The sequence below is a fragment of the Chiloscyllium plagiosum genome, unplaced genomic scaffold (genome assembly GCF_037043375.1).
Source record: "Chiloscyllium plagiosum isolate Xiang-an unplaced genomic scaffold, Cpla_swu_hap1 HiC_scaffold_35, whole genome shotgun sequence".
NCBI classification, from domain to species: Eukaryota; Metazoa; Chordata; class Chondrichthyes; order Orectolobiformes; family Hemiscylliidae; genus Chiloscyllium; species Chiloscyllium plagiosum.
The window spans coordinates 7563812-7628079 of NW_028270173.1; the positions used below are offsets into that span (position 1 = coordinate 7563812).

At 45.0% G+C, this 64268-nt stretch overlaps 1 protein-coding gene across 1 annotated transcript; it reads right to left on the reverse strand.

Moving 5' to 3' along the window:
• Positions 1-24475: 24475 nt before the first annotated feature.
• On the reverse strand, positions 24476-50779 carry LOC122546052 (zinc-binding protein A33-like). Its single transcript, XM_087979188.1, has 6 exons — positions 50346-50779; positions 45705-45800; positions 44157-44390; positions 41691-41713; positions 41482-41597; positions 24476-31168 (listed from the first exon to the last, which is right to left on the reverse strand). The coding sequence occupies exons 1-6, from the start codon at positions 50718-50720 to the stop codon at positions 30606-30608; spliced, it is 1407 nt and encodes a 468-aa protein (XP_087835314.1). The 5' UTR covers positions 50721-50779; the 3' UTR covers positions 24476-30605.
• Between the last annotated feature and the right edge of the window lie 13489 nt (positions 50780-64268).

Genomic DNA, 64268 nt, shown 5'->3' on the forward strand with positions numbered 1-64268 from the left:
GATATTAATACGGGTTGAATTAGCCTTCATGGTTGTGGGCTAACAATGGAAAATGGGGTTAGTGGAGTCAGAGCTTTGTTTGACCAGTGCAGACTTAAAGAGTCAAATGGTCTTCTGCTACGTGCTGTGAGTCTATGAGTCTCATTCTATGTGTCTTTGTGTAAATTCTGTAAATATTCTTATGACTGAGATGGGAGGGTTGCACTGCCTATCTCTTAATCTAATAATTTAGGGTTCACAACATCATTTGATTGTTTCACCCAGATCACAACAAAGATAATCTTGTGTTTTCTCTTTATGTGACATTGATAAGATCCATCAACCAAGTTTCCTTAATGACCATAAAATTATTCATTTATTGTTAAAATCAAACATATTCAACAAAGATACAAATCTAGGTTAGTAGTACTTTATATTATTAAAATATAAAAAGCTTATGCTTCTAAGTAATACACACACACACAAATTGATTTGTTTTTGCAGAGATTTTTTTGGAAATAAAATTACTTCAGCTGAAATTGGTTGATTCTTGGGGGATTCTGGATTAGTGGTGCTGGAAAAGCACAGCAGTTCAGGCAGCATCCGAGGAGCAGTAAAATCGATGTTTCGGGCAAAAGCCCTTCATCAGGAATACAGGCAGAGTGCCTGAAGGGCTTTTGTCTGAAACGTCGATTTTACTGCTCCTCGGATGCTGCCTGAACTGCTGTGCTTTTCCAGTACCACTAATCCAGAATCTGGTTTCCAGCATCTGCAGTCATTGTTTTTACCTGATTCTTGGGGGAGAAAAGGCATGGAATTTTACACATAGACAGGTCACAAGACTTGCCCAGTTAACTCTGGGATCTCAATAGACACAGTTTGCTTTGGAAACACGGCGTTGAGAAGTCTTCAATATACTGTTCAAGAGGATAATCAGGTTCCATACTGGGCATGTAACAAGAGTGTTTTTGAAAGGCAGTGAGATGACTTATGCTATCTTTCCTGAGCAGGCTTCTTCCCAAATGGAAATCACACACTGTTCAAACTAGACAACTCAAAATCCTAGTCATGAGGTTTCCTGCAAATAAGGCCAGCAGTTAGCTGAAACATTCTGGCTTCAAAGAAATGCCTTGTTACAATAAAGTTCCAATGTCCAAAATTACTTTTCAGCAACTCAGTTTGAAAACAAAAGTCAGAGAACACCACAGAACTTGAAAAAAAAAGATTTTTCATAATTCTTTAAAACTCAAATCACAAAAAAGTGACTTGATAACATTTTATATTAAATGAAGGGTTTTGAAATGTGCAGTTATTAATGCAACTTTCTGTCCTCTAACAGATTGGATCAAATGGATCATTCATTCTTCAATTCAAATCAATTTCATCAGTATCAAGGTAGTGACAAATAGGGATACCGAATTCTTGATAGATTTACATCCAACAATCTTACAAATTGTCACATGGATGATTCAAGATTTAATTTAGTTTCCGATTCTAACTAATTGTCACAGATCCAAGCACAGCTAGCTCAGCCACACCTAACTGCACTTATCACCAGATCACTGGTTTGAACATTGGACTTATTTATACTGGCAACTGCCCATAATTCCAGTTCTCTCTTGTTGGAAAAAAGTCCCATCTTCCTTTGAATCCTATTTATTTCAACTTAACATTTGAAACTTAAACACAGACAACATCATTTTAAATGTTTGGGCATTGGGAACAACTTTGTAAAAGCTCTTTAATAAGCTGCAGATGTCCAATCAAGATGTTTTGGGGGCCCTCTTGCTACACTGTGGTCATGTCCCTATCCCCGGACTGAGAGGTCTGAATTTAGGTGCAGCTGCTCCAGAGATGTGGAATAACATCTCTGAAAAGGTTGGTTAGCCAAGTAGATTAAACAGAAAAAAGGAAATCAGGTTTTTTTTCTTAAACCCCCACACTACCGCCAAACAGCTTATTTTCCCCAGCAACCATGCAGGTATAGGCCACAGTGAAAAAACAATGAATGCAGAAAACTTTATTCATATTCCACCACCAAGAAGAAGGAAACACCCGAGTGGCCAGCGACAAATAGTGCCCTTCTCATCAAAGGCTAATGCCTGAGTGATCAAAGGTGAAGGGGAGGGCAGGGACTGAATCAAAATAGAGTTGGAAGGGGAAATAATACACTCCACACCCCACGGGAAATCAGGTTGTTTCAAAAACTGTCCAACATGTGCCCAACAAAGGATCTTTAAACTGAGATAACAACATTTACTGCCGTGTTAGCTTTAGGTTAAACTGAGCAAAGTTCTCACTTGATAACAGATGCTCATTGGAAAGTTTCAGTTTGATGTAATCAGTAAGTTCACTCATTTGAATGATTGTTACTCAGCTCTAATCAGTCACGAATGAGGTTGAGCAAAATGAATGCAGTGGTTTTGATCAAAGTTTATTTCTATGTTGTTACAATTGTGATGGAAGGAATGTGCTGATAACCCAGCCCCACTCCAACACTACTCACACCATTTGTGTAAATGTGTTGATTCAATTCTCAAAATGGCTAATTGCTTCTCTTTTGTGCAACCACCTAAATTAAAAGAAACATCTACCAAGGTTTTGAGATGAACTCAAAATAATCAATTTATTATCAGCAAAACTCATTCATCAAAGCAAGTTGTAAATTCTGATTAACACAAAAGCAATGATCTGGGATCCCTTTCATTGGAGACATAGATAAATCCACACTGCACAAAATGACAAACATCTGCAGAGATGATGGCTTAAAAAAAAAACAAAATGGAAAACACAACGAAACCTGGGGGCCAAGGGTCTGGAAGCAAAGGAGAGAATATTTATATATCTCATGTTCACTTTCTTCTCTCGGCAATGCCAAATGTTTGGCAGCCATGTTGTCACCATCCACAACCGTTGCTTTTCCCAGTCAAACCGAAATTCTGCAATCAGGAAACCGTCTGGTTCCCAGGGACTTCTGTTTAACATATGATTTCAGGAGAGAATCTTGTGTCCATTCTCAACATACATTAATGATTTAGATGATGGGATTAAATGTAATATCTCAAAGTTTGTCAATCTAAGAGCTGATCTAAGTGGCAACAGATTAGGAAAGGTGTAGGTGCAACATGACCTGAGAATCCTTGTGTGTCTTTTTCAGAATGTAAGAATGTAGGTGCAGCAGGCAGTGAAGAAGGCAAATGATATGTTGGCCTTCATAACGAGAGGATTTGAGTACAGGAGCAGGGGTATATTGCTGAACTTGGAGTATTGCATGTGCTCTTGGTCTTCTGGCTATGGAGGAAGTACAACAGAGATTTATTAAACTGATTCCTGGGATCAGGACTAACTACAGGATTCCTGTATACAAACCCTCGTGTTATGAAGGCCGACATACCATTTGCCTTCTTCACTGCCTGCCGCACCTACATGAACAGGGACTGGTTTAGTTCGGACTTAATTCATTCAATACAGGTAAGCTATTTAGCACAGAGATGAGGAGAAATTTCTTCAGCTGAAAAGTGGTGAGCCTCTGGAATTCTCTTCTACAGAAAGCAGTCAAAGCCAAAACAATGAATGTTTTCAAGAATGAGTTTGATGTAGTTCTTAGGGCTGAAGGGACCAAAGAGTTTGGGGAGCAAGTGAGAATAGGCTATCGATCAGCCATAACCATATTAAATGGTATCGCAGACTTGAAGGGCTGAATTGTCTATTCCTGCTTCTATTCTTGATGTTGCCATGATGACATAAAACGTAAATAAAATTCATTCAGCTAGTAGAGTTTCTTGCCACTTTTTTAATCCAGACTATTCCACTTTATAATATTCTTGATTGTGCATCAGTAATATTATTGGTTTTTATTCCAACAATATGAACAATTCTGATGTCATCAGACTTCACTGAAAAAGTCTGGCAATTTGATTTTTTTTTAAATCTCTGCAAATGCCAAAGGGTTATGGTCAATGTATGTTAATATTCTTTGTTATCATGATGGACATAAACCTCTCAGTATTTAAGAACCAGTAATAATCTCAGTGGTTCTGTTTCTATTGCAGAACATTTCTTTTGATGTTGATTTAGTTTGTAGAAAACTACCCGAGTGGCTTCTCTGTGCCTGATTCATCATATTACAAATAGAGCACATCCTTTACCAAGCCACTAACAAGGATTGCTATTTTAAAGGATTTGGTGAAATTGGGAGCAAACAACATTGGTTCATTAATTTGGAATCCCTTCCTAAAGCCTCTTCACCGCTCTTTTGTACAATTTACCAATAGATGTTTTGAGAAAAATCTAAAATTCAGTGCAAACTTTTAAGAGAATCCACATATTTCCAAAAATATTATTATTTCCCATTCAGTTTTTGGAATGGAGAATTCTTTCAAAGCTTTTACCTTTGAGTCTTTGGCAACACTTTTTCTTGCCAATCACTCTTGGCAAGATTTATCATAGCGTGGCATCAAGGAGACTTGGTAAAACTGGAATCAAATGGAACCACAGGGAAAACTCTCTGTGGAGTCATACCTGGTACGTAGGAAGATGGCTGGGGTTGTTGTAGATCAGTTATTCCAGCTCCGGGAGATTTCTGCAGGAATTCCTCAGGGTAATGTACTAGGCCCACCATCTTCAGCTGCTTCTTCAATGACCTTCCCTCTGCTGGGGCTGCACATGATGGAAAGCAGCATAAAAGTGGCCAAAAAGGCTGCTGAAAAGTAGTGAAAGAATTGAAACTACCATGGTATTCAAACAGATGAAAAACTCAACAGACAATCAATTTTTCAATGTATAATTTCAGTTACATCACACTGTAAATTTTTGCTATAAATTCTCTGTGTTACGATCGAGCCCTCCACTATCACCTGATGAAGGAGTGACGCTCCGAAAGCTAGTGTGCTTCCAATTAAACCTGTTGGACTATAACCTGGTGTTGTGTGATTTTTAACTTTGTACACCCCAGTCCAACACCGGCATCTCCAAATCATGCTGAAAAGTAGGTTTTAGTTCACTTAGAACAGCTTGTCTGGTGTAATTTGTTTTGAAGCAAAATCATAAGTTAGAACAATTGTGGCTGATAAGACAGAATATATCTGAGCAAACAGATTATATGCAGCTGTTATTATTTATGGAGCAATAATAAGAAAAACAGCATTCTTTATGCAGTCAGACAAATTTTATACTTAGTTAATTTAGAGTCTGAGATTCATCACAAATAGTAAGAATAATCTGGTCACTTTAGTTAAGATTTCCAGTTAACCATAGATATAGATTTCAAATATAAAAATATTTTTAAAAACCACAAAATAAGCGTTAAAGAGATTCCATATTTAAACATCCTAAAAAGATGAAAACCCACTTACAGAACGAGAATAGAAGGAGTTATAATTGCAGCTGAAAGATAGAGAAATAGTGTTTGTGTAACCTTCCAAGTTCAAGAGAGAAAGAAGCCATTCTTATTCTAACTTTAGGTATAACTTTAGGTGCAAGAAAAGCTAAAAGGTCTGAAAATCGATAAATCTCCAGGTCCCAGTGGGCTGCATCCTGGAATTCTGAGAGAGGTGGCTCAGGAATTAGTGGAGGCACTGACTGTGATCTTTCAAAAATCACTGGAGTCAGGGAAAGTCCCAGATGATTGGAAAATTGCTGCTGTAACCCTCTTGCTCAGCAAAGGATCAAGACGAAAGTTGGAAACTATAGTCCGATTAGTCTAACCTCGGTTGTAGGAAACATTCTAGAATCCATCGTTAAGGATGAAATTTCTAAATTCTTGGAAGTGCAGAGTCGGATTAGAACAAGTCAGCATGGATTTAGTAAGGGGAGGTCATGCCTGACAAACCTGATCATCATATGTTCGGCTTACCATTCCAGGGATCCTCCATGTGAATCTCCGTTGGACACACCCCAGTGCCAGTTTGTCCTTCCTGAGGTGTGGGGCCCAAAATTGGACACAATATTCTAAATGGGGCCTAACCAGAGCTTTATAAAGTCTCAGAAGCATGTCACTACTTTTATATTCCAACCCTCTTGAGATAAATGACAACATTACATTTGCTTTCTTAATTATGGACTCAACCTACAAATCAACCTTTAGAGAATACTGGACTAGCACTCTCAGATCCCTTTGTACTTTGGCTTTATGAATTTTCTCACTGTTTAAAAAATAGTCCATGTCTGTATTATTTTTTCCAAAGTGCAAGACCTTGCACTTGCTCATGGTGTAAATCATTAGCCATTTGAAGAGATAACAAGTAGGTTAGACCAGGGAAACCCGGTGGATGTCATCTATCTAGACTTCCAAAAGGCCTTTGATAAGGTGCTTCACGGGAGGCTGCTGAGTAAGGTGAGGGCCCATGGTGTTTGAGATGAGTTACTGGCATGAATTGGGGATCGGCTGTCTGACAGAAGGCAGAGATTGGGATAAAAGGTTCTTTTTCAGAGTGGAAGCTGGTGACAAGTGGGGTCCTGCAGGGTTCAGTGTTGGGGCTGCAGCTGTTCACTTTATGTATTAATGATCTGGATGAAGGGACAGGGGCATTCTGGTGAAGTTCACCAATGATACGAAGTTAGGTGGACAGGAATTGGTGGACAGGAAGGTAGTACTGAGGAGGCGGGGAGGCTGCAGAAAGATTTAGACAGTTTAGGAGAGTGGTTTAGGAAATGGCTGATGAATTACACCATGAGCAAGTGCAAGGTCTTGCACTTTGGAAAAAATAATACAGACATGGACTATTTTTTAAACAGTGAGAAAATTCATAAAGCCAAAGTACAAAGGGATCCTGGAGGGCTAGTCCAAGATTCTCTAAAGGTTGATTTGTAGGTTGAGTCCATAATTAAGAAAGCAAATGTAATGTTGTCATTTATGGGTGTAGATTTGATATCCAGACTTTTCATTACCTGGCTAGGTAACATCATCAGTGGCGACCTCCAAGTGAAGCGAAGCTGTTGTCTCCTGCTTTTTATTTATATCTTTCTCCTGGATGGGGCTCCTGGGGTTTGTGGTGATGTCATTTCCACATCAATGAATTGTCATCACCACAAACCCCAGGAACCCCATCCAGGAGAAAGATATAAATAAAAAGCAGGAGACAACAGCTTCGCTTCACTTGGAGGTCACCACTGATGATGTCACCTAGCCAGGTAATGAAACGTCTGGATATCAAACCTACAGCTCAGCGAGCAAACCTACACCCTAAAGCTCAACCTGAGCTACAATCCTTTACAAACCTTGTTGTAATTTATCTCAAGAAAGTTGGAATATAAAAGTAGCGACGTGCTTCTGAGACTTTATAAAGCTCTGGTTAGGCCCCATTTAGAATACGGTGTCCAATTTTGGGCCCCACACCTCAGAAAGGACAAACTGGCACTGGGGTGTGTCCAATGGAGATTCACACGGGTATTCCCTGGAATGGTAAGCTGAGGATCCTGGGATTGTATTCTTTAGAGTTTAGGAGGTTTAAGGAAGATCTAATAGAAACTTACAAGATAATGCATGGCTTAGAAATGGTGGGAAGTTGTTTACATTAGGCGGGGAGACTAGAAACCGTAGGCATAGCCTTAAAATTAGTGGGGGTCAATTTAGAATGGAAATGAGGAGACATTTCTTCAGTTAGAGAGTGGTGGGCCTGTGGAATTCATTGCCATAGAGCGCAGTGGAGGCCGGGACATTGGGTGTCTTCAAGGCAGAGATTCTTAAATTCTTAATCTCACAAGGAATTTAGGGCTGTGGGGAGAGTGCGGGTAAGTGGAATTGAAACACCCATCAGCTATGATTAAACGGCAGAGTGGACTTGATGGGCCGAATAGCCTGGCTTCCACTCCTATGTCTTATGGTCTTATAACCAATAAACCATGAAGAAAAACAACTAACTTCATATTGGAACTGATGTTGCAAATTTTAAAATATCTGGTAGAAATTAGCATCCATTTCTATCTTCTACAATGGCAGCAGTAAGTAAAATAAATTGCATAACAGAGTTTGAAGGTCCTCCCTCCCTATTTGTTTGTCCTCAGGTAAGGCTGAATGGACTGCTGGACTCAGGCACACGATGATTAATTTGGTCCGCTCAGCGGCATGTAGGCTGTGTGTAACGTACTGTTGGTAGATCTCATCAAAAAATGTATATGGGGCTGAAGTGGAATCAAAAAGAGTCACATTTTTGGTGATGTCCACCACTTGGTGGCTAGAATAGGTGTTCTATTTGTTTGACACTGGGTGACCGCAGGAATCCTGGACTTTGGGCTGAGTTGGAGTTTGAAGGTACCATCACCTGGGGAATAGGTGGCAGGGTTCTCCATGTGTGGGTGGAGGTGGATTGGGTGTGGATGTGTCAGTGAGGGGGCCTCTCATTATCTCCCTGGGGAGATAGAACCTTAAAGCACCTATTATCCCATTCTGAGCAGAGAGATGTATTGCTCGAAACTGTAATTGTTCCTGGATCTTTGAATGCTCCATACTAGCACCTGATGTGCTTTGCTCCACATTACAGCCATGGAGAAGCTGTATGGCTGATTGGAGCTCCCTACAGTGTTCTTCCAGTTTATCAACGTGACTGAGGCAGCCTCCCAGTCCCCAATAGTGCTCCTCTTAATAAAAAAGACTCATTTAAATTGTGAACTGTTCCATATGGATCAGGTTTTTTTTTAGTCTGTGTCCTGCTGTTTGATTGCAAGGTTTAACTTTTCCAGTTCACTGGTAGTAATTTGTAATCCTATTTGCAGTGGTTTAATCTCAGCTAGAAGGCCATGGGAACCTTCTCGGCTACATGCTATTGCTATTGCTGTGGTTATCTTCGTGGCCTTCTTTCCTAATATGTTTTTCTTGCTATGTGTCTTGAGCCATGGAACCCAGTCTGTACTGCAACAGAATTCTGTCCATTTGGGCTACTTTTTAAAAGGGCATCTGAGAGTGTCCTCCCATGTCGGATGAGGGGATATTTGTCCCATTTTGCTTATGAGCATATTATTGCTGGGTCCTTTACTGGATTTCTCTTCCATGTTATTAAATTCTGGGAAGTGGCTGAAGTTGGGGAGAGGTTTCAGCTAAATTCTTGTTGCAGCCTTTCGAACTTTTAGACGTGTAGAACAAAAGCATGATAACACTGCCCAGAGATAAGGCTTTAATGCCTCTCATAACCTGACTGTTAGAGAGTATTATGTCTGTCCCTCAGCCCCCAACTCAATCCCTGGCTCCTTGTCTGGGTACCCTTTAAACCCGAACAGTCATTTTGATTGTGTATTAGAGTATGTTGAGATGTCAACAGCTGCCAATGTCTCTACGCCTTTTAAACATAAAAAGTAAAGATTCCTTGATTCTTTTGTACTCAAAATAAAGTTCCTTCAACTCTGAAAATAATGAATTACTTTCCTTCAATTGTGTCCCCACCAAACAGTCTTGGGGTAGGGACAACAAGGGGTCAAAATGCAGAGTAAACTTTCCCCTACTCATTCGTGTTCAAAGGTGAACAAAAAAATCAAAACCACTCACCTTCATCCCCATCAAACTCTCGAAGAACACAGACATAAGGGTCTAAAATTGAGAGGAAGACATTTACTCATTGGAACTGAAAATTACTTAAACAAAGTACCGTGACACGAAAGCACCGACACCATCAAACACTTCTGGCACAGGAACAACAAGGGATTAAAATGAAAGCCCTTTTAGTTTTCTCAATGAGTCGAAAATGTCTCTAGGATTTCTACACAAGAGGCAAAACACCTGTCCCCATCTAGGCTGACTTCCTCAGGTCCATCTATACTCCACTACCCTCTTGCAGCTCATGCTTTGAACGTTCTGACTGTAGAACACCTGGCTGATAGGTTAATTTCTAATCGGCTGCCTGTATCCTTGGTTAGGCAAAATCCGAGGACAGGCAAAATCGATGTTTCGGGCAAAAGCCCTTCATCTTTATTCCTGATGAAGGGCTTTTGCCCGAAACGTCGATTTTGCCTGTCCTCGGATTTTGCCTGTCCTCAGATGCTGCCTGAACTGCTGTTCTCTTCCAGCACCATTAATCCAGAATCTGGTTTCCAGCATCTGCAGTCATTGTTTTTACCTGTATCCTTGGTTACTCATGTGAATCCTGGCTTTCAAGTGGGGTATTTACCCTCTTACATATACCTCAGGCTGCATTCTGTGAATACTATGCTGGTGGATTTGACTTCAAAGGACCTAACAGTCATTTCTTAAAGAAGCCCACCCAGGGAAATCATATGTTGTTTAGTTCCTCCTTAAAAGTTAGACAACTCCACCCTAAAGTTATGAATGAATTTGCCCAGGCGTCCCACAATACCAAAGCACTCAAATCAATACTAAGACAAGTCGGTCCCAATGCAAAACAGTCCCAACTTTATTAGGAAACAAATTAAACATGCTATCTCTAATTTTATCTGGCCCCTTAAGTTACAATACTTCCCAAGTCTCTTTCAGATTTATGGAGCTGCTCTCTCTATGGCTCTGTCTCTGGGTCTGGGAAGTTACTTTCTCTCTTCCTCTGGATGGTCAGCTGGTCTCTGCATCTCGCCATGCTGCTCTCCTCTGAAGGCTGCCAGAAGATTCAGAGAGCAGTCTGCAGGCATTTTATATTTTTTGAGGATTTTCTAGATCTTTCTATAGTCTGGCCAATTGGAGACTCCTTTAATAGTTTGAAACAGTGTCAGTCATTTGGGTGGCTTGCTACTGTTTGTTTCTTTGTGTAGTAGGCCCTGGCGCCTTTCTGTCTGAGCCTCCTTCGTTTAGGTTGTTGGGGTACATCTGTCCAGGATAACCATTCTCTTTTATAATATGCAAATAATTAGCACCTGACAGCTGTATCTGCACTGTGTCTGGTGTGTAGAATTTGTGATTAGAGTTTTACTTAGCCAATGTACCCATTGCTGTTTGGCCAAGTTAGCAATCTATCTGTGTTTTAGCAGGCAGTAGGCTGCTACACATTCATGAGATGTGGGTTTTGCTCGCTAGACCAGCATGCATTGCCCTTCCCTAGTTGCCCTTGAGAAGGTGGAGGTGAATTGTGTCTTGAATAGGTGCAGTGTATGTTTTGTAGGTAGGCCTACGATACTGTCAGGGAGGGAATTGCAGAATTTTGACCCAGTGGCACTGAATAAACAATGATATATTTCCAAATCAGATTGGTGAATATCTTAGAAGGGATCTTTCAGGAGGTGTGTTCCCATATATCTGCTGCCGTGTCCGAGATGGAAATGGTCATGAATTTGGAAAGTTCTAAGGAGGTTTGAATATCTACAGTGCAGCTTGGAGGTGACACACTTTTTTTTCCAAAATATACTTTATTCATAAATAATTTGATGGTCTGTACAATTGGTCATGCCATACGTATGTAAACATTTACATACAGAGATCAAAACTTATCATTTTTATACAGGTCTGTACATTTTTTGATCATATGCCCATATGATTAGCTGAGGTGCCAGCAGAGCCCAAATGACTGCATGGGCCCCCTGTTCTTCGTTAGGCAGGCAGACTTTACACAGTGGTCTTTCCCCACCGCGCCTTGGCGGCAGCTGCCCCAAGCTTCGGCGCGTTCCTCAACACGTAGTCCTGGACCATGGAATGTGCCAGTCTGCAACACTCAGTCGGGGTCCACTCCTTCAGCTGGAAGATCAGCAGGTTTCGGACCACCCAGAGAGCGTCCTTCACCGAGTTGATGATCCTCCAGGCACAGTTGATGTTCGTCTCGGTGTGCGTCCCGGGGAACAGACCGTAGAGCACGGAATCCCGCGTCACGGTGCTGCTCGGGACGAACCTCGACAAACACCACTGCATTCCTCTCCAGACTTCCTCTGCATAGGCACATTCCAGAAGGAGGTGTGTGACAGTCTCGTCCCCCCCGCAGCCGCTTCGAGGGTAGCGTGCGGTGCGGCTGAGAGTCCGGGCATGCATAAAGAATCTCACAGGCAGAGCCCTTCTCACCACCAGCCAAGCCATGTCTTGGTGCTTGTTGGAAAGTTCTGGCGATGAGGCATTCTGCCAAATGGCTTTGACAGTCTGCTCAGGGAACCGCTCGATAGGATCCGCCCTCTCCTTTTCCCGAAGGGTCTCATGGACACTACGTGCTGACCACTTCCTAATGGACTTGTGGTCAAAGGTGTTTTTCTTCATAAATTTCTCCACGAAGGACAGGTGATTCGGAACGGTCCAACTACTCGGAGCGTTCCGCGGCAGCGAGGCCAGGCCCATCCTTCGCAACACCGGGGACAGATAGAACCTCAGTACGTAGTGACACTTGGTGTTTGCGTACCGGGGATCCACGCACAGCTTGATGCAGCCACACACAAAGGTGGCCATCAGGGTGAGGGTGGCATTGGGTGTATTTTTTCCCCCGTTGCCCAGATCTTTATACAGTGAGTCCCTTCGGACCCGGTCCATCTTTGACCTCCATATAAACTGGAAGATGGCCCGGGTGACTGCAGTGGCACAGGTTCTGGCTTGGAGGTGACACACACTGCTGCTACTTACATCCGTGGTGGTGGAATGAATATTTATGGAAGTGAGGGCAATCAGCGCCTGAGATGAACCTTAACCCCTTTTTCATGAGAGGACTTTGAACTCCTTTTTACCTAGAGGACTCTAATCGTTTTTACCTCAACGAGTCTAACCCATTTTTAACTCTGGGACTCTAACCCAGATCTAACCGTGAGACTGTAAGCCTGATTCAACCCTGAGACTCTAACCCAGATTCAAATGTGGGACTCTGACCCTGATTCAACCCAGAGACTCTAACCCAGATTTAACCATGGGACTCGAACTCTGGTTTAACTGTGGAGACTCTAACCCCGATTCACCCCGGGGACTCTAACCCAGATTTAACCGTTTTCAAAATCTTTTTAAAACCCAGCTTCATGCAAAGTGACTCGTTGGTGTGCAAGTGTGTGAGTTACCTCAAAGATTCCATGACCACAGAGTCCTAGGAGATGAGGGATCAACTGAGTGGTAAGTTTAGACAGTGAGATCAAGGTGAAGTTTACCTTGTGGGCCCATCCATCTCACGCAAACAACACTCAGACGATTCTTTGTTCCGTCCACCAGGAAGCTCCGTGTATGTTGGAATCCCACCGCTGCCACCACATGTTACGTTCTTTTCTCGAGGTTTTGCACATGAGATACAATTCACACACACCAACTTCTGCAAATAGTTAAAGTTTATTAAAGCATGTATGAGCTAGGTGACCCCCTTTGGTCCTCCTCACCGGCATGCGAGGTTGAGTCAAAATGAGGCCCTGAACAAAGAAAACACATCGCCTATTCTCGGAGATATTGCAAATGCTAATGCCCTAATTCTGGGCAATCATTATGCAGATGATTTCCTGACTCAGTGATTCCCCAAGGCCATGCAGGTGCAACATACCTCTGGCCAGAAAGCATTTCTGAATGGAAGAGAGTGAATTGATAGTTTAACTTGACAATAGCAGGGGAGTAATAACAAATGACTGTCTAATTGGAGTTGGAGTTAGTCACATTCCTTCATGACTGTCATCCCCACCCAAAGACAGTGCAGTGTAACCCTTTAATATTACACGAAGGTCCAGACAGATAATACAATTTAATCTTTTAACATTACAAGGATGATGTGTTGCTTGGAGGGGAACATGCAGATGTGGTGTTCCCAAATATCTGCTGTCCTTAGGTTTCTAAAGTAAGTGGTCATGGGTTTTGAAGATGCTGTCTAAGGGTTTTGAATGAATTTCTGCAGTGTATCTGGTAGATAGTATACACTGCTGCTACTGAGCATTGGTGGTGGAGTGAGTAGATGCTTGTGGATGCAGTGTCAATCAAGTAAGCTGCTTTGTCCTGGGTGGTATCAAGCTTCTTGCGTGTTGCTGGAGCTTTACCCATCCAGGCAAGTAGAGAGAATTCCATCCTGACTTGACTCCTGTAGATGGTGAATAGGCTTTGGGGAGTCAGGAAGTGAGTCATTCGCCGCAGTAGTGTTAACTCCTGACCTGCTCTTATTGCCAAAGTGCTTACATGATAAGTCCAGTTGAGATTCGGGTCAATGGTATCCTCAAGGATGTTGATAGGCGATTCAGTGATGGCAAAATGATTGAATGTCAAGGGGTGGTGATTAGATTGCTGCTTATTAGAGATGGTCATTGCCTGGCATTTTTTGAAGCATGAATGTTACTTGCCATTCATCAGCCGAAGCCTGGATATTGTCCAGATCTTGTTATATTTGAACATGGATTCCTGCAGTATCCGAGGAGCCATGAATGATGCCAAACATTGTACAATCATTCACAAACACCTCCATTTCTGAACTTATGATGGAGGGAATGTCTAGATGTAGGAACTGAAGATGGTTGGACCTAGGACACCATCCTGAGAAACGTCTGCAAAAGTATCCTGGAGCTGAGATGACTACCCTCCAAAAACCACAACCATTTTCATATCTGCTGAATATGTCTCCAACCAGCAGAGAGCTTACCCCCGATATTCATTAATTCCATTGACTAAGTGGTAGGTTTAGATAGTGAGATCAAGGTGAAGCTTACCTTGTGGGCCCATCCGTCTCACGCAAACAACACTCAGATGATCCCTTATTCAGTCCACTTGAAAGCTGGGGCTCCTTTATGCCACATTCAGGTCCCCCTGATAAATCCAGCTGTTTCTTTTGCATTTCCTGGCCTTGATGCAACCTCATGCCCCCATTCTCAGCTCCATTTCCAGTCCCACTCTGAGGAATATTCCAGCCTTTTGTGTCTGCCATTGGGATTGATGAGAATCTCCAATATCCGACAAACCATTTAGATGTTTCAGTTTTTCTGGATTGTTGCACCCAGTCAATACCAGTATCATTCTTGCAATAGTTTTGCACAATTGCTCGTCTAGCTGCCATTTTAATAACATCATCTTCTCCCAGTCTGTCAACAGCAGGGAGAATGGGGAATTCTCAGCGGCTGGTGACAGTCTGGGTGTCATTGTTGCTGTCTGGACAGAGACAGTCAGTCTCTCTCTCTCTTTATCAACTCAGATTTATATTTGATTTATTTCAGGAGGAAGCAGCTAGGAAGAGGAGGTAGGACATGCTCTTTTCAGAAACTCTGCACAGTCTATGAAAGTCATTCAGAGGTGTCAGTTGCTCATTTTGTAACCCCTTGTTTGGTATTTGCAGGATAAGTGAGGAGCGTAATATATTGTCATTAGCAGATGGTGCCCTGTCGCTTAGAAAATTCACCAGCCCTTTACAATACACAGTGTGGAGAGAAATGATTGATGTCATTAAACCCGGTAAATCTCAAATAGTTTCAATTGTCCTGATTTATTATTAATGTATTTGATGAGTGAATTAGATGAAACCTGAGACAAATCTTGTTGGGCTGAATAATTGCTGAGGATCCCAGTTAAAAGTGACCCTGAATGGAATTAAAGTGCTGCTCAGACACCAGATCCCTTTCTAAAAACCGTCACCTTCACCTCCTCAGCTGAAAATGTCAGCTCCGGGACCTGAGAGCCCTGACTGTTTGTAATTCAGTGGAAAGCAGCTGGGAAATGGTGGTACTTATACTAATACCAGGGATTGGAAGGAATGAATGGATAAGTGCAGACAAAGCTCAGAGATATATAGACAGAGTGAGAAAAAGAAAAGTGAGAAAGAAAATTAAACAGACAAAAACACAACAGTTCATAGCAAGACAGCAAGAAGAAAAAGCTGATATCATCATCATCACTGTCCCTTTGAAAGTGATGGTGACTCTTATCTACTCTCAGTGTGAGTCTGTAGGTGGCAAAACAGTCCAATGCAACTCCCACAGCCTCAGTAAAGCTGATAATGGGGACACAAAGTGAGTGAAAATGGGTTGACCGTGCTGAAAACAAACCATGTCATGCATAAAGGACAGGGAGGAAGGAATTCAGGCTGTAAAAAGTATTGAATTTCAGACTGAGCCTGAGGCTGTAACGTGCCCAAGTAGAAAGTGAGGTGCTGTTCCTCCAGCTTACACTGAGCCTGGCTGAAGCACTGCAGCAGGCCTGAGACAGGGATGTTGGCCAGGGGACATGGTCAGGGGAGGTGTTGAAGTGGCAGGCAACTGGAAACTCGGGCATTTTGGCAGACTTACCGTCACCTTTCCGCAAACGGTCATCCAGTTTGTGTTGCATCTCCCCAAAATAGAGGAGATGACATTGTGAGCAGTAAATTCCTACAAGTCCCAATTGTACTGCAACAGTCTAATCCTGGTTGAAGAATAATCGGTGCAACATTACCACCTTCTGGCAATGAACGCTCAATGTCAGAAAAAAGCTGAAACCAAAACAGAAATTTCTGAAGAAAATCAATGGGTTTGGCACGATCAGTGGAGACAGAATCAGAGATCAGGATGGTGGTGGTGTAATAGCTGGCACAGAAGAGCTTAATTGAGGGCATTCTCTGACAGATTATTCCATGTTACGACAGCACAACACATCCATGTTGACATTTCTGTTTCACATGAGCCTCCTCCAACCTCTACTCATCAAATCCCATCAACACCTCCGTCACGAGATTATCCAGTTTCCTAGGAAATACAGTGAAGCTATTCCCCTCACTGACTCCATGTGGCAGTGAGTCCCACATTTCCACCAGCTCTGGGAAAATGTGATGCCCATTGAAGTGAAGGAGACTCAGTTTCGTGGAGAACTCATGTCCCCTCAGGTCCTCCCCCTGCCCCCTCTCTGAAAGAGGGAGATACAATCTGAGGGAGAATTGCTGCCGTGTGTCCGGTTTGATTGGAAACCTTGGGGTTGAATGTCTCTGGGGTCGATTTTGGGGGGATTCCCTGGACTGTCCACCATATTTAGTGGGAACCAGCAGCGAGCCTGGAGAAATGGTGGAAACGGCACCGACAGGCTTCCCAATGGTCTCCCACTCAAGCTGCAGCCAATTCTGGGCTTGCCCTTTCGGGAGGATGTCAAGGCCGAAGGGATGGTGCAAGGGGAGATTTCCCAGAATGGGACCAGTTATGAGGCTCTTCAGTTGTGTGCAGTGACTCCCAAAGTGAGGATTGAGAGGATCCTGATGGATTGTAAGGGAGCGGTGAGGAGGTGCTGGGCAATATGTTTCAGCTTGTGTTTCCCACAAAGTCAAACACAACTTGGCCATCCGTGCCTGGGGCTGCTTTGGGACTGAAGGATATCAAGAAGAGTAGCAGGCTGCCAGTCACTCCCCGAACAAAATCCCCACCCCCTCCCATCCTCTCTCCACCCACCATGGCACTCCCAACTGTGATGATAGTGCTCCATTAACAAGATTATGTTGTCCTTTTTTTCCCCAGAGAGGTTGTAAAAGACACAGACTCCAAAAAGTCTAAGTTGAAGGATTTTTGAGCCAATGTGAGTATAGCTAACAGATACTGCTTCAGGGAAAAGGCTTTTAAGTTTTGAAAAAAAAACACTTGCACAATGAACGGCTTGTGGCCAATTCTCCCAGCTCAGGTTTTCTCTAGTTTGATCTGCTCTTTGGCAGACTGGCCATTCACTGAAAGCAATCAGGTAGTTTTTTGAAGCCACTGGACCCAAGAGAAGCAGGTCCATGCTGGCCCTCTCTCTGTCTCTGACTTCTCTTCTGTAAGACCCTGTGTTTGATTTTTCCTTTTGTGCAAGAGATTGTTGCATGTTTTGGAAACAGCATCATTAAATTGGGATAATCTGTTGGGTTTTCGGATTGGTTAAGCTATTTGCGAGTTTTGAGAAGATTTGTCACTCAGGTTGAGGTTCCAGATGTAGGTTTGCTTGCTGAGCTCAGCAAGTAAACCTATATCTAGGTTGTTATCCTGCATTCTGTTCTCTTTTATTTGTGTATCATTCATTAATCTTGTAAATAAATTGTTTTGTTTAAAACAAAGTGGTTTGACCAGCTGCATTCCTCCTGGAATATCCACGTTACACCTGCTTAAAACAACTAGCAAAGTTAGTGTCTGGGCTACTTTCTTCAAATGTTTTGAGGGGGTCTAGCCTGGTCCATAACATAGTCGATGTTTCCTCTCATTGCTTGGCTTCAATGATTCTTTGTCACTGCTCGAACACTGTTTATTCCTCATTCTGCTCTGGGGATTGTCTCCACCTCTCACAGTGGTTGGGATAGAGACAAGAATTCCTTGACGATTGTAGTGAATGTTTTGAGGGACTGACTGAGCTGAACGTATTCATGAAGTCACAAGTTGTATGGCATGGAAAACGATGCTTAGTTCCGGGCATCCGTGCTGACCACATATCCAAGTCTGACGCATTTCCATTTGCCAGCATTTAGCCCATATCCCTCTAACCCCTTCCTATTCACACACCCATCCAGATACCATTTAAATGTTGTAATTGTTTCCACCACTTCCTCCAGCAGTTTGTTCCATACACTCATCACAGTTTCTGTATTACCCCTCCGGTCGTGTTAAATCTATCCTGTCTCACCTAAAACCTCTGCCCTCGAATTTGGACTCCTTTACCCTTGGAAAAAGACCTCGGCGATTCACCCTATTCACACCCCTCATGAGTTTATAATCTTCTCTTTCTCCAGCTACAGACTGAGAAACAAATCACTGAACCAAGGAGCCGCTGCTGTTTGGGAATAACCTTCCCTGCCCACCTCCCTGGGTTTCCTTCCTCACCAGAGATCAGAGGTTTCACTGGTCTCTCCCCAGAGTGAAAGCTCTTGTTCATTACACACACCCCGCCCCGGGATTTGAACCATCCTCCTTTCCCTGCCCCCAGGAGGGAGCCTGGTACCTCCCAGGCCGTTTTCCGGAAGGGAGGGTGAAACCCCCGGCTGCAGGCCCGGGGGCTGCCCATTCTGCAGACTCTGTGACCTCACAGAGAGAGACAGAGAGTTTCCGGAGCCTCCCGCTCCAACCGCCGCTGAGCCGCTCCAAATGTGACCAAGTGAGGTCCAGGATAATGACACACTGCGCACGCGCTGCTCCGTGTGAGCGCGTTGTACCTTACAGTGCAGGTGATAGAGGGCATTCCAAATCTCGAGGAATGATGGGTATAACCGCGGCCATCTTAAAGCGGACAGTGGTGCTGATTATACATTTGTTCTGATATTATAGAGATAAATGTTTATGAATTAACGGAAAAGCGGAGTCCCACACATTGTAATAATTATAGCGGAGTCCCATGCATAGTAACAAATAGAGCCGGAACAACTGCCGCAGTTAGATATTAACTCCGTGATACCCCAAAAATGTTCTGATCCAAGGAATATTTTCTGTGACGAACTGTCTTGATCACATTCTCATAGATATTCCAGAGCAAATATTTTACATCGGCTGGTACAGGGAATTCCTGGGTCATTCATTACAGAATGCAGTTATTACCAGTAAGGCCTTCAGATATTGCCATTTCCAATTACCATTAAGAAGATGAATTTGAAATCATTTCAGAGCTATATTCCATTTGGACTGTAGATTTTCCCAGTGATTTGAACACCACTACAGTGGGCAGTTAAAAATCAACCACTTTGCTGTGGCTGTGGAGAGACCTGGAGGTCATTGTGAGATTGGAATGGCAGGTTTCCTTTCTGAAAGGAAGTCAGAAGTGCTGAGTGTGAACGTGGATTTCAGACAGCAGGGAGAGAGCTTGACCAAGGGTTTAGATAGTCCTATTCGTCTGGAGTTCTTCACTAATCTGGTTATCCTGCAGTTTGAACAACATTTCAACTTCTGTTGTGCACAGGAGTTTCTGGAAATAAACATCAGTGTAAATTGGGCCATCGTGAATCTGGCCAAGGAAGCTCGAAAATTAAATCCGATTGCACATGAGAAGGAAAGCCAACATTACTGTGAGGAATATAGGAAGAACTGAAGCTGTTTTGTGAAGTGACAAGGTATTGATCAATGTAATTTCTGTAGTTTCAGGGAACCACTGAGAGCACTACTTCATACCAATTGAAGAAGCCGTTGAGGGGGAATCTAAGATGGTGGGCGATCTGAGAAGATCACACTGCAGAGCTTCATACCGCAGCAGGAGCAGGACGGTCCTTTAACCCACCCAAACCAGGTCATCAGGATTTCTTGGAGCATTGGAAAGATTGTGGAGCCCCAAGAAACATTTAAAAATTGACTTACCTGTATTTTCAGCTGTCCAGCAATGCCTAAAAAGGGAGGAGGAGCATCTGAGGCCGAGTCTGCAGTTCAGCCTGCAGCAGCCTCGGAGCCGATTACTCTCCAGGACCTGGTGAACCAGCTCTCAAAATCTCGCGAGATGCTGGGGAAACAGATTGAAGAGAAGCTGGCTCCAGTCTCCCTCACATGCTGCAGAAGCATGAGCAGCAGCTGGGAGACCTGGAGAAAAGGATGGATGTGGTGGAGCACAGGGTCACAGTGGTGGAAGCTGATGCCAGCTCATTCAAGGAAAAGACCCAAGCCCTGAAGGTGAAGGTTCGTAATTTGTGTGACAAGTGGATGATCTTGAAAACAGGGTAAGGAGAAAAATCATTTGGATCATCGGTCTGCCTGAGGGTAAGGAAGGTGAGTGGCCTGTGGAATTTGTTGAAGATTGGCTTCTGAAATTCCTTGACTTGGAGACTGGCATGAGAGGATTGAAGATAGAGAGGGCTCACCGGGTCGCAGCACGGATGTCGGGTCTGGGTCAACGCCCTCGTCCTTTCCTGGTGCGGTTCCATCATTATCGGGATAAGGAGAGAGTCATGGAGGCTTCCAGACTCCAGGGGAAGGATCCAAAGGCCCTAATTTATGACGGGTCTAAGATCATGTTTTTTCAGGACTTTTCAGCGATGATGATCCAGAAATGAAAATCATATGATGGTGTCAAGAGAAGATTGAAGGAGTTTGGGATTCAGTACTCCCTGAGATATCCGGCAGGGCTTCGCATCACCTTAGATGGATCCATGCATCTCTTTGACACATCGGAGAAGGTAAGAGACTTTGTGGATAAACAAACCTAATTTAAACAATTGTAGCATGTATAAATATTGTTGCTTGGGTATGCGTTTATCATTCTGTAAAAGAAATGGAGGAAATCCGTTTGGAGCTTTGTTTTTCCCCTTTTTCTTTCCTCTATTGATGATAATTTGGTTCAAACTATGTCTGGTGGTGGTTAAGATGTATATTTTAAATTTCTAAGTTAGGACATACCAAAGGATGGGTGGGGTATTTATTCCCCTTTTTTTTGTAAAATAATTTTTTTTTGTTCATATTGATATACTATAGCTTGTGCTAGAGGACATCACTTTTTAGCTTGTGCTTGTGATGCGGCTCTAGCTGGGAGAAGTGAAGGTGGTTGAGATGGTTAGATGCCTATTTATGGGCAGTTCGGGATGGGTAGTTGCCCCCTTCAGGCAGGGGGTAAGTTCCCCTACTCAGCGCTATTGGCACTCTATATGTTGGTTTGTTTTCTGGTTTTGTTGTTTTTTTATTTTTAATAATCTTGTATGTTTGTTAAATGTAGTGGTTTTAATTTATGTAGTTTTTATATTTGGCGGACCATATGACATGAAGGCTCAGCAATTTGTGGTTTGGGTTCCTCCTCTCTGGAATTTAAATGTAATTGCAGAAGATTATGGCTAATGATTTGATTAAATGGTGTACCTGGAATATCAAGGGAAGTCACTCACCAATTAAGAGGAAGAAGGTACTCTTGAGTCTTAGAAAGGAGAAGGTGGATATTGCTTTGTTACAGGAGACACATTTGGATGACAAGGAGCATCTGAAATTACAGCAGAATGACCGAGTTTATTTTTCATCAATTAATACCAGAAGTAGGGGAGTGGCTATATTGGTTAAGAAATATCTCTCATTTAAATTGTTGGAATGTGTTAAAGACACATACGGGAGGTTTGTAATTCTTAAAGCCTTGATAAATGGGGAAGAATATGGCATTTTAAATGTTTACTGACCCCCAGCTCATCCTCTTAAATTCTTGGTCGATGCTTTTTCTAAACTGACAAGTCTCAATTCTCGGCACATCATTATAGGGGGAGATTTTAACTGCCTTATGGACCCCACAGTAGCCAGGTTGCCTAAAGGTTCCTTGATACCCTCTGCACAAACTAAACAGTTCTTGGGTTTGTGTGGGGAATTAGGGTTGGTGGACGTCTAGAGGTGTCTCCACACTACAGGTAGGGATTTCACGTTTTTCTCCAATCCGCATAGATGTCACACGAGGATTGATTTTTTTTCTGACCCCTGCGGTAACCCTGGATCTGGTGGCATCCTGTACGATTGGTAATATTGCCATCTCTGATCATGCTCCGGTGTACCTCATGGTTAAGATAAGGATGTTACAGTGAATTCAAGGTACTGGTGAATGGACCCATTTATTCTCATGGACAGCAAGTTTGTGGAGTATTTCTCTAGGGAATTTCGGGCATTCCTAGACATCAACATAGGCTCGGTTGATAGCTCATCTGTTCTCTGGAAAACTGCCATAGCTTATGCCAGGGGGAAGCGGCTGAAGGGTGAGCAGCAAAGTCTCCTTGAAGCACGGTTGAAGGCAGCCGAAAAGGCCTATTTTGACAGACCCTCGTTGGTCAAACTACAGAGGATTATGGCACTGCAGTCTGCACTAAATTCCGTGTTCACACAGATGGCAAAGAAGGAGCTGGCTTTTGCAAAGCAAAGGTTATACGAGTATGGTGACAAGCCAGGCAAATACTTAGCATACCTTGCCAGAAAGAGAGGTACCCCACAAACCATTACAGTGATTAGGGAAGGGTCTGGGAACCGAACATGTGATTCTAAAAAGATTCATGTGGCATTCCAGAGATTCTACTCTAAGTTATATCAGTCTGAGAATTGTGAGGAGGGGCAGGCCAAAATGGAATCCTTTTTTAGAGGTCTGAAGCTCCTGGGTGTGACTCCTGAACAACAGTCCTTTCTCAATGCCCCATTATCAGAGCAAGAAGTGCAGGAAGCTGTGAGGCAGCTTCAGAGTGGAAAGGTTCCCGGTCCTGATGGACTTCCCAGTGAATTCTATAAGGAATTTATAAGTATGCTGTCAGGCCCGATGCTGAATATGTTTAATGATTCATACAGTCATGTTTGTCTCCCACCATCTCTGAGAGAGGCCAATATTTCAGTAATCCTTAAAAAAGGGAAGGATCTGGAAGACTGTGCTTCATACAGGCCCATTTCCCTCTTAAATGTGGACTTTAAGATCCTGTCTAAGGCTCTTGCGTTAAGGCTGGAGACTGCGTTACCATCTATTATTAAAGAGGATCAGACGGGCTTCATAAAGGGTCGCAGATCTTCCAATAATGTTAGGAGGCTGCTTAACGTAATTCAAGCATGCCAACAGCAGTCAGTACAGGGATTGGTGATTTCTTTAGATGCAGAGAAGGCATTTGACCGAGTTGAGTGGCTATACCTTTTCTATACTCTTGACTAGTTTGGTCTGGGCAAAGTTTTTATAAGATGGGTAAAGGTTCTCTACAGTGTACCTCTCGCTGCTGTCATTACCAACGGGGTACGATCAAGCAATTTTAATATTTCTAGGGGCAGCCGGCAGGGCTGTCCCCTTTCACTATTACTTATTACGTTGGTGATTGAACCGTTGGCAGAGGCCATTCGTGGGGATCTCAATATATCAGCTCCAGAAGTGGGGTCAAAATTACATAAGATCTCGCTGTATGCAGACGATGTTCTAATTTTCTTGACAAATCCAGCAGTCTCAGTGCCTTGCCTGATACAATGCATTCACGCGTTTGGCGCTTTTTCAGGGTATAAGATTAATTTTGCTAAATCAGAGGCAATGCCTATGGGTGGTCTTACGAAAGAGTTGGCTCTTGAGAGTGACTATAGATTCCCATTTAGGTGGTCATAGGGGGGTTTGGCATATTTGGGCATATTCATTACTCCAGTTCTGGATTGGCTGTTCAAAGCCAATTTTACTCAATTATTTGAAAAAAATTAAACAAGATCTCCAAAGATGGGAGGCACTTCCAGTCTCATTGTTGGGTCGCATAGCGCTTATTAAGATGAATATTCTCCCTCATTTGCTATACCTTATACGGATGTTCCCCCTGATTTTCAATAAACAAACACTCAGGAGACTGAACGGTTGGTTCAGCTCCTTTATCTAGCACCATAAACAGCCCCTCATTAAATTAGCCAAACTGCAGTTGCCTCACAGATTGGGGGGAGTAGACCTTTCGGACATTAAAATTTACCAATTAAGCTCGCTTTTGACCTACGGGAGTGATTGGGTTTGTGGGGACCCTCTTTCAATATGGCTAGATATCGAAGTCTCCCAGGCAAGGTGCCCCCTTACCAGTTTGCTGTTTTTGGACAAGGTGAGGACAGTTAGGGAATATTGCCATAACCCAATAGTCATCAATACTGTTAAAGCATGGAGGGCAATTCTGCAGAGGGAAGGTAATATTGGTAAAACATCTTTGTTTACACCTTTAGTGGGTATGCTGGGTTTTCAACTGGGTATGATAGATTCAGAATTTAAATGTTGGGCAGCTAGGGGTAATCTTGCATGGGTGATTTATTTGAGGGAGATGTAATGATGTCCTTCGATCAATTAGTACGGAAGTACAAGTTACCTAATACAAGAGACCTCTTTCATTTTTTTCAAGTTAGGGATTTTATTCAAAACAAAACCACACTTTTGACTGATCCCTACAAATCTGACATAGAAAGAGGGGTACTAAGGGCTAAGAGTACACTCCCTGTCAGTACTCTATATCACCAATTGGGAGGTGCCACCTCAGATGAGTCTGATCGACTCTGCAAGATGTGGGAAAGAGAGCTGGGTGTTGAAGTTTCTTCAGAGGCATGGGAGGATATTTGGGAGAATGCAAGGAAGATATCAATTTGCAATAGGACCCATGCTTTACAGTTGAAAATTCTCCACAGGGTCCACTGAACCCCAGACCGTTTGTCAAAATTTAAACCAGGGGTATCTTCAGTATGTCCCAAGTGCAAATCTGTATGGGTACTCTTACCCATTGTCTTTGGTCTTGTGACAGGCTTCAAACATATTGGAGCGCTGTGGCGGGTGCAGTGGAGAGGATTTTAGGTGTAGGGGTGGAGAAGGATCCTATTTCGCTCCTTTTGGGCCTACCTATTGTATTTCCTGCAGACTCGCATAAGGCAAAACTTTTCAATATTCTTACATTCTGTGCAAGGAAGAATATCTTGCTGGGTTGGATATCAGAAAACCACCCAGGCCTGTCGGGTTGGCGGAAGATTGTTATGGAGCATATTCCCCTGGATTTTCTCACCAATATGGTACACCACAAAACTGAGAATTTTTACAAGACATGGCAACCCTTTTTGAAATACCTGGACACAGATTTATCTGCCACACTAACAAGGACTTTTATATAGCCGTAATGATTGTGTTTCATGAGTCCAATATCCAGGGAGGAGGAACTGTGAATGTATGAGTATTTCGTTTGGCTGGACTGAGTTATTACTATTTATTTGTTTGTTGTTAGGTATTTATTTATTTAGTTAAATAGCTAGTTTAGTTTTTTTTTAAATTTTATACTTCTCTATATATGTTTATACATTTGTATAGGAGAGTGGGCTGGGGAATTTTTTTATTAATTGGGTTTAGTTTTGTACTATTTTTATACTGTTTTGAATTGCATTGTTTTGCATTTGTTGTAATATTTAAAAATCTATTTTTTCTTAATAAAAATATATTATAAAAAATAAAAAAAGAAGCCATTGAAATCTGCAAAGTAAACGAAAACAAATTACATCTCCTGATTATTTCATCACATTTTCACAGTCAGGAATTCCAAATATGTGACTGTTCTTTCTCTGTAATTGGGTCAAAATCCGGAAATTCTTCCCTGACTGGAAGTGGGCTATAATGGTTCTGGAAGGAAACTCTCAGGATATTATGATTTAGCCATAAATACTTGTCAAACCAGTGACACAAATATGCTCTTAATGATGAAAAAAAGACAAAGATCATGCACCAAATCCATCTTCTAAAAAGCTATCAGCTCAAACTGCCAGATCCCAAAACTTCACCAGTACAGGAGCAGTTGCTTTCATTGCTCAGGCATTTGAGTGCAGGAAATGGGACGGCTTGGTGAACTTGTGCATGATGTTGGTGAGGCCTCTGCTGGAGTACAATCGTCCTGCTATAGGATGGTTATTATTACATTGGAGAGGTTTTAGTCAAGATTTACCAAGATGTTATCAGAAATGGAGGCTTTAAGTTATAATAATAGACTGGATAGGCTGGAACGTTTCTCAGTGGCGTGTAGGAGGTTGAGAGGTGACCTTTTCGAGGTTTATAAAATCATGAGGGGCATCGATGAGTGGAGTAGCCATGGTCTTTCCTATTACGTGTTTTTATACTTCAGCCAATTGACTGTGATACAAAATGGAATGCTCGAAACCGGAAATAAAAATAGAAATCGCTGGACAAACTCAGCAGGTCTGGCAGCATCTGTGGAAAGAAAGCAGAGTTAACATTTCAGGTTCAATGACCCTTCTTCAGAACTCTATGGTTATGACTTTCACAATTCAGCTCCAAGCTGCAGCTGAGGTAACAGTGAAAGCTCCAATTCCATATCCTGGAATCTCAGCCTGTTCTTGTTCCACCAGCTACTGCTAAATGTAAGAAGGATTTGCAAGTTGTTTCTCAAGCTTCTTGGACGAGATATGAGCACAATTTCCTTAGCTATCAATTCCGCAAGTGCGACTTGATTCAGGGACAGGGACATTTCCAATGGACCACAAAGTCTCCACTTCCCCTGGATAGTTCCAGTGAGTCAGTTTCCATTTCAACAATTTAATCCCAAATGAAAAATTATTGGTGCGACATAACATCCTCTGGCGGTGAGCGGTACTGCGGGGAACAGGGAGCTCGGGGATTTCTGAACCGCGATGTTATAGATAGTACAGGACCGCCACCGTCTGGAAGTAAGTGGTACTGCAGCCAAATATAATTCAGGGACAATCACAGCGAGTACTGTAGGCGGTTCGGCCCCAAAACTAAAATGCTGCGTATGCTAGACATCGGTGATAAAAATCATAGAAAGGTTGCAAATCTTCTGCGGACTAGACAGCATCTTTGGAGACCGAAGCAGACCTACCGGTAATATTTTGAGTCCGTTGTGAGTCTTCCGGGTGAGTTCAGGAAGTTCTGAACAATCACCTGATGAAGGAGCGGCGCTTCGAAAGCTAGTGCTTCCAATTAAACCTGTTGGACTATAACCTGGTGTGAAGCCAAATGTCGAAAACCGGTCATCGCCGGGGAAATCACATGTGCTGTCCATCGCAACCACCAGATGGCGATGAGGTCCATGGAAAATATCAACAAACATTGACAGACTGATCCAGAAACAGAACATCAGTGAAATCGTGAAAAAAATCCTGAGATCGCCTTTGAGGTAATAAATAAATTTAAATACATAATGGATTAACAAAGCAAGCAGAGAAGGGCGCGGATTGGAGTGGGGAAAAGGGGTTTTGAAATCCGAAACAGAAGCAGAAATTGCTGGAAAAGCTCACAGGTTCTGCAGTGTCTGTTCTGAGGAAGGGTCACTGGACCCAAACTGTAAACTCAGATTCCTCTCCACAGATGCTACCAGAGCTGCTGAATAATTCCACAGTTCTTGTTTTTGTTTCTGATCTACATCATCCGCAGTTCTCTCGGAGTTCAAAATCCATGTCTTCTGATTAAATGGCATGAGGATTCTTGGTTGAAATGAAACTGGTGGTGACCAGAATTGTACACTGTATTCTAAATGCGGCCAATGGTTATCACTTTCTCTCTCGTATTCTTGAGATTTCCTTTCACATTTCTCTGGTGAAAACAGACACAGGCATTCTCTGTGTCTGCCAGTTCCTCGTTGCTGATAATCAATTCACCAGACAGTCACACGCAGACACACACAGACACACACACACAGACACACACACCCATACACACACACGCGAAGACACACACACACAGACACACGCAGACACACACACACGCAGACACACAGACACACACACGCACACACACAGACACACAGCAACACACACACACACACGCACGCACACAAGGACACACACACGCACACACACACCCATACACACACATACACAGACACACACACACACCCATACACACACACACACACAGACACACACACGCAGACACATGAACACACAGACACACACACGCAGACACACGAACACACAGACACATGAACACACAGACACATGAACACACAGACACATGAACACACAGACACACACACACGCAGACACACACACAGACACACACACGCAGACACACACACAGACACACATGCACGCAGACACACACACAGACACACACGCACGCACATACACACAGGCACACACACAGACACACACACACACACACACCCATACACACACACACACGCAGACACACACAGACACAGAGACACACACACATACACGCAGACACACACACACAGACACATACACATGCAGACACACGCACACAGCAACACACAGACACACACACACAGACCCACACGCACACACAGACACAAACAGCAACACACAGACACACACACACACGCAGACACACACACACACCCATACACACACACAGACACACATGCGCACACACACACGCACACACACACCCATACACACACATACACAGACACACACACACACCCATACACACACACACGCAGACACACACACACGCAGACACATGAACACACAGACACACACACGCAGACACACGAACACACAGACACATGAACACACAGATACACACATGCAGACACACACAGACACACACACGCAGACACACACACAGACACACATGCACGCACACACACAGACACACACGCACGCACATACACACAGGCACACACACAGACACACACACACACACACACACCCATACACACACACACACACACGCAGACACACACACAGACACAGAGACACACACACATACACGCAGACACACACACACAGACACATATACATGCAGACACACACACACAGCAACACACAGACACACACACACACAGACCCACACGCACACACAGACACAAACAGCAACACACAGACACACACACGCAGACACACACACACACCCATACACACACACAGACACACATGCGCACATACACGCGCACACAGACACACACACACGCACACACACCCATACACACACACACCCACACACAGACACACACACACGCACACACACAGACACACACATACACACGCAGACACACACACACAGACACACACACATGCAGATACACACTCACAGACACACACACGCAGACACACACAGGCACACACATACACACACACGCAGACACACACACACACACACGCATGCACACACACACACACACACCCATACACACACGCAGACACACACACAGACACAGAGACACACACACACGCCCATACACACACACGCAGAGACACACACGCAGACACACACACACAGACACACACATACACACACACGCAGACATGCACACACACACCCATACACACACACGCAGACACACACGCACACACGCAGACACACACACACACGCGCAGACACACACACACACAGACACACATGCGCACACACACGCGCACACAGACACACACACACGCACACACACCCATACACACACACATGCACACACATAGATACACACAGCAACACACAGACACACACGCACACACACACACACAGCAACACACAGACACACACGCACACACACAGCAACACACAGACACAGACACACGCACACAGACAGACACACACAGCAACACACACACACACAGACACACACGCACAGACACACAGCAACACACAGACACACACACACAGACACACGCACGCAGGTACACACAGCAACACACAGACACACACACAGCAACACACACACACACCCATACACACACATGCAGACACACACACACACGCAGACACACACGCAGACACACACACAGACACACACGCACACACACACAGACACACACGCGCACACACACACAGACACACACAGCAACACACAGACACACACACACACCCATACACACACACAGACACACACGCGCACACACACACACACAGACACACACAGCAACACACAGACACACACACAGACACGCACACACACACAGACACACACAGCAACACACAGACCCACACACACAGAGATACACACACACACACGCAGACACACGGACACACACGCACACACAGACACACAGCAACACACAGACACACACAGACACATGCACACACACATGACACACACAGCAATACACAGACACGCACACAGACACACATAGCAACACACACACACGCACACAGACACATGCAGACACACACACACAGACACACACGCACACACACAGACACACACGCACACACACACACACACACGCAGATTTAAAAGGGACATGACTGACCCACTGTGATAAAAAAAAACTTCAAAAGGAAACTTGAATCTTAGTAAAATGGCGTTTCTAGGATTAATGACACAATCCAGTGCCCCTGTGCCCACAAGCCACTGAAGGCCTGAAGTGTACCCAAGGACCACATCTCCAATCTCCAGGGACCCCCTGGGCACTGAACCAGCCGAGGAAGAGGTTCAGACAGTCAGGACAAACACCCCCCTGCACGGAGAATGGGGACCTCCCCTCCCCCATCCAGTGACCCAGTGTGTGGGATCTTCCCCTTCCCCCCACAGAGAGGGTCTTTATTTGAAAGATGGGATAAATCCCTCATCCTCCTGGATTGTTACTCTCTGGGAACAGATTTTCAGAGGCTCTGTGTTCAGATACGGACTGAAGTAAGGATAGAGTTTCTCAGTGAATGTCCCAGTGAAAGTGTAGATATGGCTCTTGTTCTCTGAGTTATAAAAGGACACCTTCCCTCCCTCATAATCCAGACAGACTCGGACCTTCCTCGGACTCACACTCAGCTCTAACCATTTCCATGGTTTCTCACCAGCCCAGTATTTATTCCCCTCTCTCAGCACCAGTGCCCAATACCCATTACCTGGATTCAGGAAGATTTGCCCCTTCCTGTTGATGGACTCCTTGGCCACACCCATATCCCACGCAGTCTTATTCCCCACCTCCACCTCCCAGGAATGTTTCCCTGATGTGAATCCCTCTGATCCCAGGACACTGACACAGTAATCAAATCTCTCCGGATTGTCGGGAAGCTGCTGCCGATTCCTGGTGTATCTCATGGTGCTCAGGTCCTCAGACAGGAGAAGGGCAGGATGGGCTGTATTAGGGTCCAAGGTGACTGGAGCTGGGAACAGAGGGACAACAATAAAATGTTAGTCACACTCACTGTAACTCTCACAGCCGCTTAGTGACTGGGAACATCAGCAACGATCCAGGATTAGAAATTCATCCCCAGGGAAGGAGTTAAACAGCACTTGGGATAGACCCTGCAATGAGGCTGAGGAAACCCCGTTACAGAGAGAGGGTGGGACAGAGAGAGAGAAAGACAGTGTGTCACAGAGAGAGAGAGGAGAGGGGAGACAGAGAGAGGCAGTGTGTCACAGAGAGAGAAAGGGAGAGGGAGAGGGAGAGAGATGAGATGCTGTGAGGGAGAGAGAGAAAGAGGGAGAGAGGGAGAAACAGTGTGTGTGACAGAGAGAAAGAGGGAGAGAGGGAGAAACAGTGTGTGAGACAGAGAGCGAGTGAGAGAGGATGTGTGTGACAGAGAGAGGGGAACTATGTCTGGGCTAAATACGGAGAAGGAGAGAGACGGTGAATTTGACAGAGAGATGCCGAGTGTGACAGAAACAGAGATGGAAAGAAATGGTATCTCTGACAGGGGGAGAGAGAGAGAGAGAGAGACGGTGAGTGTGACAGAGAGAGAGAAAGAGACAGTCAGTGTGGCAGAGAGACACACACACTGTGTGGTTTCAGGGAGAGGTGTGTGTGATGTAAACAGAGACAGTGAGTGTGATAGAATGAGAGAGTAAGTTGGCGAGAGTATCAGAGAGAGAAACAGATGGTTTGTGTGATAGAGAGAGAGGCACAGCAGTTGTGACAGACAGAGAGAGAGGCAGAGAGTGTGACAGAGAGCGATAGAGAGAGGGATGGTGAGTGATAGAATGAGCAGGACTTTTCCACTTAATGGTAAGGTCCTGGGGAGTGTTGCTGAACAAAGAGACCTTGGAGTGCAGGTTCATAGCTCCTTGAAAGTAGAGTTGCAGGTAGATAGGATAGTGAAGGAGGTATTTGGTATGCTTTCCTTTATCGGTCAGAGCACTGAGTATCAGAGTTGGGAGGTCATATTGTGGCTGTTCAGGACATTGGTTAAGCCACTTTTAGAATATTATGTACAATTCTGGTCTCACTCCTATCGGAAGGATGTTGGGAAACTTGAATGGATGCAGAAAAGGTTTACAAGGATGTTGCCAGGTTGGAGGATTTGAGCTATAGGGAGAGGCTGAGTAGGCTGGGGCTATTATCTCTGGAGCATCAGAGGCTGATGGTGACTTTATACAGGTTTATAAAATCATGAGGGGCATGGATAGGGTTAAAGAGATAAAGTCTTTTCCCTGGGATGGGGAACCTGAGGGGCAAACCTTTTAGAACATAGAACATAGAACATAGAACAATACATCACAGAACAGGCCCTTCGGCCCACGATGTTGTGCCGAACTTCTAACCTAGATTAAGTACCCATCCATGTACCTATCCAAATGCCGCTTAAAGGTCGCCAATGATTCCGACTCTACCACTCCCACGGGCAGCGCATTCCATGCCCCCACCACTCTCTGGGTAAAGAACCCACCCCTGACATCTCCCCTATACCTTCCACCCTTCACCTTAAATTTATGTCCCCTTGTAACACTCTATTGTACCCGGGGAAGTTTCTGACTGTCTACTCTATCTATTCCTCTGATCATCTTATAAACCTCTATCAAGTCACCCCTCATCCTTCGCCGTTCCAACGAGAAAAGGCTGAGAACTCTCAACCTATCCTCGTACGACTTCCTCTCCATTCCAGGCAACATCCTGGTAAATCTTCTCTGCACCCTCTCCAAAGCTTCCACATCTTTCCTAAAGTGAGGCGACCAGAAGATTAGATTTTTTTTAGATTACTTACAGTGTGGAAACAGGCCCTTCGGCCCAACAAGTCCACACCGACCCGCCGAAGCGCAACCCACCCATACCCCTACATTTACCCCTTTTAACCTAACACTCGGGCAATTTAGCATGGCCAATTCACCTAACCCGCACATCTTTGTGACTGTGGGAGGAAACCAGAGCACCCGGAGGAAACCCACGCAGACACGGGGAGAATGTGCAAACTCCACACAGTCAGTCGCCTGAGTCGGGAATTGAACCCGGGTCTCTGGCGCTGTGAGGCAGCAGTGAGGCAGAACTGCACACAGTACTCCAACTGTGGCCTAACCAAAGTCCTGTACAGCTGCAACATCACTTCACGACTCTTGAATTCAATCCCTCTGCTAATGAACGATAATACTCCATAGGCCTTCTTACAAACTCTATCCACCTGAGTGGCAACCTTCAAAGATCTATGTACATAGACCCCAAGATCCCTCTGTTCCTCCACCTCACTAAGAACCCTACCATTAACCCTGTATTCCGCATTCTTATTTGTTCTTCCAAAATGGACAACCTCACACTTGGCAGGGTTGAACTCCATCTGCCACTCCTCAGCCCAGTTCTGCATCATATCTAAGTCCCTCTGCAGCCGACAACAGCCCTCCTCACTGTCCACAACTCCACCTATCTTCGTATCATCTGCAAATTTACTGACCCACCCTTCGACTCCCTCATCTAAGTCATTAATAAAAATTACAAACAGCAGAGGACCCAGAACTGATCCCTGCGGAACTCCACTTGTAACTGGGCTCCAGGCTGAATATTTACCATCTACCACCACTCTCTGCCTTCGACCGGTTAGCCAGTTTTCTATCCAATTGGCCAAATTTCCCTCTATCCCATGCCTCCTGACTTTCCGCATAAGCCTACCATGGGGAACCTTATCAAATGCCTTACTAAAATCCATGTACACTACATCCACTGCTCTACCCTCATCCACATGCTTGGTCACCTCCTCGAAGAATTCAATAAGACTTGTAAGGCAAGACCTACCCTTCACAAATCCGTGCTGGCTGTCCCTAATCAAGCAGTGTCTTTCCAGATACTCATAAATCCTATCCCTCAGTACCCTTTCCATTACTTTGCCTACTACAGAAGTAAGACTAACAGGCCTGTAATTCCCGGGGTTATCCCTATTCCCTTTTTTGAACAGGGGCACAACATTCGCTACTCTCCAGTCCCCTGGTACCACCCCCGTTGCCAGTGAAGACGAGAAGATCATTGCCAACGGTACTGCAATTTCCTCTCTTGCTTCCCACATAATCCTAGGATATATCCCGTCAGGCCCGGGGGACTTGTCTATCCTCAAGTTGTTCAAAATGTCCAACACATCTTCCTTTCATGCAGAAGGTGTTGTGTGTAAGGAATGAGCTGCCAGAGGAAGTGGTGGAGTCTGGTACAATTACAACATTTAAAAGGCAGATGGATGGGTATATGGTTAGGAAGGTTTTCAAGGGATATGGGCCAAGTGCTGGTAAATGGGACTAGATGAGGTGAGGATAACTGGTCGGCATGGATGAGTTGGACCGAAGGGTCTGTTTCTGTGCTGTACCTCTCTATGATTCTATGAGTGAGCGAGTGAGAGAGAGAGAGAGAGATGGTCCATTTGACAGAGAGAAAGGAAGAGAGAGACGGTGTCTGTGACAGAGTGAGAGACAATGACTGTGATAGAGTGAGAGTGAGAAAGAGAGACAGACAGAGCGAGACAGTGTGTGTCATAGAGAGAGTGAGTGAGAGAGAGAGAGAGAGAGAGAGAGAGATGATATGTGTGATAGAGAGAGAGAGATGTATATGTGTGACAGAGATAGACAGTGAATGCTGTGGTTCTGTTCGCTGAGCTGAAAGTTTTTGTTGCAAACGTTTCGTCCCCTGGCTAGGCGACATCATCAGTGCTTGGGAGCCTCCTGCGAAGCGCTTCTTTGATGTTTCCTCCGGTGTTTATAGTGGTCTGTCCCTGCCACTTCCGGTTGTCAGTTTCAGCTGTCCGCTGTAGTGGTTGGTATATTGGGTCCAGGTCGATGTGTTTGTTGATGGAGTTTGTGGATGAATGCCATGCCTCTAGGAATTCCCTGGCTGTTCTCTGTCTGGCTTGCCCTATGATAGTAGTGTTGTCCCAGTCGAATTCATGTTGCTTGTCATCTGCGTGTGTGGCTACTAAGGATAGCTGGTCGTGTCGTTTCGTGGCTAGTTGATGTTCATGTATGCGGATTGTTAGCTGTCTTCCTGTTTGTCCTATATGGTGTTTAGTGCAGTCCTTGCATGGTATTTTGTACACTACATTCGTCTTGCTCATGTTGGGTATCGGGTCCTTCGTTCTGGTGAGTTGTTGTCTGAGCGTGGCTGTTGGTTTGTGTGCCGTTATGAGTCCTAGGGGTCGCAGTAGTCTGGCTGTCAGTTCCGAGATGCTCCTGATGTATGGTAGTGTGGCTAGTCCTTTTGGTTGTGGTATGTCCTCGTTCCGTGGTTTTTCTCTTAGGCATCTGTTGATGAAGTTGCGCGGGTATCCGTTTTTGGCGAATACCTTGTATATATGTCGATGACACGTTTGTAATCATTAAAAACACGGAAATAGAAAAAACACACCGGATCATCAACGCCACACTCACAGGAATCCGATTCACGAGAGAAGAAGAAAAGGATAGCCAACTCCCATTCCTAGACGAGATGGTACAGAGAACACCAAACGGAGAATTCACTACAAGGGTATACAGGAAAGCCACACACACAGACCAAGTCCTAAACTATGAAAGTAACCACCCCAACACACACAAACGAAGCTGCATCAGGACACTATTCAAAAGGGCCACAACACACTGCAGTACACCAGGACTCCAAAAAGAAGAAGAGGAATACCTATACAAGGTATTCGCCAAAAACGGATACCCGCGCAACTTCATCAGCAGATGCCTAAGAGAAAGACCACGAAACAAGGACATACCACAACCAAAAGGACTAGCCACACTACCATACATCAGGAGCATCTCGGAACTGACTGCCAGACAACTGCGACCCCTAGGACTCATAACGGCACACAAACCAACAGCCACGCTCAGCCAACAACTCACCAGAACGAAGGACCCGATACCCAACATGAGCAAGACGAATGTAGTGTACAAAATACCATGCAAGGACTGCACTAAACACTATTTAGGACAAACAGGAAGACAGCTAACGATCCGCATACATGAACATCAACTAGCCATGAAACGACACGACCAGCTATCCTTAGTAGCCACACACGCAGACAACAAGCAACATGAATTCGACTGGGACAACACTACTATCATCGGGCAAGCCAGACAGAGAACAGCCAGGGAATTCCTAGAGGCATGGCATTCATCCACAAACTCCATCAACAAACACATCGACCTGGACTCAATATACCAACCACTACAGCGGACAGCTGGAACTGACAACCGGAAGCGGCAGGGACAGACCACTATAAACACCGGAGGAAACATCAAAGAAGCGCTTCACAGGAGGCTCCCAAGCACTGATGATGTCGCCTAGCCAGGGGACGAAACGTTTGCAACAAAAACTTCCAGCTCGGCGAACAGAACCACAACAACGAGCACCCGAGCTACAAATCTTCACACAAACTTTGAACACTTATAGACAGTGAATGACAAAGTGACAGCGAGGGAGACAGTGAGTGCGACAAAAAGACGTGGTGTGTATGACAAAGAGACAGACGGAGAGAGGGAAAGCGAGGGAGACAATGATTATGACAGAGGGACAGAGATACAGGGAGAGAGACACGGTGATTGTGACAGAGAGAGTGAGAGAGGATGAGTATGTGACAGAGAGAGAGTAGGAGAGAGAGGGAGAGTGATGGTGAGTGTGACAGTGTCACAAAGTTGGTGTGTAAAAATAGTAAAATTGTAAATGTATTGAAAAGCAGAGTGTGGGCCCTTTCGGAGGAGAAGTGCTCTTTAAGCTTGGAGTTCAGCAGAGAAGGAGGTCTGTGTGCAGCTGTGGGAGACAGACTGCTCTAAAATGGAAACATGTTACTGTTGGCTTTGTTCACGGGCACCTGAGGTTTGCTGCTGTTTTGACGACAAGTCGAATGTGACCAATTAATTTAAACCAAACCCTCTGCCATTCAAAATCCACTGAATTTAAAAACTGATGGTGTTTACAGCCTGAAACCAATCACGTTGTGAGAATTTGGTGCATCATCAGGAATATTGAAGGCAGGGTTTTTTGAAAATTGAGACAAGCCAAATGCCATAGAGAGACAAACCTGACTTTGACACAATATGATGAAGCTCTCTAACAAGGACCCATCAAATGCACCATTTCCAGCTCCAAATCCTCACCGAAGACTCATCAAAAGAAAGGTGTTTGTGATGTGAGGTCAGCAGAAGGAAGATCGGAGACAGCCGGGAAGACATAGACTGTGTAATGTTGAGAGACTAAGTTTAATTTATTGCTCTTATTAACTGGATTTATAAGTGGGAACTGTGTTATTGAAACAGCATTCATTCCAGTAGAATTTAATTCAATTAGGGAATAGTTAGTAATTCTGTTAATTTGTTCATTGCTGGTGTTAGAGCAATACATTGTCAGTGTGTGTGACAGAGAGAGAGAGATGGTGCATGGACAGAGAGACAGCGAGAGAGAAAGTGACAGTGCGTGTGTCAATAGAGAGGATGTGTGTGACATAGAGAGAAAGAGACTGTGTGACAGAGAGAGAGATGGTGCATGTGACTGAGACAGAGAGAGAGAGAGAGAGGTAGGGAGAGAGAGAGTGAGAGAGAGAAACATTGTGTATTTCACATAAAACAGATATAAAGAGATGGTGTGTGTGACTGAGAGGGAGAGAGAGGGAGAGATGGTGTGTGTAACTGAGAGGAAGAGAGATGGTGTGTGTGACAGAGAGAGAGGGAGAGATGGTGTGTGTGATAGATAGAGACTTAGTCTGTGTGACTGAGAGACATAGACAGAGGGTCACAGCAAGTGTGACATAGAGAGAGAGGATGTGTGTTGAAAGAGAGTGAGAGAGAAGGTTTGTGTGACAGAGAGAGAGAAAGCAAGAGAGACGGTGTATCTGACAGAGACGATGAGAGAGAGAGAGAAAGGGACGTTGTGTGTGTCACAGAGATAGAGAGAGAGAGGGTGATGGCAAGTGTGACAGAGAGAGGTTGTGTATTACAGAGAGAAAGAGAGTGAGATGGTGTGTGTGAAAGAGGATGAAAAAAGAGAAAGAGACAGTTTATGTGACAGAGAGAGAGAGAACAAGATGGTGTGCATAACAGTGATGGTGTGTGTGTCAGAGAGGAAGAGAGAGAGAGATAGTGCATGTGACAGGGAGAGAGAGAGAGAGATGGTGTGTGTGACAGAGAGAAATAGAGAGTCAGAGATGGCAAGTATGATGAAAAGAGAGAGGTTATGTGTAACAGAGAGAGAGTGAGATGGTGTGTGTGATAGAAGGTGAGAGAGTGAGGTGATGTGAGTGACAGAGGGTGAGAGAGTGAGGCGGTGTGTGTGACAGAGGGTGAGAGAGTAAGGCAATGTGTGTGACAGAGGGTGAGAGAGAGAGGCGGTGTGACTGACAGAGGGTGAGAGAGTGAGATGGTGTGTGTGACGGAGGGTGAGAGAGTGAGGTGGTGTGTGTGACAGAGGGTGAGAGAGTGAGGTGGTGTGTGTGACAGAGTGAGGTGGTGTACGTGAGATGGACGGTGAGAAAGTGAGGTGGTGTGTGTCACACAGGGTGAGAGAGTGAGGCCGTGTGTGAGTGACAGAGGTGAGAGAGTGAAGTGGTGTATGTGATAGAGGGTGAGAGGGTGAGGCGGTGTGTGACAGAGGGTGAGGGAGAGAAAGTGACCGTTTGTGGGACAGAGGCAGGACAGATACTGTATGTGGCAGCGAGAGAGAGAGAGAGAGAGATTTTGAGTGTGATAGAGACAGAAATAGAGAGAGAGAGAGAGAGAGAGAGAGAGACAGAGTTGTGACAGAGAGATAGAGAGATGGTGTGTAACACAGAGAGAAAGAGAGAGAGGAAGATTGCAAGTATGACAGCAAGAGTGAAGTTATGAATGACAGGGAGCGAGAGAGTGAGTCATTCTGTGTGACAGAGGGTGAGACAGTTTCTTCATGAAGAGAGAGGGACAGTGGATGTGACAGACAGTGAGTGTGACAGAAGGAGAGCGAGATTGTGTGTGTGACATAGAGAAAGAGAGAGACTGTGTCTGTGACAGAGACGAAGAGAGATTGGTGCGTGTGAAAGAGAGTGACAGTGAGTGTGACAGAAAGAGAAGGATGGAGACAGCAAGTGTGACAGAGGGAGAGAGAGGGGTGATGTTTTTGACAGAGAGAGAGAGAGAGGATGTGTATGACAAAGAGAATGAGAGGCAAGATGTGACAAAGCAAGAGATAGAGAGATGGAGAGTGTGGCAGAGAGAGGGAGTGGGAGAGACAGGGAGGGAGATAGTGAGTGTGATAGAGAGAGACAGGGTGTGTGTGATATAGAGAGAGCTTAAGGAGTGTGTCAGAGTGAGAGAGACATAGAGACACGGCGAGTCTGACAGAGAGAGAAAGAGAGAGAGAGTGTATGACGGAGAGAGAGAGAGATGGTTTTTGAGAGAGAGAGAGACAGTGAGCGTGACAGAGAGAGATAGAGTGTGTGAGACGGTGTGTGATAGCGAGAGAGAGATGGATGCGTGTGAAAGGGAGAGACAGTGAGTATGACAGAGAGAGGGTAAGAGATAGCAAGTGTGATAATAGAGAGAGAGAGATAAGTGGTGTGTCTGACAATGGGCAGAGTGAGAGAGAGAGAGAGAGACTGTTTGCATGACAGTGAGAGATAGGGAGACAGTGAATGTGACAGAGAGAAGGAGTGGGAGAGGGAGGGAGAGACATGGTGTGCACAATAGAGGTGGTGTATGTGACAGAGAGAGAGGGATGGTGTGTGTGACTGAGAGAGAGAGAGAGGGAGAGACAGTGTGTGTGACACAGAGAAAGAGTGAGAGTGAGATGGCAAGTGTGACTGAGAGAGAGGGATGGTGTGTATGACAGAGAGAGAGAGACAGCGACAGTCTGTGAGACTGAGAGGGAGAGAGATGGTGCATGTGACAGAGACAGAGAGAGCAAGTGACGGTGCGTGCGACAGAGATACAGACAGACAGAAAGAGAAGATGTTTGTGTGACATAGAGAGAGAGCGAGAGACTGGGTGTGTCAGAGAGAGAGATAGGAGAGAGGTGATGGCAAGTGCGACAGAGAGACAGGGGTTGTGTATTACAGAGAGAGAGAGAGAGTGACGCAGTGTGTGTGAAAGGCAGTGAAGGAGAGAAAGAGATAGTTTATGTGACAGAGAGCGAGAGGGGCAGAGGGATGATGTGTTTGATAGTGGGAGAGACAATGAGTGTGACAGAGTGAGAGAGAGAGAGGAAGACAGTGAATGTGAAACAGAGAGAGAGATGATGTTTGTGATAGAGAGATGGTGTGTGTGACAGAGAGAGAGAGTGACAGTACATCTGACAGGGAGAGACAGTGCTTATCATAGAGAGATAGAGAGAGACAAAGAGAGAGACAGACAGACAGACAGACATGGTCAGAAGGTCACACAATACCAGGTTATTGTCCAACAGGTTTATTTTGAATCAGAAGCTTTCGGAGTGCTGCCCCGTGACGAGGTGCAGACTAAGACGGTGTGTGTGACAGAGAGAGGGACTTGCAGACTGGCCCAGCTCTGGGAGCTGTCCACCCCAACAAGGCCTTTTATCTGGAAGCTGCAGCCACTGACATCAGTTTAAGGGAAGTCCTTCAGTTGGAAACAAACAGTCACTTGTGGCCTTTAGTCTCTGACCATGGGCGGCATGGTGGCACAGTGGTTAGCACTGCTGCCTCACAGCGCCAGAGACCCGGCTTCAATTCCCGCCTCAGGTGACTGACTGTGTGGAGTTTGCACATTCTCCCCGTGTCTGCGTGGGTTTCCTCCGGGTGCTCCGGTTTCCTCCCACAGTCACAAAGATGTGCAGGTCAGGTGAATTGGCCATGCTAACTTCCCCGTAGTGTTAGGTAAGGGGTAAATGTAGAGGTATGGGTGCGTTGCGCTTCGGCGGGTCGGTGTGGACTTATTAGGCCGAAGGGCCTGTTTCCACACTGTAATGTAATCTAATCTAATCACAATCCGATCTGACTGCTGTTAGACAGAATAATCAAAGAAGGAACAGGATCTTATGTTGGAGTTTTGTGGAAGATGGATAAAGATAAACAGAATGTTGGGTCAATGATCCACAAAGGGAGGTTGAAGAAGCAATGTCCCTTCGCAATACTAGGAGTGTCCAGCAGGTGGAGCAGGTCACTGTGACTCTGTGATCAGTCAATTCTGTATTTTCAGAGAAAACTGATTGAAGTGAAATCTTATCAGTTACAAAGACAATTAAACATTTATTTGTGAATACACAGCTCTCTTCTACTCATAAATATGAGAGTTGTTGAAGAGCTGGTGTCAGTAAGCTCACACCCACCTGTATTAATCACTGTCAGCATCTTTTTCCACACTCTGTACTGCAGGGAGCCAATGTACTTGTCCACATTTATTAAAGGGTAAACCTTCTGTGGCTCTGGGAGAGTTAGCTTCACTCTGAAACAGGAGACAAAGGTCAGTGTTGGGTCATTCCAGGGTGGAAGAGGGATATGTTAGAAATAAAAATCAAATCAAGGATGTAAGCTTTACCTTTGCTTTGTATCCAGAAATTTCTGTGGAACAAAACCATTTTTACAGTTAGTGTTTCGAGAATATTTTATGACAAAGAGTAAATTTCCAGACTGGATTCCCCAAAACATGAACATTTTAAATTCAGGAAGTTATTAGGCAGTGTCTTCCTGTCCTCCCTAGACTGAGTTACTCCACAATATTACAAATTACTGGATCTTATTGCACAGAACAACTCACAGAGATACAACCGAATTGGAATATCTTCATGGATGTAAAATTGCTGGGATTAGTTTATTGTTTACAGAGTCACTTTAATGTTTACTTCCCTGTTATAATGTGTGTGTGTCCTGAAGACAAATGTTTCTGGGAATCTACACCAGGATTGTCCCATAGAATTCACTGACCCTCATGGAAAGAGGGTGAAGCTGCACTTTTAGTTTTATGTTCAGCACCAGGCATCATCAGACAGTCTCCGAATCTTTGTCTGCAGTCAGGTCACTCTGTGTAACCTGAAACCCTGAAGCATACAGACTGAAATATAATGTCAGGGACACTCACTGTGAGTCACTCTGAGCTCAATGACCAACCAGCTGAATGGCAACTCCATTGTCAGAGGGACTGGGTTTCGGCTGAGCTGTTAAACTGAGGTTCCACACTCTCTCCCCATTGAATAGTGTCACTACATACTGAGGTTCTACCTGTCCCCGGTGTTGGGAAGGATGGGCCTGGCCTTGCTGCTGTGGAATGCTCCAAGTAGTTGGACTGTTCCCCATCACCGTCCTTCACGGAGACATTTACAAAGAGAAACACCTTTCACCACAATCCATCAGGAAGTGGTCAGCACGTAGCATCCTTGATACCCTGAGGGAAAAGGAGAGGCTGGATCCTGTCGGGGTGAGAGAGGGCACTACCTGTGAGATCCTTCATGTACACCCGGTCAGTCTGTGTCACCACACGCTGCCCTCGAAGTGGCTGCAGGGAGTAGAGACTGTCACACATCTCCTTCTGGAAAGGGCCTTTGTAAAGGAAGGCTGGAGGAAGATGCAGTGGTTTGTGTCGAGGTCCATCCAGAGCAGCTCCCTGATGCGGGACTCTGTGCTCTATGGTCTGTTCCCCGAGGGACACACCGACACAAACAGTGACTGTGCCTGGAGGACCATCAACGCAGTGAAAGATGCTCTTTGGTCCTCCCAAAACTTGTTGGTCTTCCAAACAGAGTTGATCTTGACTGACTGTTGCAGACTGGGACATTCCAAGGCCCAGGACTACGTGCTGAGGGTCACATTAAACCTTGGGGCAGCTGCCGCCCAGGCACAGTGGGGAAAGACCACTGTCTGAGGGCTTTCTATTGAAGTGAATCCGTTCAGTTATCAGTCCTTCCTGGAGCCTCAAATATATGTAAATCTAGTCTTGGACAAGTCACAACTGCCTTTGGTTTGTTTGGTGGATAGAGTCAAGCTCCAATGTTTGTTGTTTCTCCATATGTGACTATACAGAACCAAACTGCTTTACTGCCTGTGTATATAAAGGTAGCTTTATGAATAAAGTATATTTTTTGAATTTAAATAACAGGTGAACTGAGTAGATCCCAAGAGGAACACTGGAGCTCTCCCTGTGTCCTGGTCAACATTTATCCCTCAGCCCACACTGGCACCACAGACGGTGGTGTTGCCATAGTCTTACCAGACCATAGGGCTGCTCTCTCATTGGGGAGAGATGACTGGTGGTGATTACCCTGCGGGCCACCATACCTCAGACAAGGGGAGAGGTTGGGAAGGAGGGTCCGTCATGGTAACCTCAGACAGTGATGGGAATTGAACGCTTGCTGTTGGTATCACACTGCATCACAAACCACCCCCTTCAGCATTTCAATACACAACAGAGAATTACCAACATTAAGTTCTCAGGGGCTCACTGATCACAGTGGAAATTACAGAAAATCATATTGATTCTGATATAAATGGTTGTCATGTGGGGACACACCCCTCCCATTGTCTGAACATGTCCCTATTTAACTGCTGAGAGAAAGCTCGATCTGTCTGTGTATCTGACCCTGTGGAGAGTTCTCTCTCCTGGACAGAATCATTCCTGTTCCAGCCAGGGACACTGTAAACATGTTACAGCCTGACTGGACCCTGCACTGTCGGTCCCAGTATCTGATCAGCAGCTGGACTGGAAATGTACCCTCAGGGGAGAATGGTCTGACCATCCTGAGGGTTTCTCACTCTTTATGAAGCAGATTTTCCTCATGGTTTCAGCTCATTACAATGTTCCCCTGTAATATTTCCCTGTAGATTGTGTCATTTCCATGTTGAAGACAGCAGTTAGTGCTCTTGGGTGTGAGACAGAGAAAACCCAATGTCCCAGGTCATTGGCGTGCTGTTACTCAGTGAGGTTTATACTCTATATTTTAAGGACAGAATCTGCAATTCATCATCACAATCTCAAAGAAAAGAGGCAAAGGGAAGGAAAATAAATAGTTACTGTTAAAAATGTGATGCTGTCCTGTTCCCTCAGCTCTTGATCAATATCCTGAACAGTGAGTGAAAGGGATGAGATTTCCTCTGTTATCTTTGCAATCCTCTCCTTCATCTCCTGACTGCGTTTCTCTTTTTCCAGTTTCAGATCTTCCAACACAATCCTCTCTTCCTCACGGAGAAACTGATGAAGTTTTTCAAATTCATCTTTAATCTGTATCTCTGTTTTTACGCCTTGGTCCTTTGGGAAATAATAATCAGATTGAACAAAAACAAATGAAGAGTTTTAAAATACTGTTCAGCCTGAGCAGTCATAGAGTCATAAAGATGTAGAGCACAGAAACAGACCCTTCAGTGAGACCCATCCATGCTGACCAGATATGCAAAATTAATCTCATCCCGTTTGCCAGCACTTGGCCCATATCCCTCCAAACCCTTCTGATTCATACACCCATCTCGATGTCATTTAAATGTTATTCTTGTCCCAGCCTCCACCACTTCCTCTGGCAGTTCATTCCATACATGCACCACTCTCTTCACAGGTCCCTTTAAAATCTTTCTCATCTCATCTTAAACCTATGGCCTGCAGTTTTAGCCTTCACGACCCTAGAGAAAAGACCTGGGCCAATCTCTGCCCCCCATGATATTATTTACCTCTATAAGGTCATGCCTCAGCCTCCAATGCTCCAGGGAAAACAGCCCCAGCCTATTCAGCCTCTCCCTATAACTCAGTTCCTCCAACCCTGGCAGCACCTTGTAAATCTTTTCTGAAGCCTTTCTCGTTTCACAGCATCTTTCCTGCAGCAGGGAGACCAGAATTGAATTCCAGCGTATTCCAGAAGTGGTATAACTAATATTCTGTACAGTCACAACATGATCTCCTCACTTTCCCAATCTGGTCAAATCCATGATGTGTAGAAACATCTTCTCTGGATGCACATTTTCAAATCCTATTAGAATTTTTAAAACTTCAAACAGGTTAGCCTCAGTCTTCTCTTTTCCAAAGAAATGACACACAACCTGTTCAATCATTCCTAAAAGTGCTCAATTCTGATAGAACATAGAACATTGCAGCGCAGTACAGACCCTTCAGCCCTCGATATTGCACCGACCTGTGAAACCAATCTGAAGCCCATCTAACCTATACTATTCCATTTTCATCCATATGTGTATCCAATGACTATTTAAATGCCCTTAAAGTTGGCGAGGCTACTACAGCTGAAGGCAGACCATTCCATGCCCCACATATTCTCTGAGTAAAGAAACAACCTCTGATATCTGTCCTATATTTATCACCCCTCACTTTAAAGCGATGTCTCCTTGTGCGAGCCATCACCGTCTGAGGAAAAAGGCTCTCACCGTCCACCCAGCTAACCCTCTGATTATCTTACATGTCTCAATTAAGTCACCTCTCAACCTTCTTCTCCCTCATGAAAATATCCAGGTTAGTTCATGCAATATCTATTTATAATATGGAGACTGGAATTCCGCACAGTGCAATTCTGAATGGTTACAATTCTGTACAAAATATAGAACAAAGTAAGATCACAACTACCTGAATGTGGGACAATGTTTTCTCATAGTCACTTTTGACACTTTCACATTCCTTCTTCTTCTCCTGAATTGGCTTCAGGGAAGTTTCCAGTTCTTCCTGAACAAAACCATCAATTAATTAGCACATTTTCAGAAATACATCCCCCAAAAATGAAACATCATTAAATTGAGATTCATATTTGCACAGACTCGGGTGATTGGGGAAATTATTAAATCAAGTGTGAGAAAAACATTCAGTCAGTTAGTGACATTTATCTGGGATTTGCTGCCTAGTTTGGTTGTGGAGGCATGAGAGATGTTGTAACCTGCAAGACTATGGGTCAGGGCCTGGAAGGTGGGATCAGTATGGGTGGCTCGTGTTTAACTTTGTATTTACACGGATTCAGAAATGATCAGCTGAATAGCCTGTTCCTGCCATAACTTTCTCTGGTTATATCAAATGAAGGCCATAAATGTTGCTTCATGGTGTTTGGTGTAACAAACAGAGCCAGAGAAGTGGTCAATGAAATTCATTCTGGAGAAGTGTAAGGTGATGCATTTGGAGAGAATACACAATGACTGGTCAGATACTGAGAGGTGTAGAGGCACAGAAGGACTTTGAAGAACACGTCCACAGATTCCTGAAGGTAGCAACACAGCAAGGTAAGGTTATTAAAGAGACAGATGGCTCTTTATTTTATGGCTAGTGTATAAACTGTAAGAGCAGGATGTATACATTTGAATTGTAGAAATCATTAATAAGGCCACATTACAGGAAGGATGGGCCCACACCACAGCAGTGTGTTACCATGGAGAATTGGACACAGAAGGAAAGATGAAATAAACCAGGCCTGTTTCCTTCGGGAGGGGGTTGTACTAAATTAAGAGAGGCGCCGTGAAAAATTGGATACGAAGAACATAACTTCCTAAGTAATGATTTCACTGATTGAGTTAGTGGAATTGCTAAAACATTTGAAGGGAACCAAGAAACCTTTTCACAGGGTTTGGAGTTCACTGCCTGAAAGTGTGAGAGAGACAGAAACACTTGTCCCAGTGTGGCGATGCTGTCACTTTAAGAGTGATTTTGTCCTTTTTTTTGAAGAGAGGTTGTAAGGCAGAGATAATGAACTAGCTACTGAAGACCTTGTGAGCTTGGGGTCATTGTTTTTTTTTCACAGGCTGAATGGGTGTGGTCAGCTCTCCTATTTCTGGATTTTGGTTTTTTCAGTAACATTTGAAGATATTAGGGTCTCAAAAGAAGCTTCAGTGAATGTCTCTTTGCTGCTACTCCCTCTGAATCTTCTCTTGATGTTTTTTCCTCCTGATTTAGAGAACTGCATGAGAGAATCTGTGTCTGAATTTTCCTTTGTTCCAAGGGATGTGTTTAGGGATGGTCCTATACTGGAGCAGTTAATTAGTAATAGTTGCTGCATTGATTATTTGGTTAAGTTTTCCAACAGTTAAGTTATTCTAAATGACTCTTTCATTGGTTGTATTTTAATGACAGTGTTTCAATAAGTTGTGTTTTGCTGAATGTCAAGTAGTTTGATCAGTTGCATCAGATCTGGTACAGACACTGTGTAATTGCCTTGAAATTTTGAAATAGTTTGGGTCTGGGCTATATTCTTAAAATGTTTGGAGGGGGTCTGGTCTGGCCCACAACAACATTTAAAACATATTCCAAGGCTCCAGAACAGAAGCTGGAAAGTGGGATCAGGACTGATGGCTCTTTATCTGCCAGCACAGATACAATAGGCTGAGCAGACACATTGGAGCAGGAGTAGGCCATTCAGCCCCTTAGGCCAGGCTGAGCCATTCTAGATCAGGGATGGTCATCTACATCAGTGCCTTTTGCTGCACTATCCCTTTGATCCCATCCCTATCTAGAAATTGCTGGATCTCTGTCTTGAACATACTCAGTGACTGACCTGCCACAGGTCTCTGGAGTCAAGAATTCCAAAACTTCACCACCATCTGAATGGTCTCCCTCTGTGCTGTAAACGTTTGTGTTTCTGTGGTTGTTGATGGTGTCTTCTGTTCCTGATTCATGGGGTTTCTGCTGAATTTCGTTCCCATATATCCCTCGTCTGCCTGACACCAGGCTCCCTGCACTAACAGCTCTGCTCACAACTCGGTCACAGCAGCAGCCACCCAGGAGGACAGCGGGACTCCAGCCTGGGAGTAGTCACTGTCACAGCAGATGTCTCCAATGGGTTATGGAGCAGTAAAGGGACGCAGCAGGTCCAGGGCTAATAGCCTGTCCAAGTGAGGCAGCCAGGCTGGTTAAAAGCACAGATGTGGTCTGAGACAGACAGGAGGGGGTTTACACAACAGGGGTGTGAAATGAAAAGGGCCAGATAATGGTGGGAAGGGGGAAAGGCATGGGCAAGGAAGAAAACTTAAAGGATGTGGTCGGAAGATGCAGAAAGGAGAGTGACACTGACGGGGACATGGTGGGGGGCAAGGAAGGGTGGGAATTACATGTTCAGAATGAGGAACTGAATGTGACAATGAGGGTGAGGGTGAGGGAGTAGGGGAGTTGGACAAGGGGCAGTGTCAGGGTTAGGCTGGAGTAGGGAACTGGATGGGTCTGGGCTCAGAGGTCAATGAAAATTCTGAAATAAGCACAGTGACCGGGGGGAGAGAGCGTAGCAGAGGGTGGGGAACAGAGGAAAGGATCAGATCATCAAGTATTGTTGGGGAAGTTAGAGGCGGAGGATTCATGTTGAAGGATTACAGTGAGAATTGAAGATTCACCATCTTCTCAGTACCTTCAAGATAATGTCCTTCACAGAGAATGCATGGGGCGAAGGGTGAGAGGCCTGAGCCCTGGAGACTCAGTTAATGTACAGCTACAATATCCCAAACTGACTGTAAACTGGACATTGTGTCAGCAATAAGTTATGGACTGAAGGCTCACATGAAGGGCTCACTAAACACTGCCATGAGATAGACTATCAGAACCCTGAACTCCCAGCCAGGTCACTCGATGCAGTGAGCTCCCTTTGAGGGGTGACTCCCATGCAGCAGCTTTGGGTGGATGGAGGGAGGGAGGAGGAGGCTTGGCAGTGCTTGCATATGAAGCCATGCAGGAGCCTACACTGCCCCGGGACTCTGGATCAGGAGGAGATGGTGATGGATCCCTTATACATGTTACTCTTTCCCAGGTTACAGGGCTGGGTCACTGGGACAGTGAGAGTCAGAGTGAGCTACGTGCCACATACATGGAATGCACTCTCGTGGTCAAGGTTACAACCTCCTTTCACATGGCAGAGTGAGGAAGAGGAGAAGCAGTCATGGGGTGTGCAGGATGGGCCGCTCCGTGTTGAGGAGGGGGGAGGGCAGGCTCTCACTCACCATGTCTCAAAGGTTAGGTCAACTGTCCTGAGGAGACTGCACTGTCAGCCATGGAGACCAGCTTCCTCCTGCTTCCCCCATCCGTCTGTCTGATCTGGGACCAGGAAACTGTTCTCACCTGGTACACGGCAAGTGGCCTATCTGCCTATTGATATCATGTGTGATATCTGAACTCTTGCTTCTTAATAAATGTCATAAATCTATCTTGGCAAGTTCTGAACCACTTGCTTTGGATAATTGGAGCCTCCTGAATGTTAAAGCTTCCACGTACTTGTTTTAAAACCTCTCCCTGGCCTTGTCTTCCCCATTTCTCTGGAATCTCCTTCAGCCTCACAATCCTATTAGGCACCTGCTCTCATCAAATTCTGAACATCCCTGATCTTCATCGCTCCCTCATTGGTGGCTGTACCATTAGCAGTCCAGGCCTGAGCTTCTGGAAGGTTCTCCCAAAATCTCTTCACCTTTCTCTCTGACTCTCTCTCTCTCTCTCTCTGTCTCTCTCTCTCTCTCTCCCTCTCTCTATCTCTCCCCCCTTAGGAGGATAAACCTCTCCCAGTGTGACCAAGCTTCTGGCCATGACCCTCATGTCACCTGATCTGGTTTGGTGTCTAAGTTCACTTCATAACATTCCCTTCAAGGGCCCTTGCAAGTTTTATGACATCACAAAACACTGATTAAATATACGTTTTCATTGTTGTTCTAAAGTAAAAATAATTCATCCAACTGCTAAGTAATTGAAGGGTAATTAGTGAAAGATGGTGAAACCTGAATCTCTGAATGTTCCCTGTTCAGGATTCCATTCTCTGTTTTCATCACCTACCCTTATCTAATTCTGGCCTCTTGAACATCCCCATTTTAATCACTCCCCCATCGGTGTCGCCACCTTTTGCATTCCAAGCCCTGAGCTTCTGCAATGTTCCCTCTCAGCCTCTCACTCTCGTCCCCTCTCTTTTTTCTCTTTCAGGAAGATAAACTTCTTCCTCTTTTACCAAGCTTCTGACCATTGCTCTAACATCACCTGATGTGACTCAGGGTCTAATGTAATTTTAGAACAGACCCCTGAAAAGCATTAGGATGTTTTATTAGATTAAAAGCATTGGATACTTATAAGTTTTTGTGCTCGGTGTAAAATGAAGTTCAGACGAAAGTGCATCTTTGACCCTCTGTGGTTTACCGGAAGGAAAAAGATTCGCGAAGTAGTTGAAAAATAACCAGTGTGAGACACTCAAACCTGAATCTCTGAATGGTCCCTTTTCACGGTTCCATTCTCTGTTCCTGTATTTTATTTTGCTCAGTGTCTCCTCACCTTAAACTCTTCAGCAGCTTCTTCCACTGGCAGCACCTCGTGGTTTTGATGACTTTTTGAAATCTGACAAATCACACAGATGAGCTGATTATCAGTTTTACAGAAAATCTTCAGTTTCTCCTTGTGTCGGCTGCATTCCTGCTGAATTTCACCACCTCTACCGCCTTTTACAAGTGTCTCCACGATGTTGGAGAGAGTGCGGTTGGGTCTCAGGCTCATGGAGGAAGTCTCCTTTCTACAGACAGGACAGCAGGCAGTGTCAGCTTTCTCCCAGTACTGGGTCACACAGGATCGACAGAAGCTGTGATCACAGTCGAGTAAGACAGGATCTTTATACAGATCATGGCAGACAGCACAGGAAAGATCAGCTTCCATCGTGAAGGATTAATCTCTGTGCTTTGTGCTCAAAGTAAAATGGTGATCAGTGTTCAGTGAAATACTTTCAGTTTCATTTCCTGATTCCAGCAGCAACATTATAAAACAGATTTCAGAAAAAGACAGGGCAAGGTAGGAAGATAAACAGATCACAGATAAACAAGATTGGTTCATTAATTTTTAACCAGGGAATCAGTCTGCCTCACTGGTCTGACTTTGTTTCTGGTCAGTAAAAATATCAACATGTTTTCATCTTATTCTTAAGAAGGACACAGACAGAGCAGCTAACCTGGAGAGGAGTGCTTTAAACTGTGTTCCCACAGGAGTCTGATTACAGCAGGAGTGTCATAGAGTCACAGAGTGAGGGTAACTGAAGAAAATTATTACAGTGTCAATAAGGCAACAGTTTGCTTTTAGTATGGAGAGAAATATCAAAGGTTTGTGAAACAGGGATGGTGGGTATTAACCTGCACAGTGTCGTGGTCTGTTTGTGAACATTATGGGAGGAATATGATTGGGGTTCAAATGACAGGGACTATGACAGGAAATCTGGGGAAATCATGTGAGAATCCAGTGAGCCCTTCTCCATGTCAGGAACAAGAAGTCACATTTTGAGTTCCAGACTTTGAATTGAGATTCTGGATTGGGAATGGCGAAATGCCTATTAACAGGAATTATTGCCTGTGACCACCCTCATTAAATGTGAATCCTGCCTCATTACTATGCAATTTCTTATTCTTTTACGAAATAAGACACTGAGAATTCCCAACATGCAAGTCAGAGAGTGTATCTGGAAAATCCAGCTCACCACTCGCTCATCTGGACCACCATCCTGGGCACCACACCACCCAGAACACCTTCCCCTCCCCACCCCTTTCTGCCTTCTGCAAGGACCGTTCCATCTGACAGTCCTTGGTTCACTCCACTCCCACCAACGAAGCTCCAGGTACCTTCCCAAGAAAAGATGCAAAACCTGCCGGTACACCACCCCCTCACCTCCATCCAGGGCCCCAAACAGCCTTCCAGGTCAGACAGAGGTTCACCTGCCTCTCTTCCAACCTAGTTAACTGTATCAGGTGCTCCCAATGTGGTCTTCTCCACATCAGGGAGACTGAACGTAAACTTCGGGAATGGTTCACCGAGAATCGCAGCTGGGCCCGCAGGGGCAACCAGACCTCCCAGTTACCACCCATTTCAATTCCCCTTCCCACTCCCTTTCTGACATGACCATCCTTGGCCTCTTCCATTGCCAAAACAAACCACAGCTCCTATTGGAGGAACAACACCTTATCTATCACCTGGGCACACGAGAGCCCAGAGGATTCAACATTGAATTCTCCAATTTCAAATAACCTCCCTCCTCATCCCCCGACTCCATTCCCAGTCCCTCCCCCTCCCTTCCACAATCCCTGCCATTCCTCCCATTGACCAACTAGGTCGTACCCTCTACCTGTCTTCACCTGTCCTCACCTCACCACCCTGCCCTCACCACCCCCTTTATCTGTAGTTCCCCCCACACCCAGCCCTAGTCTTGAAGAAGGATTACAACCGAATTGTTAACATCTCCACCTCCTGGTGCTGCCTGGCTTGCTGTGTTCTTCCAGCCTCCTGCCTGTCTGCACCAACATCTCAGGGTACACTCCCAGGCAGCAGCTGCACACATCCCGCTACCACAGACATTGGCATTCAACATATGCCAGCCTCTCCACACCATCATGGCACAGCTCCCATCCACTTACAGTACGTGTCTGCACTTTTAACGTTGTCCTTTGGGTCACACCGGTAACTATCATTGGAACTCTGCTGCCAGGATACTTTGCTCACAGGGACAGGCACCCAGCTCGCGGATTGGACCAGGCTCCCTCAGGGCTGTTTCCCAGCTCTCTCAGTGCACACTCACTCTGCATCTCCCTGGATGCTCACAGCATCCCTTCCTCACCCTGCCCTTTTAGCACCCTGCCCCCTCAGTTCCATTTTAAAGTTCCCAGTCCTGCTGCCTTGCCTTACAGTCTGGTGCAGGCACAGAGCCAGGCAGGTTGTCAGCAGGAGTCAGTCAAGGGGCTGGACATGTTACTGTACAGCACAGTGCAGAATCAATCTCCCACCGAGAGCACGTCCTATCTGCCGGGATAGCAGACAGACTGCATGTGCTTCAGCCAAATGGCCACATCCCCAAGTTGAAGGGGAGTGGTCCTCAGTCGAGTCCAGTGAGGCTGCTGCCAGTCAGTGTGTCCCAGTTAGTGTGTCTCATGGTTCGTCAGCCGCTTGGAGCGGTCACGGTCAGGGGTCAATCTCAGTGCAGCCTGAGGAGTGGGCCCGGGTCAGTCCGGCACACCAGGGGAATGAGCATTGGGGAGAGGTGTGGGGGGGGTTATTATGGAGCACTGTCAGTGAAGGGAGCTGGAGACTTCAATGCTGGGGATTGTAGGCCGCAGCCTGGGATGTGCAAGGCACAAGAACAATTATGGAAAGGATTATTGATATGTCAAGGGAGGAGATGGTAGGGCATGGAGGCCCTGGGATGCTGTGGGAGGGGGTTGATGATCAGTCACTGCCAACATGGTCTCAATGGGGTAGGGGAGGGTGCAAAGGGGCACAGAGCTGATTCCATCTCCACCTGAACTGTCAGGATAATGGAAGACTCTCTGAGATATAATGATGGTTTGTGTGGGTGATGTGGGTCTGGGGGAGCAGGGTACCAGGCTCATGCAGCTGCTGCCTCTCTTCAGTCTGACCAGGGGAGCACTCCTCGATATAAGGTCCCATGTCAAAGTGGCAAGATGTGTCATTCCATGGCCCTCCTTGTCAGACAAAACATTGTCTCACTCGATAGAGGAACATGTTCAGCTGCCATTTCTCTGAGATGGGACTGTAGACTGTTCCCATTGCTAAGAACCTCTTCTGTTCCTATGTTCCTGACACAGGGTCATTGCCAGTGTGACCGATGGAGCCAGCTACAGCCGGTATCATTTCTGCCGTTGCTAACATGTAACAATGGGGCAGGGAGTTACAGGAGGGACAGATGCACCAGGAAACCCTGGGCCAGCAGCAACCTGCAGCAGAAGCTGAACAGCCTCCACCAGATGAAGAGGTCACTGCTGAAGGGCTCCTCGGGGTACATCACAGACTGAGGAGGGTCCGAGTCTTCATCCTCAATGCCATCTCCTCGGGATGAGTGAGGCACAGTATCAGAGCTGGATGGGGATGTCCCGGGACACTGTCACTGACCTATACCCAGCGGCTGGAGTGAGACCTGGGACCTGAGGGAGTGGGTCACCATCCTTTCCCAGTGGCCATCATGGTAACAGCTGTGTTGGACAGTTATGTGACTGTCCCATTTCGCCCCAAAGTGAACGATGATGTGAAGCTGGGATCAAGTGGGCCCTGGGGACATAGTAGCAGGAGCTTACAGAGAATGGTAAGAGGAGCTGTGAGTACGGGCCATTGAGGTGTGTGGCCTGATGCTGAAACAGTGATTGGGAGGGGGATACGCAGTTGGTGCCAGGCAGCTTTAACCATGTCACCTCTGTGCTGTGGGAAGCTCTGGGTTAAAGCTGCTGTGCCATGACATAGACAGTGAAGAGGAACTCTCGACTGTCACACCCATCATGCATTCTGACAAGGAGGGCCACGCAATGACACATCTGGGGATTTTGTGGATCCCAAGATGGCATCCTTCGGGGGTCCAAAGATGGTACTGCATCAACAACGTGCGTACATTCTGGGACACACCAGCAATGACCAGTTCGTCTGGCTGCAGTGAGTTGTAGAGAGTCCAGTTTACACTGGACAAGAGCAGTGTCACACGGGCAGGGCAGAGACATATTTCTTATTCATTCATGGGATAAGGCTGTTGCTGGCTGGGCCAGCATTTATTGCCCATCCCTAATCCCTACAGGACAGTAAAGAGTCAACCACATTGCTGTGGGGCTGGAGTCTCATGAAGGCCAGACCAGGTGAGGATGACAGATTCCTTCCCTAAAACAGATGAGCATTCCCAACAATTGGTTCATGGCCATTATGAGGCCCTTAATTCCAGATTTTTGTTGAATTCAAATTCCACCATCTGCCGTGGCAGGATGCGAACCGGGGTCCCCAGATTAACATTCCAGCAATAATATCACTGGGCCATCACCTCACCCCTAGGTTGATGAGGCACTTTTGGGACGGTAGTGTGAGAAAACCTGCTGGAACTCAGAGTGAGAGAGAATCCCTCCAAGAAAACCCACTGAGAATAACACTTTGCCAAAATATGATGAGATTCAGCCTTGTGTGTAACTTTGGTTCCTTGTTTAAAGAAAGTTTAAATGTGTTAGAGACAGTACAGAGGAGGTTTTCTCGATTGATACCTGGAATGAGTGAGTTTTGAGAATAGGTCAGACAGACGGAGCTCGTTTCCACTGGAGATGAGAAGAGTGAGGGGTGAATTAGTTGGAGCATATCAGACTCTGAATGATCTTGACAAGGTGAAGGTGACAAGGACGTTTCCCCTTCTCGGCCAATCCAGAACCAGAGGGCACTGCATTAACATTAGGGCTCACCCTCTGAGGACAGAGATGAAGGGAATGTTTTTGTCTTAGGGTTCTATACTTCAGAACTCTCTGCCTCAGAATGCTGTGGAGGTGGGGTTATTAAATATCTCAAAGACAGAGTTGGATAGATTCTTGTTAAATAGGGATTCAAGGCTGGTTGGGGAAGATGGGAAGGTGACATTAAAACACAAACAGATCAGCTATGATCTTATTAAATGGTGGAGCAGGCTCGAGGGAACAAATGGTTTGCTTCCACTCCTATTTTGTACATACGTTTGTATCTGTCTAATCAAAACACATTAAATATGGCGGTGATACATCACGCTGGGGCAATGAAATCTTTGTATGAGGAGGCAGTCACACCCCTCAGGGCAGTGTCTCCTGAGTTGGTTCGTGAGCAGCAAAAGGAGGGTATTGCTACAAGTGAGGCAACAAAGCTGACCCAGAGAATGGAAGCACAGGGTCCTCAGCCTTTGCAATTGCTCAACAGGTTTTTGCCACTGAGATTAATGAAGAACGAAATATAGGATATAAGGGAAATCTAATTACAAATATAAAAGGAGATCTTAAGAGTTTCTGCAGATATTTAAAAAGAAAGGAGAGACAAAGTGAATGCCTGTCTTCGGGAACTTGAGTCTAGGGAACTAATAATGGAAAATGGGGAGGTGGCAGATGAATTAAACAAGTGTTTTAAATCTTTCTTCTGATCGAGAAGCTATAAGGAACATCCCAGCAATAGACTTGTTTATTCATTCAGAGGATATGGCAGTGCTGGCTGGGCCAACATACAGCGGCTATAAAGCTGTAATCTAGGAAATGAATTGAAGACAATAATTCAGGAAAATTGCAATTGTAACCAGGGAACACGTACTCGGCAAAGAATTGGAGCTGCAGGCTGAGAAGTTTGAGTTTGATTTATTGTTGTTACATGGACTGAGATACAGTGAAAGGTGTTGTTTTACACGCTGCACAGGCAGACCACACCATATAAAGTGCACCAGGTTAGCAGAACAGAGTGCAGAATACACTGTTATTACCACAGAGAAGGTGCAGAGAGATCAGAATTAACATTTGAGAGGTCCATTCAGAAGTCTGATAACAGCAGGGAAGAAATTGTTCTTGAATCTACTTGTCCATGTATTCAAATGTTTGTACCTTCTGTCTGCTGGAAGAGGGTGGAAGAGAGTGTATCTGGGGATCAAGCGGTCTTTGATGTTGGTTACTTTGTCAAGGCAACGTGAAGTCATAAAAAGTCAATGGATGGAAGCCTGGCTTATGTGATGGCTTGGGCTGTGTTCATGACTCTCTGCAGCTTCTTGTCGTCTTGGGAACAGCAGTTGCCATATCTCACTGTGATGCATCCAGATATATGCTTTCCATGGTGCCTTTGTAAAACCTGGTAAGACTTATTCACTCCTTGTGGACACACCAAATTTCTTTAGCATCCGAGGAAGTAGAGCTATCCCTGTCCTTTCTTCACTGCTGTGTTGATGTGTGTGGACCAGGACAGATTGTTGGGGACCATCACTCCCAGGAACCTGACGCTCTCGACCATCTCCACCTCAGCAGCATTGATGCAGTCCTGAGGCCCTGATAGAGTTTACCCTTAGGTCTGAAAAGCAGGGCTGAGTGAGATAGTTAATGTATTGGAGTTTCAATTTCCTATGATTCCCTTCTTTCAGCGAAGGTTCCATGAGGTTGGAAAATAGTAAGTTCTTCAAAAGAAGAGAGGCAGAAAGTGGGAAACTATAAGTCAGCCAACTTTACAGTTGTTCAGGGGATATTATTGGAAACTATTATTGAAAATGCTATAAGGTGGACTCAGAAAAAATCAAAGTAATCATACAAAGGCAAAATGTTAAAGGGAAATCCTGTTTATCTAATTTGTTGGAGTTTGTGAAGAGTCCTCATGCTGTAAATAAAGAGGGATGAGTAGATACAGCAGACGGAGCTTCCTCAAAGGCATTTGATAAGGCACCATGTCAACGGGTATTGCCCAAAAGAGAAACTCCTGATGTCGGGGCATTATCTCGGCATCGATAAAGGATTTAGTCACCAACAGAAACCATGGAGTAGACATGTCTGTTCATTTGTGAATTCTGGAATCCCTACAGTGTGGTAGCAGGCTTTCGAGTCCACACTGACCTTCCAAAGAGTATCCCACCCAGACCCATCCCCCTACCCTATCCCTGTAACCCTGCATTTCCCGTGGCTAACTCACCTAGCCTGAATCTCCCTTTTCAGCATGGCCAATCCACTGAGCCTGCACATCTTAGTCTGTGGGAGGAATCCAGAGCACTCGGAAGAAACTCACGCAGACACGGGGAAAACGTGCAACTCCACACAGACAGTCACCCAAGGGTAGAATCAAACCCAGTTCCCTGGCGCTGTGAGGCAGCAATGCTAACCATTGAGCCGTGCCACCCAGAGAAGGCTCTTTAGGCTGGACATTCAGGATATTCAAGGCTGAGACAGACAGATTATTAATCAGTGAGGGAATCAAGGGTCATGGGCCAAAGGCAGGAAAGTGGAGTTCAGGATTATCAGATAAGCCATCATCTCCCTAAATGCTGAGCAAACCCGACGGGCTGAATGATCTACTGCTGCTCCATGTCTCATGGTCTTTTCGATGGTTGCCTAGAAACTTCTCTTGTTCTGGCCAATCAGGGAGATTCACCTAATAGTTTGATGTGGGGGTGCCGGTGTTCCATAGAATGCCTGCCGTGTAGAAACAGGCCCTTCAGCCCAACAACGTCCCTCCAAACTGTATCCCAGCCAAACAAATTCCCATTACTCTACGTTTACCCCAGGCTAATGCACCTAACTTACACATCCCTGAACACTATGGGCAATTTAGCATGGCCAATTCACCTAATCTGCATATCTTTGGATTGTGTGAACAACTAGAGGAAACCCGCACAGGCACGGGAGAATGAGCGAACCCCAACCGACAGTCACCCGAGGCTGGAACCGAACCTGGGTTTCTGGCGCTGTGAGGCATCAGTGCTAACACATCCACTAATATCATTTATTGCATCCGTTGCTCCCGGTGCGGTCTCCTCTACATTGGGGAGACTGGGCGCCTCCTAGCAGAGCGCTTTAGGGAACATCTCCGGGACATCCGCACCAATCAACCACACCGCCCCATGGCCCAACATTTCAACTCCCCCTCCCACTCTGCCGAGGACATGGAAGTCCTGGGCTTCCTTCACTGCCGCTCCCTCACCGCCAGACGCCTGGAGGAAGAACGCCTCATCTTCCACCTCGGAACACTTCAACTCCAGGGCATCAATGTGGACTTCAACAGTTTCCTCATTTCCCCTTCCCCCACCTCACCCTCGTTCCAAACTTCCAGCTCAGCACTGTCCCCATGACTTGTCCTACCTGCCTATCTTCTTTTCCACCTATCCACTCCACCCTCCTCCCTGACCTATCACCTTCATCCCCTCCTCCACTCACCTATTGTACTCCATGCTAATTTCTCCCCACCCCCACCCTCCTCTAGCTTATCTCTCCACGCTTCAGGCTCTCTGCCTTTATTCCTGATGAAGGGCTTTTACCCGAAACGTCGATTTTGCTGGTCCTCGGATGCTGCCTGAACTGCTGTGCTCTTCCAGAACTGGTAATCCAGAATCTGGTTTCCAGCATCTGCAGTCATTGTTTTTACCATCAGTGCTAACCACTGAGCCACCATGCCACTCCAAAGGTGTTGGACTGAGGTGGAGAAAGTTGAAAATCACACAGAATACCAGGTTATAGTCGAACAGGTTTATTTGAAAATACAAGGCTCCAGAGCACTGTTGCCTCACAGCGCCAGAGACCTGGGTTCAATTCCCACCTCAGGCAACTGACTGTGTGGAGTTTGCACATTCTCCCCGTGTCTGCGTGGGTTTCCTCCGGGTGCTCCGGTTTCCTCCCACAGTCCAAAAATGTGCAGGTTAGGTGAATTGGCCACGCTAAATTGCCCGTAGTGTTAGGTGAAAGGGGTAAATGTAGGGGAATGGGTCTGGGTGGGTTGTGCTTCGGCGTGTCGGTGTGGACTTGTTGGGCCGAAGGGCCTGTTTCCACACTGTAAGTAATCTAATTTAATCTAATCTAAAAAATAAGCATCTCTCCTTATTCCGTAAGCTAGTTGGGCAGAATACATAGGACACAGAATTTATAGTAGAAGATCAAAGTGTCATACAACTGATGTGATGCATTGAACAAGCCGACATTACTGTTAAGTCTTTAATCACTTAGAAGAGGGGCGCAGGTTTCCATTGATTAATATGTTTGATTAAAATAGTTTGAGACAGTGTCGACCATTTGCACAGCATGTTACTGTTAGTTTGTCTGTGTAACAGGACCCACGGCCTTTCTGTCTGGGCCCTCCCTTTCCAGGATCGAAACCCGACCTGTCATGATCCCAAAATAAAGCCCGGCTCTATTCTTACGTTGACCTGTTCCATTTTACCTTGTTACCATCACCTCGGTATTCAGGCTGCCCTGATACTTGGAGAATCAATCCTTGTTCTGCCCCAACTTCACATTAATTGAGGAATCTCCTGCTTTTCAACTTTCCTGAAAATGTTTCAAAATATCAGGACTGGATTATTAAGGCAGGATCCAGTTATGAAATCCAGTCCACACTTTCAGCACAGCCCATTTGTGCCCCTCAGGATAGTGCAGGAAGTCAATGCCCAGATGGAAAAAACAGAGAAACTTGAAATTGAAACCCACTGGCCCCATTCGTCATGTGTTCCTAAAACTGTAACTCCAGTCAGACCAGTACATTTATTGCCAAGTGCTGCTATTTATTCAACTGCCTCTGCCCCTTATTTGAAACTACACTTGCAGTTAGGAAACCACCACAACTCTTTCTCACAGATGTTTAAATTAGAGTCATAGAGATGGACAGCACAGAAACAGACTCTTCGGTCCAACTCATCCATGCTGACCAGATATCTTAAATTAATCTAGTCCTATATCGCAGCACTTGGCCCATATTGCTGTGAGCCCTTCCTATTCACATACCCATCCAGATGCCTTTTAAATGTTGAAATTGTACCATCCTCCACCACGTTCTCTGGCAGCTCTTACGGCCTTACAAATGTTTGTGCTCTAATCATAGCTTCAGAAGAGGAACTGCATTCTAAGTGGAGATAAATGGACTTCAGAGCCACAGAAAGATCAGGGAAATGAGAGGGGCTAAATTGTTCTTGCAGAGAGCTGTCACAAATGAGCTGAATCCCCTTGTGTACTATAACTATTCAATGTCTCAAAGATATTTTGTTTTTAAATTGATTTCATGCGTTAAGCCATCATCACTTCTGCCATTTAATCTCCCCTCTTTCAATCTACCATGCACCTTCCCTTTCATTCTTCTACATTCTATAGTGATGTACTGGGGCTTTAAGAGGTGTATTTTGTCCTTTTGTTTGAAGAGTGATTTTAAGTCAGAAGTGATGAGCTGTCTATTTGAACCTAATACAGTAAACAGCCTCTGAGGACTTGGCTTTTTTTGTCGAGGTGGAACAATCGAAGCTGCCTGAATGGGTGGGGTTCAAGCTCCCCCAGAGTCAGGATTTTTAATTTTAGCTTTTCAGTCATTTTTGCTGGAGTCGTGAAGCTGGGTTCCAGCATGCTTCCCTCTCTCTCTCTCTCTCTCTCTCTCTCTCAGAATGTTGATGTTTTTCCTTCTGGACTGCCGGTGAGACAATCTATTTTACTGAGTTGTCCTTTGCCAAGGGTGTGTCAATGGGATATTGCTATATTGCCTACTATTTTGCCGAGTATGATATTACTATGTATTCCTGATGAAGAGCTTATGCCCGAAACGTCAATTCTCCTGCTCCTCGAATGCTGCCTGACCTGCTGTGCTTTTCCAGCACCACACTCTCAACCCAAATTACTATATTGGAATATTAATCGTTAAATAATCTGTTATTTTGTTAAGTTTTCCAAAAGAGTTAAGTTATTCCAATTTCTTCTTTCTTTTGTTGTATTTTAACGTGGTATATGAATAAAGTGTGTTTTGTTTCAAAAGTGGTAGTTTGACCAATCAAATTGCAGCCAGACCGCTAAGCCTGGCGTGTACCTTTAAAATAATAAAGAAGTTAGGGTCTAGGCGATCTTCTGAATATACTTTGAGGGTGTTTGGTTTGGTCCATAGCACCCTATTTTGTTGTCAGTGAATTCTTTTAAACCTTTTATACCTCAAATTATTTCCAGTGAAACACTAAAACATTCTGGGGAAGAGTGATTAGCAACCTAGAAGGTGACATTAATGATATTGGTCCAAATCCTACCATGACAGATGATGGAATTTAAATTTAGCTCATTAGTTGAGAATATTAAAATTTATCAGCAGGAATAGAGACCATGGTGGCTATCATCAATTGTTACAAAACCACATTGGTCCTTTGGGGAGGAAAATCTGCCACCCTTACCTGGTCTGGCCTACACATGACTCCAGACCCACAGTGGTGTTAGTGCATTTTTAACCGCTATCTGAATTGGTTGAGCAAGCCGTTCAATTCAGGGACGGTTAGAGTTGTTGGTCAGTTAATTACGGATAGTTACAATTGGCAACAATTGCTTGCTTTGACGGTGAAACCCACTTCCCAGTGAAAGAATAAAGAAAAACGTAACATTAAAGTCTGCCTCCTTCTTTTTGCCCTGCCTGGTTTCAGATTGCAGCATTTGTAATATATTACATTTGTCTTTCTCAATGATTGACATCTTCCAGTCCCACTGCAATCTCCATGTCTTCAATATCAATTCCATACATAGTAGTTGGCTGACCTTAAAGCACATTGTCTGAAACTTCAACATCATGTTTGACCCCAGGATGAGCTTCTATCTGCATGCCCTCTGTGGCACTGAAAGCAGCTTTTCCCCACCATTGGAGCAGACCATCCAGAGATGCAGACGTTTAAATTTCTTGCTGATGGGATGAGTGAGTCAGCGACAAAATGTTCAAATTTGGACTAGCCTCCTCTATGGATGATGTCACTGGTGAGTTACAGAGGTCTACAGCACCGAAAAAAAGGTCCTTCATCCCATTGAGTTTGTGTTTGTCAAAACAACCACCTTGTTATTCCTATTTTCCAATCCTTGACTTTTTGCCTTTTATTCCGTGGTTCAGAAGTGTACATCGAAACACGTCCTAAACGTCATGAGGGTTTCTGCCTCAGGCTGTTAGTTTCAGATTCTCAACACCCTCCAGATGAAGAAGCTTTTCCTCACATCTCTGAACTTCCTGCCCCTTACCTTAAATCTATGCCCCTTGGTTATTGATCCCTCCATCAAGGGGAAAAGTTTCTTCCTGTCTACCCTGTCTATGTCCCTTACAATTCAATACATCTCAATCATGTCCACTCTCAATCTCCTCTGCTCCAAGGAAAGCCACCTCAATCTGTCCAAACTCTCTAGCCCAGAAATCTTCCTGGAAGATCTCTTCTGCATCCTCTCCAGTGCAGTCACCTCCCCCCTATAACGTGGATTTGAGAACAGCACACAATTCAATAGCTGGGGCCTAACCAACATTTTATACAGTCCCAGCATTACCTCCCTGCTCTTAAACTCTATACTTCAGCTAATAAAGACAAGTATCCCATATGCTTTTTTAAGTACTTATCTCCCTGTCTTGTCACCTTATGAGACCAGTGAATGCACATTCCAAGGTCCCTCTGATTCTCAGTATTTGCCACAGTCCTATTGGTCATCATGTATTCCCTTGCCTTGTTTGCCCTGCCCAAGTACATCACCTCCTAGTTACCCAGATTGAGTTCAATTTGACTCTGATCAACCCATCTCACCAACCCGCCTATACCGTCCTGTTATCTAAGGCTATCGTCCTCACTATTTAGCACCCCACCAATTTTTGTATCATCCACAGACTTAGTAATAAATCCTCCTCCATTCAAACCTAAATTATTTATATATCACAAACAGCAAAAGCCCGAACACTGTTCCCTACTGAAACCCACTGGATACAAACCAGCCCTTGACCATCAGCCTCTGCTTCCTGCCAATCCACCAATTCTGGATCCAATTTGTCAACTTTCTCAAGACTTCATGGGCTTTTACCTTCGCTATCCCAGTCTCCCATGAGGAATCTTATTAAAAGACTTGCTGAAGTCCAAGTAGACTACACACATGGTTACCTCTTCACAAATTCAATCAAATTGGTCAGACATGACCACCCCTTAACAGAACCATGCTGGATGTTCTTGATTACTCCTTGCCATTCCAAGTTCAGATTAATTCTGTCCCTCAGAATTTCTTCTTGTAATTATTTTGATTGGCCTGGAGTTTCCTGGCATATCCCTTGCTCCTCCTCGTGTAATGGTAAGACATCGGTTGTCCTGCAATCTTCTAACACCTCTCCTGTGGCCAGAGAGAAGCTGAAAATTATTGCCAATGTCCCTGGTGGTTCCTCTCTTGCCTCACTTAACAGCCTGGGACACATTTTACTAGGTCTGCAGATTTATCTACTTTTAAGTCTATCAGACCACACAGAGCCCCCTCTCTGTCTGTGCTAATTTCTGCAAGAACGTTGCAAGCCTTCTCCTTTTTTTGATACCCACATTATTCCTCTCACTAGTGAACACTGACACAAGGTATTCATTTGGAACCACGTGTGCATCCTCCACTCACAAATTATTGCTGTGATACTTACTGGACCCTACTCTTTACTCAGTTATCCTTTTATCCTTAATGTTTGTGTTAAACAGTTTTGTATTTTCCTTTATTTTACCTGCCATTATCCCTTCATTTCTTCTTTTAGTTCTCTTTATTTTTAGTTCTCTTTGGCCCATTCTATAGTCCTCTCAGGCTGTTGCTGTTGTTTCTCAGTTAATCCTTTCTTCAAACAAAATGCACTTTTTTAAAAATCACAAACCAATCAAATCACCACCTCCTTGATGTACTGATTAACTTTGCCCAATCAGCAGTCCCCTGAAGCTGTCATTGTTAAACCTTTTCTTGTCTCTCAAACTTAGTGAGTTGCTGGTTTGCCTCAGTTTGAATT

What these genes read in the sequence shown, in the direction of transcription:
- LOC122546052 (XM_087979188.1), bottom strand. Translation starts at nt 50,720, where the DNA reads ATGGAAGCTGATCTTTCCTGTGCTGTCTGCCATGATCTGTATAAAGAT. An exon ending in AAGCTGCTGAAGAGTTTAAG is followed by an intron (nt 45,801 to 50,345) that starts GTGAGGAGACAC and finishes GGTTTTGTTCAG; the next exon opens with GAAGAACTGGAAACTTCCCT. An exon ending in TTTCTGGATACAAAGCAAAG is followed by an intron (nt 41,598 to 41,690) that starts GTAAAGCTTACA and finishes CTCCTGTTTCAG; the next exon opens with AGTGAAGCTAACTCTCCCAG.